This window comes from Nicotiana tomentosiformis, chromosome 7, assembly GCF_000390325.3.
Source record: "Nicotiana tomentosiformis chromosome 7, ASM39032v3, whole genome shotgun sequence".
NCBI classification, from domain to species: domain Eukaryota; kingdom Viridiplantae; phylum Streptophyta; class Magnoliopsida; order Solanales; family Solanaceae; genus Nicotiana; species Nicotiana tomentosiformis.
The window spans coordinates 127,675,532-127,747,620 of NC_090818.1; the positions used below are offsets into that span (position 1 = coordinate 127,675,532).

At 38.5% G+C, this 72,089-nt stretch overlaps 4 protein-coding genes and 1 long non-coding RNA gene across 8 annotated transcripts; 2 read left to right on the forward strand and 3 right to left on the reverse strand.

Annotated features, from left to right (window-relative positions):
- The first annotated feature begins 16,424 nt into the window (after positions 1-16,424).
- LOC138896356 (uncharacterized) lies at positions 16,425-21,496 on the forward strand. The gene is made up of 7 exons (XM_070181159.1): positions 16,425-16,587; positions 16,728-17,248; positions 17,494-17,679; positions 17,923-18,444; positions 19,444-19,636; positions 20,319-21,131; positions 21,288-21,496. Exons 1-7 carry the CDS (start codon positions 16,425-16,427, stop codon positions 21,494-21,496), a joined length of 2,607 nt encoding a protein of 868 aa, XP_070037260.1.
- A 4,834-nt stretch (positions 21,497-26,330) lies between these two features.
- LOC104084438 (germin-like protein subfamily 3 member 2) lies at positions 26,331-27,289 on the forward strand. Its single transcript, XM_009588280.4, has one exon. It carries the CDS (start codon positions 26,343-26,345, stop codon positions 26,994-26,996), a length of 654 nt encoding a protein of 217 aa, XP_009586575.1. The 5' UTR covers positions 26,331-26,342; the 3' UTR covers positions 26,997-27,289.
- Positions 27,290-28,100: 811 nt separating this feature from the next.
- LOC104084439 (uncharacterized) lies at positions 28,101-37,641 on the reverse strand. Of its 2 annotated transcripts, none has more exons than XM_009588281.4 (5): positions 37,362-37,641; positions 35,851-36,113; positions 35,559-35,770; positions 35,055-35,328; positions 28,101-28,690 (listed from the first exon to the last, which is right to left on the reverse strand). In XM_009588281.4, the coding sequence occupies exons 1-5, from the start codon at positions 37,453-37,455 to the stop codon at positions 28,400-28,402; spliced, it is 1,134 nt and encodes a 377-aa protein (XP_009586576.1). In that variant the 5' UTR covers positions 37,456-37,641; the 3' UTR covers positions 28,101-28,399. The 2 variants fall into 2 exon arrangements, with proteins under 2 accessions (XP_009586576.1, XP_070035841.1); XM_070179740.1 differs by having other exon boundaries at positions 28,101-28,771; positions 37,362-37,638.
- A 6,819-nt stretch (positions 37,642-44,460) lies between these two features.
- LOC104099531 (uncharacterized) lies at positions 44,461-49,555 on the reverse strand. Its single transcript, XM_009606547.4, has 5 exons — positions 49,381-49,555; positions 47,866-48,128; positions 47,556-47,767; positions 46,902-47,166; positions 44,461-44,894 (listed from the first exon to the last, which is right to left on the reverse strand). Exons 1-5 carry the CDS (start codon positions 49,472-49,474, stop codon positions 44,589-44,591), a joined length of 1,140 nt encoding a protein of 379 aa, XP_009604842.1. The 5' UTR covers positions 49,475-49,555; the 3' UTR covers positions 44,461-44,588.
- Positions 49,556-63,548: 13,993 nt separating this feature from the next.
- Positions 63,549-65,661, reverse strand: LOC104097712 (uncharacterized). 3 transcript variants are annotated; one of them, XR_004507371.2, is made up of 2 exons: positions 65,135-65,661; positions 63,549-63,896 (listed from the first exon to the last, which is right to left on the reverse strand). It is a non-coding gene; the product is annotated as an uncharacterized lncRNA (long non-coding RNA). The 3 variants fall into 3 exon arrangements; XR_686593.4 differs by having other exon boundaries at positions 63,549-63,901; XR_686595.4 differs by having other exon boundaries at positions 63,549-63,901; positions 65,084-65,655.
- Positions 65,662-72,089: the final 6,428 nt, after the last annotated feature.

A 72,089-nucleotide genomic window follows, 5' to 3' on the forward strand; every position in this document is an offset into this window, starting at 1 on the left:
CTACCATCGCATTAAAATAAATCTTCTAATTATAATAGTTGGCTATCTAAAATAGAAATAATAAACATTTAGACATTGATATATTTTTAACTATTAAGTTACTTGACGACTAATTATAATTATCTGACAGCAAACATGCATGTATGGTAACTTAGAAGATAGTAATGACCTTTTATTAAAGGTAAAACCATACTGAAATTGTATAAATTATTAATATTATTTGTATATATAAGCTAAATTAATCTTTTATAATATATCGATATTTCTTCATAGAAATACAAGAGGCCTAAATCAAAGCTATTGCGTTTGCTTGAATCCATAGATTTGATTGTACATCCTCCCACGGTTGTAGTACAATTTTAAGGAAGTGAATATATTAGTTTTTGTTTATCTCCGTTACTTATATATCAGGTCAACATATCGAACCACCAAAAAAATAAAAAGAAATCGGGTATGAAGTGACATAATTGAATTATTTTATTGTGTGTGATAGACAAATGCAAAAGTAATTAGTGTTAGGTGTTATTTCTGAACACAAATATATAAGTATATGTAGTCGATAAGTAATAAATTAAAGTATTATATATAAGTAATAAAATAATAAGTTAAGTTCATATTTCACGAGGACTTATTAAAACGACGCACGTCTTGAATATTTTCAAGACAGTAAATGACTAAATGATAGTTTTGTATACATGATAAGCACGTGGGAATGATCTTGTGAGAGTGTCGGAACATAATTATAAACTACGTGACTAGTGACTAGATCAACTAATATTTGTGATGTTCCTATATATTATGACTATCACATGAAAATATATTTCATGTAATAGGTCATCAAATGAATAATGACTTTATTGGCGACCTACTCAACTTTTAGTAGCAACATAATCAATATTAAGTGGCAATTAAAATTGGCTACAAAACGTAAATAATTATGCCGTAAAATTAAAAAAAAACTACTTTTACGTATGACCTATTCAACTTTTGTAGCGACTACAATTGTTACAAAATATCATCACTTATGCGACTAAAGGGAATAAAGTTAAGGTAATTCTGGTCAAAAGAGTCGCCTTTGAAAGGTCAAATTATTTTTGTGGCAACAAAAGTCGCCACTAAAAGCCGGATATATTGCCTAAAAGTCAGCAGGCCGCCTCTTCTAGTAGCGAGCAGCCATGCATCCCGACTTTTGGTAGGGAAATTTACACTTTTAGTGGCAGACATATTTCAACTTTTGGAGGATATATTTTACTTTTAGGTCACAAAAAATAATATATCCTTTAAAAAATAACTCTCTTGGCGACAATTGTCTTAGCTTTATGGTAACTTTAATTGCCGCAAATACTATTCTTTTTTATACAATTTATGTTGTTTGTTTTAGTTCAAACTATATTTTATTTGCTTTAAACTTCCATTATATTAAATCAAATTCAATGAATATTTGTTTTTGAGTTCCTTCAAAAGGTTATTGTATGGGTCAAAATCTATCTCTAGAATACTTAAGTTAGGATGGCATTAGCGAAACATTCTCAGGCCGCCACGTGTCGAAGTTGTTTAAGGAACGATGAAGGTCGTGGTCGAAGAGTCAGTAAGGATTTAGGTCGAGGAGTCGTCAAGGATCGAGACCGAGGTCGAATACCCATGACAGAGTTATAACGGTTAGTTTCAAGATAGGATATTAAAAAATATATTCTAGTGGATATTTTCTTTACTTGTACTATTAAGGTTTCTAGGAACATGTTCCCTATAAATAGAAAGAGGCACAATAATATGAGATATGAGATATGAGATATTCATTTATAAAATACACTTTGACTTTATAGAGAGAATCCGGTCTTATTATTGGCATACAAAAATAACCTTTATACTAAGATTCTTGTCCACATTATTCCACTAAATTCGAGAATAACTCGGATATTCAAAGGCTTATCAATCATACATCATTGTGAGAAAGAACATTCACTGATTTCATTCTTTCTTGGGTGACTCATCCGTTTTATTTACATAAATATTTTTTATTGCTATTCATCACTATTTAATGATACTTTTCTTCTTGTCGGGTCCTTGAATGTTATCCTTATTGTGCACCATCATAACCTTCGGAATAGATTTACGTGTTATTTATCATAATACCGAAATTTCGTCTGTAGGATATTATTATTAATCAAGATTAACCCTTATTTGCATAAATCTAATTAGTTGAACCAAGATTTATATTTTTGGTTAAACAATTTGGCGCCATCTGTGGGGACTTCTTGGTTAAATTTTTAGTTTCCTTTAGATCTGCAGCTAACGTAAGTCACTAACCTCACAAACCTCGAGATCTTTCTTTGCGCGTACAAAAACATGCATGGCAGGTAACCAAGGAGAGAGGACAAAAGTAACGGGTGATCTCCCTAGCAACCTCATGAATGCTATCAACGAGATCTATGAAACTCTAGGCGAAGACGTGACGCCCACTGCCTCCCCTAGAAGTGAGAGGTCGCCCCCTCCCCATTGCAGCATAACAAAACCTAACGGAAGAGGGGCTTCCACGTCCATAGAAGAAGGGATGCCACTAGGTGTGAAAAAGCTCCTCGAAGCATGGTTGATTGATACGCTGGTGAGTGTGCTCAACTCTAAGCACGACTACAGAAACCGCAAGAGCATGCACAATACAACGAGCAAATGAACAGAGCAACCGACCAAACCCTCTGATACCAGGTATAACTCACAATGTCACTAACAATGCAGGTGATAGCGCCCTTGCCACTGTTCTAAAGAGGATGGAAGAAATGGAGAATGAAAATAAAACACTCAGAGATCAAATGAAATAACACCAAGAATTAGTCGACAAGATACCGGGCACCCCTAAGCTATTGCCAAAAAGGGACGCAGGCAGGTTCGTAGAGCAGTTGTACAACAACGAAGCAGCCCTGCATACTATACTAAAGACCTTAAAAATGCCGCCCTACCTTAGAATATATGACGGAACGACCGACCCTGAAGATCATGTGATCCATTATGTCACCGCCGTGAAAGGCAACGATCTCACCAAGGAATAAGTGTCCTCTATTTTGCTGAAGAAATTTGGCAAAATCGTCACAGGAGGGGCATTAACATGGTACTCACAGCTACGAACTCGCTCCATAGAAAATTTTGAAGAAATGGCCGATAAGTTTGTAACGGCACATGCCGGAGCCAAGAAGGCCGAAACAAGGATAAACGATATATTCGCCATCAAACAAACCTTGGTAGAAGGACTGAGGGATTTTCTATCCCAATTTAATAGGGAAAGGATAACTCTGCCGAACGTATCCGAAGAGATGGCGGTCCCCGTCTTTCAAAACGGGTTGAGTAGAGATGGTTCGAGAGTAACTAGAAAATTGTTGAGCTGATTGATGAAATATCCTCTAACCATTTGGGACGAGATCCATAATGCTTATTATGCTGAAGTCCGAGCAGATAAGGACGACCTTAACGGACCGACCCATCGACTCGTCTCGGTACAAGACGAGTCCAGAAAAGAACGAAGAGATAATATCGGAAGAGATCACCCGGTCTCACGACCCAACAAAGAATGACACCAACCATATGTCAAGGCCCACGCCCCACCTTCCCTCCGCTACAAAAAAGGCACATCCAGGCCGAGGACAAGGACTCACCGGAACGAGAGAGGTATGTCCCCCTTTTTATATACTCATAATTTTTGTGTATCATCTACAAAAATAGTCTACGCTCTGGAGAAGCTCGAAACGAAGGTAAAGTAGCCATCGAATATGAGGTCCTACCCGAACACCAGAAAGTCTGGCGCCCTCTATGAGTTTCACCAAGAATGAGGGAATAAAATAGAAGATTGTATCGCCCTCAGGCAAGAAGTCATGAACATGTTGCAGCAGGGACACCTCAAAGAGCTGCTAAGCGACAAAGGGAGAAACGACTTTATTAGAGGACGTGAACATCGAGGTCCGCTGAAGCCGCCATTACTAGCTCGTACTATCAACATGATCATCGATGGCAATGATGATGCCTCTATCAATGGCGTGAAATTCACCACCACTCACAAGCTCAAGCGATCTATCACCCGCGAACGGTACGACATATCGATATTATGTAATTATAGAATGATCGGAGGAATTTGTACAAATTGCTCGAGGTGAAGCATTTGGTATTTCGGCACGAGTACTGTGAGTAGTAATCTTACCACAATTTATGTTTTCATAACTTGAATGATTTACACATGATTTTTAATAAGAATATGTTACCGATTATTTTGAGTTGCATATGGGACAAGTCTTTTACTCGATATGATACCGAAATAGTTATTTGAGATGATTACCATTGTTTTAAATATTCTTGTTGTCACTAGATATGTTTTACCGTTACTTGAATTTACGGTTATCGAAATAAAATTACATGATTTGATAAAAACCGAAATTCCCTATATTGTTTTAAAATACTTTCTTATGAGTATATACGGGTTAAAGAGACAAGTATAAATTGGAGTAGACATTGAAGGATCCTGTAGCTAACGGCGGGTTCATTAGACCTAGTGCACCTTGTAATTACCGATTACCATTACAACCCTCGCTAGTGGGAAGGTAGAACTAGCATACCATTACTGATTTCCCTCGAGTAGGAACTGCTCTTATATTTGACTTCTTGCGAAGAAGACCACAGTTATACCGATTACATGATCCGTTCCTTAAAACCTCCCAAACATGAATATTGATACTACATAGTATTTATCGAGCTTATTACCGAATTGTCAATTGATTTATATTACATGAAAAACATGATGAGACTGATTATTATTTATTGTTCTCAAAGGGAATTCTTATGATATTTTCTGTTTAATATATATACTAGAATATTTTCAGACTTGTCCCTAATAAAAATAGTTGTGGTTAAGTGTTATTACTCACTGAGCTAGCGATTAATTCCCCGCTAATTTTTTTACAGAGACGGCAGTTGACGCGGGCGAGAATTTCGTTAATTAGAGCGCACATGTTGATAGTTCTTGGTGAGCTTCGCACTTGTTCACGTGGGCGGAGATTTTATTTACTGTTATGGTCTTTTCTTAGAACTCTTAGAGTCGCTCCATAGTCATTCTTTTAGTGTCTTGAGTATTTTTTTGTTATTATAGACTTATGTTGAGTATCGCTCATTATTATCAAAGTTGGAGATAAAGTAGTATTCCTAGTTGTTAGTGGGTGGGCTATTAATGGTAGATATTTGTTTTGGTTAATTGATAAAGTCATTGTCGTTTGAATTGATATTAGGATATTTGGTTGTTGATTTGAGACAGGGAAGTTTTAGGGATAGTCCAAAAACAGGGAAAACTCTATTCGATTTTCTGTAAAATACCGATGAGGCTTACTTGGGGGCACTTGATCCTAAGTGACGGTCATGATCCTGAATTGGGTCATGACAAAGTTGGTATCAGAGCTTAGGATTTAAGTCCCGAGTTATGGATAATTGTTTAGTAGAGTCTTGTTTATGGGTATGTAGGCACTCATACTTATGATCTTGAGGCTACTGAACATCTAGGAATGTTTTCCCTTCTTTCATTCTTTTATCGTGCGTTGAGATAACTTGAGATTGACTTTGGAGTATTTCTTTCGCAGATGGCTAGAACACGCACACCTTCATGTGATGACCCAAAAGGTCATATTATATTTTAGAAGTTGAACCTGTACTCTTAAGCCTTAAAAATCTCATTTCTATCCTCCTCGATTTGCGTGCGCAGTCCGGCAGGTTTTCAGAAAGCTTTTATGTTGAAAATTGATGAAAATAAGAATTTATGCCTTAAAAGTTAATTTTAGTTGACTTCGGTCAATACTTTTAGTAAACGGGCCTGGATCCATGTTTTGATGGTCCTGGTTGGTTCGTATCGAATTATGAGACCTGAGCGTATGCCCGGAATCGAATTTGGAGGTCCATAGCTCAAGTTATGATTTTTGATGAAAATTAAAAGTCGGAAAATTAATTATTTTTAAGAATTGATTGATATTTGGCATTGTTAGTATCGGGTCCGTATTTTGGTTCCGAAGCCTGGTATAGGTTCATTATGATATTTAAGATTTGTTTGTGAAATTATGTGAGAAACGGAGTTGATTTGACGTGATTGGGACGTCCAGTTGAGAAGATATGAATTTTAAAGTGTTCTTGAGAACTTCATTTGATTTGGTGCTAAATTCGTAGTTCCAGGCGTTATTTTGGTGATTTGATCACGCGAGCAAGTTCTTATGATGTTTTAAGACTTGTGTGCATGTTCGGTGTGGATCCCCGAGGGCTCGAGTGAGTTTCGCAAATGCAAACATCTACTCGCATTTGCGAGGTTCAGTGGTCGCAAATGCGACACTTTCCTCGCATTTGCGAAGGCAGCGGGATTGTGAAGGGCATCGCAATTGCGAGTGTTATTTCGCATTTGCGAAGCTCAGGTCGCAATTGCAACACCTGCAGCCGAGTAAAAGGGACTTAGACGGGATGTTTCATCCATCTTTTCATATTTTCAAAACCCTAAATCTTAAGAGGCGATTTTCCAAAGACCAAATCTTCCCCAAATCATAGGTAAGTGATTCTAACTCTTTTCTTTCAATCTTTTACATCTTATAACAAGATTTCAACCTAAAGTCTAGAATTTTTATGGTGAAATTAGGATTTTTGGGTAGAACTTAGGAATTTTGAAATTTGAGGATTTAGACCTCAATTTGAGGTCGGATTCCAAAACTAATTACATATTCGGGCTCGGGGGTGCATGGGTAAAAGGATTTTAGTCCGAACCTCGGGTTTTGACCAAGCGGGCCCGAGGTCGATTTTTTTGACTTTTTGGAGGAAAATTTGAGAAAATTTAACTTACGCAATATAATTGATTCCTTTAGAAATATTTGATATTATTGAGTCATTTTTGAATAGATACGAGTGGTTTGGAGGTGAATTCCAAAGGAAAAGTTTTGATTGAGAATTACGTGGCCTTCGGAGCAAGGTAAGTGTTGTGTCTAACCCTGACTTGAGGGAATTAGGAAGCTCAGATTACTTGCTTAGTGAAATTCATGTGAGCGGCGTATATGTGAGGTGACGAGTACCTATACGCCGCCAATTTACATGTTTTTCCATGTTTCTCAGTTTTTCTTATATTGTCTCATTCCTATGCCTAATTACTATGTGTTATACTAGTGTTGTTCAATTTATCGTTCTTATCATGTTTACGGATTTTCTGGTGATAATTGAGTTTTTATTTCAAAGTTGAGATTGATGTTATGGAACAAAATGTTGAAATAAGGTTTGTACTTGTTATTCTATCTCCCTGTTGTTATTTTTGCATTGCATTATGGTAAGGGAGAGTGTTAATGCACGAAGGGTGATGCCGTGCCATATTGTGAGTGTTAATGCACGAAGGGTGATGTCGTGCCATATTGTGAGTGTTAATGCACGAAGGGTGATGTCGTTCCATATTGTGAGTGTTAATGCACGAAGGGTGATTTTGTGCCACATTGTGAGTGTTAATGCACGAAGGGTGATGTTGTGCCATATTGTGAGTGTTAATGCATGAAGGGTGATGTCGTGCCACACTGTGAGTGTTAATGCACGAAGAGTGATGTCGTGCCATATTGTGAGTGTTAATGCATGAAGGGTGATGTCGTTCCATATTGTGAGTGTTAATGCACGAAGGGTGATGTCATGCCATGTTATGAGAGTTAATGCACGAAGGGTGATGCCGTATCGTTTCTATTAATTTTATGGTAAGATTGAGAGTAAAAGCACGAAGGGTGATGCCATGCATTTTTCTTTAATGTATTCACTATTCCTGTTGATTCATGGTATATTGGCTACTCCGGTGATCATTTTGTTGTAGTTCTTTATCTTGCATTCCCCCTCAGTATGTTCCCCTCCCGACATTTCCTGATTAGTTCTTCATTTCTGTGATTTGTATATACATTGTTAAATTGTATAGGTTGATTTGTAGGTGCCTTGCCTTAGCCCCGTCACTACTTCATCGAGGTTAGGCTCGACACTTACCAGTACATGGGGTCGATTGTACTGATACTGCACTCTGGACTTTCTGTGCAGATTTTGTTACCGGCTCGGGTTGATCAAGATTTTTTGCTATTGGTCCACGGTCCGGAGACTCAAGGTAGATTTGTCGGCGTTCATAGACCTTGAAGTCCCCGTCTATCTTTTTCTGTTCTACTGTTTCTTTCATTCAGACAATTATATTTCTTTCAGACTATTACTTGTAGTAAATTCAAGAATGCTCGTGAATTGTGACTCTAGATCCGGGTGGTAGTAATTAATATAATTTTATGATATTCCGCACTTATTATATTTTATCTTAGTTAATTATTGTTAATTACTGAATGGAAATAAGGAATTGGTTTAATGATTCTCTAACATTGGCTTGCCTAGCAAGTGAAATGTTAGGCGCCATCACAGTTTCGTCGGTGGGAAATTTCGGGTCGTGTTGCCTAGGTCTCACGATTCACGAGCAAGCTTAGTAGATTCTGGAGGATCGGTATGGAGACGTCTGTGCTTATCTTCCAGAGGCTATGAAGTTTAGGAAAAAGTTTCATTTATATTCTTTTCTATCGTGCGATTTTTCTCTCTCAATACTTATTGAACTATTCTACTCTTATTCTCTCGTAGATGGCGAGAACACGTACCGCTTCCTCAGCTGAGCAGCAGCCAGAGCCTCCAGTGGCAGCTCCTACGCGGCGCAGAGGTCGAGGCCGAGGTCGTGCCAGAGGCCGAGGCAGGGGCAGGGCTCAACCTAGGGCCCGAGCAGCATCCCCAACAGTGGAGCCTCAGATAGAGCTTGACGAGGAGGTTCTAGCCCAGACTGTTCCTATCGGACCAGTTCAGGTTCCGGAGGGGTTCATTGCCACCCCATTACTTTAGGACGCTTTGGTCCGTTTGGTGGGCCTTATGGAGAGTGTGGCTCAGACTGGCGCATTTCCCATGGCACCAGCAGTCTCTCAAGCTGGAGGAGGATCCCAGACTCCTACCACTCCTGCTCTAGAGAAGATAGCTCCCCAGTTACAGGCTCCAGCAGCTCAGCCAGTCGGATTAGTTCAGTCGATTATTGCAGCACAGGTCGGAGATGGGCCAGCTATGTCTTTTGAGGCTTTATGGAGATTGGATAGGTTTACCAAACTCTTTCCTATTCACTTCAGTGGTGCTCCTTTAGAGGATCCCCAGGAGTATCTTGACAACTGTCACGAGGTTCTACGAAATATGGGTATAGTGGAGATTAATGGGGTCGATTTTGTTGCATTTCAGATGGTTGGTTCTGCCAAGAAATGGTGGAGAGATTACTTGTTGACCAGACCAGCTGGGTCGCCTACTCTTACTTGGGACCAGTTCTCTTAGCTCTTCATAGAGAAGTTTTTGCCTATCATAGTGAGAGAGGAGTGTCGCCTTCAGTTTGAGCATCTCCAGCAAGGCAGTATGACTGTTACTCGGTATGAGACCCGCTTTGTGGATTTGACCCGTCATGTCATTCTTCTGCTTCCTACCGAGAGAGAGAGAGAGTGAGGAGGTTTATTGATGGACTTGCTCAGCCTATCAGATTGCAGATGGCTAAGGAGACTGGGAGTTAAATTTCTTTTCAGGCGGTTGCTAATGTCGCCAGACGGGTCAAAATGGTTCTTACTCAGGGAGGTCAGGGGTCTGAGAAGAGACCTCGTCATTCCGGTGAGTTCAGCGGTGCCTTATCTAGAGGCAGGAGTACTTTTGGTAGAGGCCATCCTTCCAGGCTGTTTCAATCAGCGCTTCAGACATCCCACGGTGCCTCAGGTGGTCGTGGCCCTCAGATGCATTATTCTGACCAGCTAGCCTACAGTGCACCACCAGCTCCTATTAGTGCACCTCCACTCCAGAGTTATCAGGGTGGTTATTCAGGTCGACAGGGTCAGTTTCAGGGTCAACAGTCATAACAGCCGAGGTTATGTTATACTTGTGGTGATCCGAGACACATTGCTAGATTTTGCCATCGAGCAACTGGCAGCTCACAACATCAGAGTTGTCGTGCCATGGTTCCGGCACCAATTGCTGCACCACCTACTCAGCCAGCCATAGGCAAGGGTCAGGTAGCCAGAGGTAGAGGCTAGATTGTTAGAGGTGGAGGTTAGGCCGTTAGAGGTGGAGACCAGCTAGTTAGAGGCCGTCCCAGGGACATAGTTCAGGGTGGTGGGGCCCAGCTCCAGTGTTATGCTTTCCCAGCCAGGACTGAGGATGAGTCATCTAACGCTGTTATCACAAGTACTGTTTCAGTTTGTAGTAGAGATGCTTCAGTTCTATTTGATTAGGGATCTACTTACTCTTATGTGTCATCCTATTTTGCTTCCTATTTGGTTGTGCCCCGTGATTCTTTGAGTGCTCCTGTGTATGTGTCCACACCAGTGGGAGATGCTATTATTGTATATCGTGTTTATCGTTCATGTGTGGTCACTATTGGGAGTCTTGAGACTCATGTAGATCTTCTACTTCTTGACATGGTTGATTTTGATGTCATACTGGGTAAGGATTGGTTGTCACCTTATCATGCTATATTAGATTGTCACGCCAAGACAGTGACATTATCCTTGCATAGGTTGCCTCGATTAGAGTTGAGAGGTAATCTTGGCCATTCTGCCAGCAAGTTTATTTCTTATATGAAAGCTCGGCATATGGTAGAGAAATGGTGTCTAGCCTATTTGGCTTATATTCGTGATCCTAGTGCGGATGCTCCTTCTATGGACTCAGTACTAGTTGTTCGTGAATTTCCAAAAGTATTTCCTGCAGATTTGTCGGGGATGCCACCCGACAGAGATTTTGACTTCTGTATTGATTTGGCTCCGGCCACTCAGCCCATTTCTATTCCATTATACCGTATGGCCCCGTCGGAGTTGAAAGAATTGAAAGAGCAGTTACAAGACTTGCTTGATCAGGGATTCATTAGACCCAGTGTCTTGTAAAGAAGAAAGATGGCTATATACGGATGTGTATTGATTATCGGCAGTTGAACAAAGCCACTATCAAAAACAAATATCCGCTGCAAAGAATTAATGACTTATTTGATCAACTTCAGGGTGCCAAGGTATTTTCGAAGATCGATTTGAGGTCTGGTTATCATCAGTTGAAGATTAGGATATCTGATGTCTGAAACAGCTTTTCGAACACGGTATGGGCATTACGAATTCCTAGTGATGTCATTTGGGTTGACAAATGCCCCAGTAGCATTTATGGATTTGATGAATCGGGTGTTCAAGCCTTATTTGGATTCTTTTATAGTTGTAGTCATTGATGATATCTTGATTTACTCCAGCAGTCGAGAGTAACATGAGCAGGATCTTCGAAGTGTGCTTCACACCTTGAAGAATAATCAGTTATATGCCAAGTTTTCAAAATATGAGTTTGGTTAGACTCAGTTGCCTTTTTAGGGCATGTTGTATCCGCATAAGGCATAAAGGTAGATCCTAAAAAGATTGAGGTTGTTCAGAATTGGCCTAGACCTACTTCAGTTACAGAGATCCGGAGTTTCCTGGGTTTAGCAGGTTATTATCGTCGGTTCGTGGAAGGGTTTTCATCTATAGCAAGCCCATTTACTAGATTGACACCCAGAAAGGTGTCCCATTCAGATGGTCAGACGAGTGTGAGTTGAGCTTTCAGAAGCTCAAGACCGCTTTGACTACGGCGCCAATGTTGGTATTACCCACAGGTTCAGGATCGTATACGGTATATTATGACACATCTCACATTGGGCTAGGTGCAGTATTAATGCAAGATGGCAAGGTAATTGCATATGCGTCGTAGCAGTTGAAAGTTCACGAGAAAAATTATCATGTTCATGACTAAAAATTGACAACCATTGCTCATGCGCTGAAGTTTTGGAGGCATTACCTCTACGGTGTCTCGTGTGAGGTATTTACTAATCATCGTAGCCTTCAGTACCTGTTCAAACAAAAAGATCTTAATTTGATGCATAGAAGATGGTTGGAGTTGTTGAAAGACTATGATATCACCATTTTGTATCACCCCGGAAAGGCCAATATGGTGGCCGATGCTTTGAGTAGAAAGGTTGTGAGTACGGGCAGTCTTGCGTATATTTCGGTTGGTGAGAGGCCATTAGCTGCAGATGTTTGGACTTTGGCTATTCCGTTCGTAAGGTTAGATATTTCAGAACCCAGTCGGGTTCTAGCTTGCACAGTCGCTCGGTCATCTTTATATGAGTGCATCAGAGAGAGGCAGTATGATGATCCTCATTTACTTGTCCTTAAGGACATGGTGTGGCACGGCAATGCCAAATAGGTTGTTGGTGGAGGAGAATGAAAAAGGATATAGTTGCATATGTAGCTCGGTGTCTAAATTGTCAGCAAGTTAAGTACGAGCATCAGAGACCTGGTGGTTTGCTTCAGAAGTTAGAAATTCCTGAGTGGAAGTGGGAGCGTATCACTATGAATTTTGTTGTTAGGCTCCCACGGACTCAGAGATAATTTGACACAGTTCGAGTCATTGTGGACAGGTTGACCAAGTCAGCCCATTTCATTCCAGTGGCAGTTACCTATTCTTCAGAGAGGTTAGCTGAAATTTACATTCATGAGATTGTCCGCCCTCACGGTGTGCCCGTGTCTATTATTTCATATCGAGGTACCCAGTTTACCTCACATTTCTGGAGGGTTGTACAACGTGAGATAGGCACGCGGGTAGAGTTGAGTACATCATTTCATCCATAGACAAACGGACAGTCAGAGTGCACTATTCAAATATTGGAAGATATGCTCTGCGCTTGTGTTATAGACTTTGGAGGTACTTGGGATCATTTCTTTCCACTTGCGGAGTTTGCTTATAATAATACCAACCAGTCGAACATTCAGATGGCTTCATATGAGTCATTATACGGAAGGCGATGTCGATCGCCCGTTGGTTGGTTTGAACCGGGGGAGGCTCGGTTGTTGGGTACCGATTTGGTACAGGATGTCTTGGATAAGGTCAAGATTATTCAGGATCGACTTTGCACAGCTCAGTCTAGACAAAAAAGTTATGCAGACTGAAAAGTTTATGATATTGCATTCATGGTTGGAGAAAGAATATTTCTCCGGGTTTCACCTATGAAAGGTGTAATGAGGTTCGGGAAGAAGGGCAAGTTGAGCCCTAGGTATATCGGACCCTTTGAAATTCTTGAAAGGGTGGGTGAACTAGCCTAAAGGCTTGCATTACCACCTAGTTTATCAGCGGTTCATCAGGTGTTCCATGTTTTTATGCTTCGGAAATATCATGGTGATCCGTCCCATGTGTTAGATTTCAGCTCGGTCCAATTGGACAAGGATTTGACTTACGAGGAGGAGCCGATGGCAATTCTAGCCCGGCAAGTTCGCCAGTTGAGATCAAAGAGTTACCCTTCAGTTCGAGTGCAGTGGATAGATCAGCCTATTGAGGCAGCTACTTGGGAGTCCGAGTTCGATATGCGTAGTAGATATCCCCACCTTTTCACCAGCCCAGATACTATTCTATGTCCGTTCGAGGACGAACGGTTGTTTTAGAGGTGGAGAATGTGATGACCCAAAAGGTCATCTTATGTTTTAGAACTCGAACCTGCGCTCTTAAGCCTTAAAAAATCATTTTTACCCTCCTCGATTTGCGTGCGCAGTCCGAGCAGGTTTCCGGAAAGCTTTTATGTTGAAAATTTATGAAAATAAGAATTTATGCCTTAAAAGTTAATTTTAGTTGACTTCGATCAATATTTTTGGTAAACGGGCCCGGATCCATATTTTGACGGTCCTGATGGGTCTATATCGAATTATGGGACCTGGGCGTATGCCCGGAATCGAATACGGAGGTCCCTAGCTCAAGTTATAAATTTTTTATGAAAATTATTTATTTATAAGAATTGATTGATATTTGCTATTGTTAGTATCAGGTCTGCATTTTGGTTTTGGAGCTCGGTACATGTTCATTATGATATTTAAGACATGTCTGTGAAATTTGGTGAGAAACAGAGTTGATTTGACGTGATTCAGATGTCCAGTTGATAAGATATGAATTTTAAAGTATTCTTGAGAATTTCATTTAATTTGGTGCTAAATTCGTAGTTCGAGGTGTTATTTTGGTGATTTGAAAGTTCGTATGATATTTTTAGACTTGTGTGCATGTTCAGTTTGGAGCCCCAAGGGCTCGGGTGAGTTTTAGATAGGCCACGAGATGTTTTGAACTTAGAAACTTTTGCTGGTATAACTGAACCTATTGCAGACCTCTAATCTCGCAATTGCGAGATCAGGCTTTGCAAATGCAAAATAAGCAGGCCTGGCAATTGCGAGGTATCTATCGCAATTGCGAAGAAGGCCTGGGCAAGCATGTTCTCGCAATTGCGAGATTTTCTTCGCAATTGCGATGGGAGTCTGGGAAGGGCAGGTTCGCAAATGCGAACATCTACTCGCATTTGCGAGGTTCAGTGGTCGCAAATGTGACACTTTGCGAAGGCAGCGGGATTGTGAATGGCATCGCAATTGCGAGTGTTCTTTCGCATTTGCGAAGCTCAGATCGCAATTGCGACACCTGCAACCGAGTACAAGGGACTTAGACGGGATGTTTCATCCATTTTTTCATATTTTCAAAACCCTAAACCTTAAGAGGCGATTTTCCAAAGACCAAATCTTCCCCAAATCATGGGTAAGTAATTCCTAACTCTTTTCTTTCAATCTTTTACATCTTATAACAAGATTTCAACCTAGAATCTAGAATTTTTATGGTGAAATTAGAATTTTTGGGTAGAACTTAGGAATTTTAAAATTCGAGGATTTAGACCTCAATTTGAGGTCGGATTCCAAAACTAATTACATATTCGGGCTTGGGGTGAATGGGTAAAAGGATCTCGAGGTCGATATTTTTGACATTTTGGAGGAAAAATTGAAAAAATTTAACTTACGCAATATAATTGATTCCTTTAGCAATATTTGATATTATTGAGTCATTTTTGAATAGATATGAGTGGTTTGGAGGTGAAATCTAAAGGAAAAGCTGTGATTGAGAATTAAGTGGCCTTCGAAGCAAGGTCAGTGTTGTGTCTAACCCTGACTTGAGGGAATTAGGAAGCTCAGATTACTTGCTTAGTAAAATTCCTGTGAGCGGCGTATATGTGAGGTGACGAGTACTTATGCGCTGCCAATTTACATGTTTTTTGATGTTTCTCAGTTTTTCTTATATTGTCTCATTCTTATGCCTAATTACTATGTGTTATACTAGTGTTGTTCAATTTATCGTTCTTATCATGTTTACGGATTTTCTGGTGATAATTGAGTTTTTATTTCAAAGTTGAGATTGATGTTATGGAACAAAATGTTGAAATAAGGTACGTACTTGTTATTATATCTCCTTGTTGTTATTTATGCATTGCATTATGGTAAGGGAGAGTGTTAATGCACGAAGGGTGATGTCACGCCATATTGTGAGTGTTAACGCACGAAGGGTGATGCCGTGCCACATTGTGAGTGTTAATGCACGAAGGGTGATGCCGTGTCATATTGTGAGTGTTAATGCACGAAGGGTGATGTCGTGCCACATTGTGAGTGTTAATGCACGAAGGGTGATGTCGTGCCATATTGTGAGTGTTAATGTACGAAGGGTGATGCCGTGCCGTTTCTATTAATTTTATGGTGAGATTGAGAGTAAAATTACGAAGGGTGATGCCGTGCATTTTTCTTTACTGTATTCACTATTCATGTTGATTCATGGTATATTGGCTGCTTCGGTGATCATTCTGTTGTAGTTCTTTATCTTGCATTCCCCTCAGTATGCTCCCTTCCCGACATTTCCTGTTTAGTTCTTCATTTCTATGATTTGTATATACACTGTTAAATTGTACATGTTGATTTGTAGGTGCCTTGCCTTAGCCTCGTCACTACTTCATCGAGGTTAGGCTTGACACTTACCAGTACATGGGGTCGGTTGTACTGATACTGCACTCTGCACTTTCTGTGCAGATTTTGATACCGGCTCGGGTTGATCGAGATTTTTTACTATTGGTCCACGGTCCGAAGACTCAAGGTAGATATATCGGCATTCACAGACCTTGAAGTCCCCGTCTATCTTTTTATGTTCTACTGTTTCTTTCATTCAAACAATTGTATTTCTTTCAGACTATTACTTGTAGTAAATTCTAGAATGCTCGTGAATTGTGACTTCAGATCCGGGTGGTAGTAATTAATACAGTTTTATGATATTCCGCACTTATTATATTTCATCTTAGTTAATTATTGTTAATTACTGAATGGAAATAAGGAATTGGTTTAATGATTCTCTAACGTTGGCTTTCCTAGCAAGTGAAATATTAGGCGCCATCATGGTCCCGTCGGTGGGAAATTTCGGGTCGTGACACTTCATCTGCTGGACGTGGTACTACCCGGGATGGCGGTCAAGTTGGGGTTCATCAAACTAGAAGACAGGCCACTCCTCAACCTAAAGTTTGGAAGATGGGTCAACCCCAAGCTGCTATGCCAGATCAAGTGCAAGAACAGGGGGTTCAGGACGCTCCATTACCAGTGCCAACTGTTATACCTATTATTGCCTTACCTGCAGACGCAATGGCAAGGTTATTGAATGTTTTAGAGGCATTGGTGTTTACTCAGGGTGGAAGTTCAGCTCCTCATGCTACTTTACATACACAGGCACCTGCACAGACTTAGACTTTCGGGAATAAGGAAGTATCCCTACAAGAGTTCCTGAAATTGAAATCATCAAAATTCATAGGTTTTGATAATTCTGCACTTCTGCAGATCCTCAAAGTTTCTTGGATGGGACACTCAAGGCATTACGTGCTCTAGGATGTTCTAGTGAGAGAGACGTGGAGCTCGCAGCATACAAACTAGAGGATATGGCCAATACATGGTATGAAACTGTGTTGTTGGGAAGGCCAGCAGGTGCAACACCACTGACATGGGAAGAGTTCACTAAGTTATTCATGAATCATTTTCTTCTAGACAGCCTGATGCAAAAATATGCTAGAGACTTTGAGAGATTGGTTCAGACTCTAGATATGGATGTGTCAACATATAACACCAAGTTTTGTAAGTTGGCAAGATATGCTCCTTACTTAGTGCCTGCCGAAGAAGCTCGAGTTCAGAGGTTTGTTGATGGATTGGCTGGTCGTCTATACACTGCAGTAGCCCCACAGATGAAGACTTTATCCTACTCTGATGCTATCGACCTTTCTAGAAAAATTGAAACCAAGGGACGTGATGAGTGTGCAGCTAGTGATTTACGTAAGAAGGCCAAGACATGGGGTCTTTCAGTGGCGGTTTTAGTGAAAATTGAAGAGTAGGAAATAAGGGACAACAAAACCAGGGTTCTCAGACATGGACACACCTGTCTTCACAATCCACATACAGACCACATTACAGATAGGGTACTAGGGGACCATTATCATTTGGACATCGTAATTCTGTGTAGATATATGCCACTACTTCAGTCTGTCAGACCTGTGGTAGATCACATTTGTGCCAATGTCGTGTTCTAACTTGAGAGTGCTTTCGGTGTGGCCAGTTGGGACATCACTTGAGGGATTTACCTCAGCCTCCAAGAAATTTCAACCAGGCTTCTATTCAGTCAGCAGCACCTACTCAAACTACTCGTAATACTTCAGATGCTACAAGTACAGGAAATAGAGGTCGAGGTGTTGGAGATCGTGCTACTATGAATCAAGGACAAGGGAATGTTGGTAGAGGTCAGGTGAGAGTTTTTGCATTTACTAGATAGGATGCTCAGGCCTCGAATGCCGTGGTCATGGGTATTCTTTCTGTATGTTCATTTGATGTACTTGCATTGATTAATCCGGGATCAACTCACTCCTATGTGTCCTCGTACTTTGCTTTGAGGTTTAATAGACAACCTGAGCTATTGAATGATCCTTTTCTAGTTGCCACTCATGTTAGGGAGTCTCTATTAGCTGAATATATGTATTGTGCTTGTCAGATTCGGATTGAGGGTAGAGATACTCTAACTGACCTTATTGTACTTGATATGATTGACTTTGACATGCTGCTGAGAATGGATTGGTTATCTTCTTGCTATGCTATCATCGGTTGTCATGCAAAGATAGTTAAGTTTGAGATACCAAACGAACCCAGTTCTATTCTAAGAGGGAGTCGGGTTCCAGAGATTTGCAAAGTTGTATCTTTTATGAAGGCTCAACGACTTCTGAAGAAAGGTTGCTTGGGTCTCTTAGCTATTGTAAATGAAACAAGAAAGGAAATAGTCAGTATAGAAAATGTACCAGTAGTGAGAGAATTTACTGATGTATTTCTTGAGGATTTACCAGGATTGCCTCTAGTACGAGAAATAGATTTTGGTATTGATTTGCCACCTGACACACAACCCATATCAATACCCCCATATCGAATGGCACCAGCAGAGTTGAAGGAGCTAAAACAACAACTGCAGGATTTGTTAGATAAGGGTTTTATCATACCTAGTATATCTCCATGGGGTGCACCAGTACTGTTCGTAAAGAAGAAAGACGGATCCCTGAGAATGTGTATTTACTACAGGCAGTTGAACCAAAATAACAATATGCAATAAATATCCTTTGCCTCGTATAGATGACATATTTGATCAGTTACAAGGAGCTGCCCACTTTTCAAAGATTGACCTCCGTTCTGGTTATCATTAGCTTAGAATCAAAGATGAAGATATTTCTAAGTCTGCTTTCACTACTCGATACGGGCACTATGTTTTTCTTGTGATACCTTTGAGACTGACTAATGCTCCAGCTGCATTCATGGATTTAATAATAGGGTGTTCAAGCCGTTTCTGGATAGATTTGTAATAGTATTTATTAATGATATCCTGATATATTCTCGTAGTCAAGGAGAACACGAGAATCATCCCAGGACTGTATTGCAGACATTGCGAGAACATCGTCTTTATGCTAAGTTCTAGAAGTGTAAATTTTGGCTAGACTCGGTAGCATTTCTGGGGCATGTTGTATCCAAAGATGGAATTATGGTAGATCCTAAGAAGGCAAAAGTTGTACAGAAATGGCCCAAACCTACTTCTCCTACAGAGATTCGTAACTTTTTTGGCTTGGCAGGCTATTACAGGCGTTTTATGCAGGATTTCTCCAAAATAGCAGTGCCACTAACTATGCTAACATAGAAAAATGCAAGGTTTCAGTGGACGGAAGAATGTGAGTAGATCTTTCTAAAACTCAAAACGTGTCTGACAACCGCACCCATATTAGCCTTACCATCGGGTTATGGAGGATTTACAGTATTTTGTGACGCCTTGAGGGTGGGATTAGGATGTGTTCTCATGCAAAATGGTCCCGTTATAGCTTATGCTTCGAGATAATTGAAAAGGCACGAGCAAAACTATCCTACACATGATTTGGAGACGGTTGTAGTGGTATTTGCTCTAAATTTTTGGAGGCATTACCTATACGGCGAAACTTGTGAGATTTATATTGACCATAAAAGTCTGAAGTATATCTTTCAGCAAAGAGATCTATATCTTTGGCAACGTCGGTGGATGGAACTACTCAAGGACTATGACTATTCTATTTTGTATCATCCTGGAAAAGCGAATATGGTAGCTGATGCATTGAGTAGAAAATCTATGGGGAGTTTGGCACATATAGCTCCTACAAAGAGACTTTTGGCCAAAGATATTCAGAGACTAGAATGTGTGGGTATTAGATTTAGTGTCGGAGATTCAGAGGCATTGTTGGCTTGTGCTCATGCTCAGTCTTCATTAGTTGAGCGCATTAAGGCCACACAATATTAGGATGAGCGATTTTGCAAATACAAAAATGAGGCCTTAGCTGGTAAAAGCAAGGATATGATTGTTGAAAGTGATGGTGTTCTTCGAATGGGTGACAGGCTATGTGTTGCAGACGTAGATGGGTTGAGGCATGCTATTCTTAAAGAAGTTCACAACCCTAAATACACTATATATCCTAGATCCACAAAAATGTATCATGACCTAAAGCAATTTTATTGGTGGGAAAGTATGAAGAAAGATGTTGCTAACTTTGTTTTCTAGTTGTTTGACTTGTCAGCAGGTCAAGGCTGAGCATCATCGACCCGCAGGACTGTTACAACAAATTGAGATTCCAGAGTGAAAATGGAAAAGAATTACTATAGATTTTGTCACCGGTCTACCACGAACCCTTAAAGGTTATGACTTGGTATGGGTGATTGTAGATCGATTGACAAAATCAGCAGACTTTTTGCCAGTGAAGACTATATATAATAGAGTAAGATATGCATAGATATTTATCAATAAAATTGTCCGACTTCATAGAGTTCCAGTATCCATCATCTCTGATAGAGGATCACAGTTCACTTAACGCTTTTGGAAATCTTTTCAAGAAGCATTGGATACACGAGTAGATCTTAGTACTGTATTTCACCCAAAGGCAGACGACCAGTCTGAACGTACTATACACATCTTGGAGGATATGTTGAGAGCTTGCATTCTTGAGTTTGGAGGTAGTTGGGACGCTTCTCTACCTTTAGCTGAATTTGCTTACAATAATAGCTTCCAGTCCAGTATTCAAATGGCACCGTACGAAGCACTGTATGGTAGAAGATGTCGTTCTCCTATCGGATGGTTTGAAGCTGGTGAGATTAACTTATTGGGATCCGACTTAGAACAAGAAGCTATGGAAAAGGTCCAATTAATCAGACAGAGATTGCTTATAGCTCAAAGCAGACAAAAATCTTATGTGAATAAGAGAAGAAGAGACTTAGTGCTCGCAACTAGAGACAAAGTATTCCTACGAGTCTCTCCTATGAAGGGTGTGATGCGTTTTGGGAAAAGAGACAAGTTGAGCCCCAAATTTGTAGGACCGTATGAGATACTAGACCGAGTGGGAGCTATGGCTTATCGTTTGTCACTTCCTCCTGAGTTGTCTTTTATTCATCCAGTATTCCATGTCTCTATGCTTAGAAAATGTATATCGGACTCCTCTCATGTGCTTGAAGCACCGACTGTACCGCTTGATGAGAAGTTATCTTACGAGGAGGAGCCGATGGCAATTGTTGATAGACAATTAAGAAATCTACGGTCAAAGGAAATTATGTTCGTGATAGTCATATGGAGAAACCATACAGTTGAAGAAGCTACATGGGAAGTGGAAGATGTTATGCGAGTCAAGTATCCTTATTTATTTCAGTCTACAGGTACATACTTAAGTTAAATTCAGAGACCGAATTTCATAAGGTGGGGAGGATGTAATACCCCAATATTTTAAAAGAGGACATATGGGATATTTAGTGAATAATTTAAGTCCAAAAAAATAAAATAATAATAACTAATAAAACAAAACAAAAAAAAAGGAAAAAGGGATAATGAATTGAAAGAAAAGGGTCGAAGCCCATTAGAACATATCTGCCAATTGAAAAGGGGTAGGGGAAAGGGGAACAAAGCAAAAGCCTCAGAGAAACGAAAAACCAAAAAAAAACGAGCAGAGAAGGAAAGAAAGAAAAGAGAAAATAAGGAGGAAGAAGTTGATGCAATGCGTTGGAACCATAGCTATAACTGTTGAGGAATCTTAAGCATTAATTGTGTCTTACGGGTATTACTTGAGCTTCTTCTTCTGGTAGATTTTAATTTCGATTCTCATGATTGGAAAATTCTACAGAGTAATAGAAATTACACTAGTTCATTCACACAATTGAGAATTTTCTTTCTAAAGAATCAATAGAACTTTATGAAATTGGATTAATAAATTATATGAATAGGTTGGAGTTGATAGATTAGTAATTACTCATATGTGGGTAAATATAATTCGGCGAATTAAGAGTCAAATATGAAACCTCGAGGGTTTGGGTATTCTAAATTAGCTATGAATTAGCCTAAACAAGGAAATTAACATGAGATCGATATTATGTAATTATAGATTGATTGGATGAATTTGTACGAATTGCTCGAGATGAAGCATTTGGTATTTCGGCACGAGTGCTGTGGGTAGTAATCTTACCGCAATTTGTGTTTTCATAACTTGCATGATTTACACATGATTTTAATATGAATATGTTACCGATTATTATGAGTTGCATGTGGGACAAGTCTTTTACTCGATATGATATCAAAATAGTTATTTGGGATGATTACTGTTATTTTAAATATTCTTGTTGTCACTAGATATGTTTTACCGTTACTTGAATTTATGGTTATTGAAATGAAATTACATGATTTTATAAGAACTGAAATGCCCTATATTTTTTTAAAATACTTTCTTATGAGTATATACGGATTACAGAGACAAGTATAAATGGGAGTAGACTTTGAAGGATCCCGTAGCTAACGGCGAGTTCGTTAGACCTGGTGCACCTTGTAATTACCGATTACCATTAAAACCCTCGCTAGTGGGAAGATAGAACTAACATATTGTTACTGATTTCCCTCGAGTAGGGACTACCGTTATATTTGACTTCTTGCGAAGAAATCCACAGTTATACCGATTACATGATTCGTTCATTGAAACCTCCCAAACATGAATATTGATATTACATAATATTTATCGAGTTTATTACCGAGTTGTCAATTGATTTATATTATATGAAAAACATGATGAGACTGATTATTGTTTATTGTTCTGAAAGGGCATTCTTATGACATTTTCTATTTAATATATATACTAGCATGTTTTCTGACTTGTCCCCAATAAACACGGTTGTAGTTAAGTGTTATTACTCACTGAGCTAGCGACTCATTCCCCGCTAATTTTTTTTTACAGAGAAAGCAATTAACGTGGGCGAGGATTTCGTTAATTAGAGCGCACAGGTTGATAGTTCTTGGTGAGTCTCGCACTTGTTCGCGTGGGCGGATATTTTATTTATTGTTATGGTCTTTTCTTTGAACTCTTAGAATCATTCCATAGTCATTCTTTTAGTGTCTTGAGTATTCTTTTGTTATTATAGACTTATATTGAGTATCATTCATTCTTATCAAAGTTGGAGATAAAGTAGTATTTCTAGTTGTTAGTGGGTGGACGATTAATGGTAGATATTTATTTTGGTTAATTGATAAAATCATTGTCGTTTGAATTGATATTAGGATGTTTGGTTGTTGATTTGAGACAGGGAAGGTTTTGGGATAGTCCAAAAATAGGGAAAACTTTATCCGATTTTCTGTAAAATACCGATTAGGCTTACTTGGGGGCACTTGCTCCTAAGTGCCGGTCATGATCCTGAATTGGGTCGTGACATCTCCCTTTCTCCTTTTAGCTTTAGTCATTCGAGTAGCTTATTCGAACATTCTGAACTCATTCTTGCCTTTGCAATACCAGCGCTTACTTCGTTTCAGGCCATGTTATTTAGTCTTATAGAACTAAACTCTTAGATGCAGCATGCTACCGCCTCCATCCATCGACACATCCGCCCCAGATCCACGCTTAGTCGCATTGTTCACCTTAGGAGCCGCGAGGTGCTATCATATCAAGCCCAAGGTTCGTTCTACTGCTATAAAATTTCTGCCATTTACACGTCTTGATGGGGGGTCTTCTTGCAACGATCTTCGTTTCTTCAGGAATGGTGGCGGCCAATTGGTGTTATGAACTTATAAAATCTGATGATCGATTCGATTCCATAATTATAAGTTCATTCCATGCCGAAATAGGATTAAAGTTTTTTTCCTAAATTAACTGGCCCACACTTCGGCTACTAATAATGGGATAAGAGCTTTTCTCCACGGTAGAAAAAAAAAAAAAAAAAGGAAAGAACAACATTTTCAGCACATTTATCCGAAAAAGTCAACTTTTATGAATTGGAAAAATGGGGGGATAAAAAATTCCGTAAGTTTTCTTATTCACAATGGCTTTATCCCGACACCAGGCAGACTGAAAATAAGGCCACATCTCTTTTAATATAAGATGTTTGTTTAATATATTTTTTTCTCGTAGAAGTGTAGAGTATATGGCCCTTTCCGAATTGGGAATGAATTACTGATTTGAGAATTAAACTAACTCAGGCTTTTATTTTGTGAGCATGCATGTCATTTTATCATGAGGAACTTTAATTGGTGCATTGCTAGTTAATTTAAAGTATTGGGTGTGATTCATAAAATTAAAGAACTTGTCAGTATGTGTATAGAGTGGCGGAGCCACATGTACCCAAGGGGTAACCGACACCCCTTCATAAAAAAATAACACTGTTTAGCTCGGTAAAATTTATATATATATATATATATATATATATATATATATATATATATATATATATACTATATAATGACACCCCTTGACTTATTGGTGAGTTTATTTCTTTATATTTTGACTCCCCTTAATGAAAATACTGGCTCCGCCACTGTCAGTATAACCGCGTACCGAAAGACTAGTATGTGTATAACCATAAAATTAATATATATTTTATGCATACCGACTAAATAGTAAACAGTAAATTCGACCAGCTATTCGTGTGTGTGTGTATATATATATATATATATATATATATATATATATATATAAGTTGCCTAAGAAAATTGGCCCATGTACATAGGGCTTTTGGAAGAAGAAGAAGAAAGTTTAAGTGTTAACATACATAACAATCAAAAAATTAATTTTATGTGCCCAAAATTAGATGTTAAAATTTAGAAAATTCAAAACTATTATAGAATTATTAACTAAGTAGTTTATACATTCTAACTCCTGAATTTCCTACATCATTTCTACTTTTTTTCTTTTCTATTGATTGGAAGAGAATCGCAACTTGAAGTTCTTTCGCAGGATGTATTATTGCAAAACTTAATCCTTTAAAACGAAAAAAGGAAAGAAGTTTACCAATGCTTTACGTTTAAACTTTAAACACCAACAAACAAAATCAAGTTACGCAGATAAAGTAAATTTTAGGATTTAACAATTGTCGGATCCTTTACCACGTCGATAAAAGTCTCATCATTCGTCTACCTCTTTTTTAAAAAATTATATTACAAGCAATAATATATATAGAGGCGGACCAATAATTTAAATTTTATAAATTTCTATAACGAATCAAATTAATATATAATAATAATCGAATTATCGGTCAAATATTCATAAATATTAGTAAGTGAATTTCTTGGCCAAAAATTAGTATATAGGTTCCTGTAAAACCATATGTTATACTCTAGATCCGCCTCCAAATGTATGCAACATTTCACATAAATGGTATCGGCTTATTTTCATAATTCTTGTAATGTGTTTCACATTTATTTTAAATAATGAGATGTGGGATAACCATTAAAAGTTGTGATGAGGTGTTAAGTATTCATTCATCATTAATTAGAGATGAATCCAAAGTTTGAGAATAAAATCGTTTTTGATAGAGTACGTTTTATCCTCAAAATAAGACAGAGATTTGAGATACCGGATGTAAAACCCCAAAAAAATAATTTGGGGTCTTTTAGTGAAAATTGTGTTTCAAGATCTTTATATAAAGAAGATACATAAAAATAAAAAATTGTCGTCTAAGGTTTCTTTCTTATTACATCTTGTTTATTTTAATCTTGAGATTTTGGAATGTTCTTTTGTTTGCCGCATAAGTGAACTGTTTTTGATAACAAAATTATAGCTTCGACTTATTTTCCTCTTATTTGAGCAATTTCATGATATAGAGTACGGTAATAATTTCTTCTTGGTTTAATACCAGCTCAAATTCGAATATCTTATTAAAACTGGTAAGATAATTTATTAGGAAAAATAAATCAAATGAAGTGACTAAAATATATATTTTAGAAAAATAGGACCAATTTCTGTAATCATAGATTTCAACAACATATTCGCCGTTTACCTAATAAAGTCAAAAAAATGAATCATTAGATATAATTATTTTTGTGTCCGTTTAGTGACCATCACTATAACTAATGTTTCCAAGTGTCTCACGCTCTTTGCCTAAAGTTTAAAAAGTAACCATCAATTTCACACTATTTGGTTTTCAAAATTACATCATATCATTTGTGCCCAACCCCATTTGAAAAAAGCAGCCATCCTTAATCATAAAATATTTCACGTTCACGTAAAATTCGTAAAAAAGGCGGCAAGGATGCAATAGAAACAGTCTACCCTAATGCAAGCGTTACTGACTAATTCGTTATCGAACCGCGACACGAAGTTCCTTACCTTAGCTGAATCTCGTTGGTGCCACCTAACGGTAGGTAGGCGGCAGATGTGTAACTTTTGAAGTTGTCGTTCGTGCACTTGTCCCGTAACATATAGGTCATATAAAGACAAATTTATCATGTCCAACCCAAATGTAAGGAACAAAAGTAAAAATAAAAAGCACAACATTAATGTCAAATTGTCACATAATTTCACATTGCTTACTAAAAGAAGGGACATTGAAGTAATTTCACAGAATGTAGCCTCTATAAAAATCACACTTCAAAAAATTCCAAGTACTATAACTCAAGAAAAAATGTATCCAAAACTTCTTGTTTTGGTACTCGCTAACTTCTACATTTTTTGCTTACTAGCCTTGGCCTCTGACCCTGACCCTGTCCAAGATTTTTGCATACCAAACACAAGAAAATCAAGGTTCAATTTTTCACCATGCAAAAATTCTAAGTTACTAACACCTGATGATTTTATATTTTCCGGCGTAAAATCGCCGGGAAATTTCTCCGATACCGGACTCGCGGCCGTGTCGGTAAACCCCTTAATATTTCCAGGACTCAACACGTTAGGAATGTCATTTGTACGTGCTGATTTGAAGATTGGTGGTATAAATCCTCCTCATTTTCACCCTAGAGCTACAGAAATTGCTTACATTTTACGTGGCAAAGTTTATTCAGGTTTTGTCGATTCGAATAATCGAGTTTTTTCTAAGGTAATTGAACAAGGAGAGGTCATGGTTTTTCCTAGAGGACTAGTACATTTTCAGATGAACGTTGGAGAAATTCCGGCGACGATTTTCGGGTGTTTTAACAGCCAAAATCCAGGCAATATGAAAATTCCAGCAACTATTTTTGGTTCTGGAATTAATGATGAGCTTTTGGAGAAGGTTTTTGGATTAAGTCTTAAGCAAATTGCTGCAATTAGAAGGAAGTTTTTTCCTAAAAAGACAAGGTAAAGTGTGAAGGGCTTTATTGGTCTTCTTTGGATATTAAATAGAAAATTGTTTAAGCAGTTGGTTGAGCGACTATTTAGATTAATTCTTCTAATAATTACTCGGATCTCTTTTGAATAAAGAGTTTCCTGAGAATTGGTTGAGATGAAGGATAAGTTTCCCTTTTTGTTATTTTTGTAATTTGTTTTCGATTACCCTTTTTTTTTGGCTTATGAATTATTTTTGTTTGTTATTGTCCTTAAAAAGAACTGTAGTGAAATGATTTATGACATATTCTTTGTGTTGGTACTTTACAACTAGGTCTTTCTGCAATATTCATAGTTTAGAACATTTTTCTCAGTTTCTTCGTATCTTATTTTTCGAATCTTATTTTTCGATTTTTATTATTGCCTGTTGTTACCCTTGCTTCGGTTGCCTTATTGCTTTGCTATTTGTTATTGTTACTGTTCTTGTTTTTATTAGCCTCAACATGGCTGGCTTCTTCACTACTGATTTTCTTTTTCAAAACTGTTGAGAAATGCTTTTCTTGAGTCGAGTTTCTTCTAGAAACAACCTCTTCTTCACTACTGCTTTTCTTTTTCAAAACTGTTGAGAAATGCTTTTCTTGAGTCGAATTTCTTCTAAAAACAACCTCTCTACCTTTACGAAGTAGGGGTAAAACCTGCGTACACTATACCCTCCCTAGACTCCACACTATACTGATTTTTTTTGTTGTTGTTATTCTCTTTTCTTGAAGCTTAGATACTTCTGCAAATTATTTGTAAAGAAAATATATGCAAGTCATTTTATTTCTTCTAATCAACACTACTTATTTCTTCAAGACATGCCACATCACCATTCTCCATATAAAATCATATTTATTCACAGTAACAAAAAATTTACATTATCAGTGTAATATAACGGTTGAAGGGGAGCCTTGGAGCAACGGTCAAGTTATCTCCGTGTGACCTATAGGTCACGGGTTCGAGCCATGGAATCAGCCACCGATGCTTGCATCAGGATATGCTGCTATAATACATTCTCTTGGGGTGTGGCCTTCCCTCGAAACTTGCATGAACGCAAAATACTTTGTTCTGCCTTTTAGTATAATATAACTGCTATAATAAGTTATTACTTTATCTGAATTATTTATAATACTTGTTATGAAATGCAGTATATTGTGACACCATGTTTTTCCCCACATCCCATCAAGAGTAGGGAAACATATCAAAGGCAAAATATGTTTAATATCACTATCACTGATTACAAAGGAGCAAACAATGGTAATACAAAATATATTCTCTAAGTCAAAACTTTGACATCAATATATGAGACTGAAATGAAGGATAAAACACAAGATATATAGGCAAATAAGACACATCATGACGGGCAGGATGAAACCTCGCGCAACAATAAGAATGATCAGTCTACCCAGTTAAAAGCGCCTTGATGATTTTGACTCCCATTCCGTCAAGCATTGGGACTAAGTGACCAGAACCTGGAATTTCATGATATTTGATCCACGGTAACTGCTGTGCGATATACCTTTGTAGTATGACAGGTGAGAGCTTATCCTCGTCGCCTTGCCACAAGTGAACAGAACCTTCATTGTTAGGAAATGGGTTCTCAATATCCATCGGGTCAAATTCCCATGCTCCGAAGCTAATCATCAAGTCTCGGTGGAGGGACTCGTATTCTCCTTGTTGTCTTATCTGGGACTGAAGTGTCACCGGACAATGAGTAACAGAAACAGTGGAATTTAAGAGAGTAGTTTGATAAGCGCAAAGAAAATGAAGACTCTACAAAACCACAAAGAGAGAGAGACCAGAACAAAGCAAATTACAAAAATGTACACATGTTTGGCCATTTAGCGTAATCTCAATCAGTTTCTGCACTTGACAGCATAGTATAGAAAACGAGAACCAAACATGAGAAAATGAGCAGAAATAAGCAACTTACCGCTTGGACCTTAATTTTCATAATCTGGAAAGTTCATACAACAATAGGCCACAACTAGAATGGACTATGATTTGAAAATGGCTAATGCTCAAACATTGTGGTACAATCGTGTAATAATCCTTCACCATTAGTACCAAGCACAAGCTAATGAAATGGCATCCCAACAATGTTACCAGCCAAAATGGTGTTCTCTGTTGCATAGTGTGCCTTTTGCATGATTTCCCTTCTGCAGAGAGTCACCCTAAGGCCCATTATCCTATACACCACATAATCCTACACAACAAACATGTTTTTCTATCGCGATGGTTTTCAGGCAAACTCGTGTGCACCTTGACTAATTCATTGGATACCTGCTACCTCCAATCGACACATGCCCCAGGTAACTCTATCCACTCAGATGAGAAAAAATCACCTAGAGTTTATTTTTGATAGGATTTCACCCACTTCTCCATACGGAGAAAAGACCCAAAATAGTCCAGTATCTTTGGACTTTAACTCAAATTAGTCCTATTTCTGTCGCATGGAGCACTAATAGTCCATATTCTTTAATAAAGTGGCACACTTTTACTCTACATGTTTGATATGAAAAAAAATATTTTTCGATTTTCTCATATTTGGTTGGCTTAAATGTTTTGGAAAATATTTTTCTCGTGAACTCATTTTCCTCCAATTGGAGGAAAATATTTTTCCTGTCAAGAGAAGGAAAAATAATTTCCAAAACTTTTTTTCAACTTTCCACACCCTTTTCTTCAAACTTTTCTTCACTGTTTACATTTTCTAGCCATATACATAGATTATACATTTATTATACATAATTATACACAAATAATACATAAATTATACATATATTATACCTCCACCGACTATTTTTAGTCTAAGCAATTAGGTAGGCAGCTATTTGGGTTAATTCTTCTTTTTATGATGTAGAAAAAGTATTTTCTTTCATTTCTATAAAATGATGTAGAAAAATGTATTTTCTTTTCATGATATAGAAAAAGTATTTTCTTTCATTTTAACAAAATGAGTACTTTTTCATGTTGTAGAAAGAGCACTTTCTTTTTCAACCAAAAAAAAAAGTGTTTTCTTTTTACTTGTGTAACACAAATTTCAACATTGTTTTTGCGAGAAAAGGTAAAGCAACACATTAGTCATTTTGGTTTGTGTAAAGTTTTAAAAGAATAATTAAATTCTTGAAAAAAACAGAGTCTTGAAAACGTTGGGTAATTCGGATTGGGGTTGGGGGAGGGGGGAAGGGGAGCACGGGAAACATGGGGATTTGGGAGAAGGGGGAGAGGTAAGAAAAGTAGCATAAAAAAATTTCTAAAAAATATTTTTTACTCTCTAAAGAAACACTAGAAAAAAATTCCGGAAAAAGTTTTTCATTCACCAACCAAACAAGGAAAAATATGAATAGGAAGGGAGAGAGGGGATCTCCCTGCCTCTCAAACCTCTTTGTGGTGAGAAGAAACCAACTGGGCTTCTGTTGACTATGATCGAATACTTGACCGTGGAGATATTAAATTTGATCCACTTGATCCACCTGTTGCCAAACCCTATCTGTCTGAGTATTGAGATAAGATACACCCAATTTAATTGATCAAAGGCATTCTCTATGTCCAACTTACATAGAATGTCTGGTCCTCCCCTCTTTAGTTGCCAGTCCAGGACTTCATTAGCAATCAAAGAGACATCAGTGATTTGCCTATTCTTTATGAATGCATTTTGCTGATTTGAGACTAGCTTCTCCATCAATGACTTGAGCCTTTCTGCTAGAATTTTTGCCGCGATTTTATAGATACTTCCAATGAGGCTAATTGGTCTGTAGTCTTCGAGTTCCATGGTTCCTTTTTTCTTAGGGATCAGAGCGATAAAGGAAGCATTGCATGACCTCACCATCCAACAATGATCATGATAATGGTTTAGTGCTCCCATGATGTCTGCCTTAATAAAATCCCATGATTTGTGATAAAATGCCATTGTGTATCCATCAGGGCCAGGTGCCTTGTCGGGACAACATGACTGTATAGCTGCTAGAACTTCTTCCTCCTCAAAGATTGCCTCTAGGTTGAGACTTTCTTCTTCTGTGATACTGGCCATGCCTTCAAAGGTGACAGTAGGTCTCCAGTCCTTATGCTCAGTGTAAAGCCCCTCATAGAAATCCAGTATCTCCTTTTTAATATGATCTTTGTCCTCAATAATTTCTTCTCCCACCTGAAGTCTATCAATACTGTTGTACCTCCTATTGGAATTTCCAATCTTTTGGAAGTACTTGGTATTCCTATCCCCATCTTTAAGCCAAAGACACCTTGATTTTTGCCTCCAAGAGACCTCTTCTGCACTTGCTAGCTGCTGCAATTCTGTTTTCAAAGTCATCATGTGAGTGATCTGTTGTTGTGTGAGATTCCTCCTCTCTTGTTCCTGTTCAAGTGCTAGGAGCTCAGTCTAAGCTCTAGTTCTTTTGGTTTCCAATTTCCCAAACTCTTCCTTGTTCCAGGTAGTAATATCTTTCTTTAAGGTTTTCAGCTTCTGCATGAGTATGAAATCTGCACTACCAGTGAAAGAATAGCTCTGCCACCACCCTTTCAATTTCTCCACAAACCCTTCTGATTGCAGCCACATATTTTCAAATTTGAAATATGAAGGGCTAACATCCCAATCACCACTTTCCAGCATGATTGGTTTGTGATCAGAGATCACTCTGGGAAGTATTTGTTGCTTCACTGCTTTGAAGGATTCATTCCATTCAGGGGAGATGAGGAACCTATCAATTCTTGAAGCTTGAATGCAGTTCTCTCCTCTGGTCCAAGTGTAACAGGTCCAAGTGTAACAGGCTCCTTGAAGTGGCAAATCTATTAAACACAGGTCTTGTATGGTTTCAGAGAATACTCTCATAGCCCTGGATCTCCTTGTGCAATTGAGTCTTTCTCTTTCAAATCTGCAAACGTTGAAATCCCCCCAAGCACCCAGTGACCCTCCCATAGAACCCTTACACCTGCAATTTCATGCCACATGACCTCCCGTTCTAGGTTGGTATGAGGCCCATATATACCTGTAAAGCACCATCTGAACTCCTCCTGAGTACTCTCTAAAATGCAAGAGATGGAGAAGGAACCTTGCATATTCTCAATGTTATTCCATTGTCTTCTATCCCATACCACTATAATCCCGCCCCTGTTACCGCTAGCTTTCAACTCAGCCCACTCGGCCCATCTATTTCCCCATAATTTGTAAACTTCACCTGTTGGCCAGTCTTCAATTTTGGTTTCTTGTAAACACATGACATCAACCTTCCATTTACTAACCAGAGACTTGATAGTACTCCTTTTCCTACTGTCATTCGCCCCCTGCACATTCCAGCTTAGAATTTTTAATTTCATCCAGAAACAAAGCGATAATGCCTGCCCTTAACCCCTTTTAACTGTTGTTTCTTTCTATCGTAATTCACCCCACATATTAGTCTCTTTCTTTCCCCTTCCCCTTTGCATTTGACCTCCTTCCCCAACTTGGATGATGACTTTTGTTGTTGTAGCTGAGATTGTCTTCTCTGTTCCATCCTTAGAACTAGACCCAACAAATCATGCTCGAATCCCTGTGCATTGATCCCAAATGCTTTGCATGCCTTACCCATTGTAATCTTAGTCCATTTCGAAGTTTCAACAACTGTCTATCCTCTGCATACTCGTTTCTCCTTCGTACCATGTTAATGGAAGAACTGCAGAAATTGATTGAGAGGAAAAATTTGAATCTGAGTTACTCATCAAAGCCAGCTCCCTGTGTGGCGATGGCTGACGACGCAATTGAGGAGAAAATTTTGTTGGATCTTCTTCGTCATCAGCTTCTGTAGAGCAGGTCCCTGTGCTTTGTTCTGGGAAAGCAACTGGGAGGTGATTAGGTTCTGGAATATGTAAAATATCGATGGAGTTAGTGCATGGCTCAACTGATAATTTATCAAAATTATTAGTGATTGGGCTGGTTTTCGGCCCAACTACCCGCCAGATCTGCTTCTCCTTTAAAAGGTTGGCCTCCTTCACTAGGGTTTTCCTCTTTGGGCCTGTCTTATAATAACTCCTGTCCATATTCTAGCCCAAGTTTTGGCCCAAAATTTGTGGGCCAGATTTAAGATTTGCCTTGTGTGTAATAACCAACGGTTTAACAGGTGATTTAATTTTTGAATTAAAGTTGTTTTGCTGCATGCCCACGTGCGTACTAGGGTTGGCAGGAACGTGTCTCGATGTACCTGCTTCGTCATACCCTTTTCCCATCAACTCGTCGGAGTCACCTTTTCTGGTTGGACTAGGCTTGACGTGAATATCATCAAGAATTGAAACTTCAAAGTTCCAATCTCCCAAAGACAGATCTACCTTCGCCGGAAGTTTATCCTGATTCCTCATGCAAATACGGGCCCAAAAAAGATGAACTTTGTGCTTTGTATCCTCGTCGATTCCCACAAATCCACCACATTTTTCTCCGATGGTCTTAAAAGTGCTTTCCGACCATGCATGAAGAGGGATACCAAAGGCTTTGACCCATCTAAGTTCTGAAACTATATTTTGCGGCTGCACGCCGGTCATCGGGGACCATCAGTCCAAGGATAATCTTCTGCCATTCCAGAACCATTCTCCTGCCTTGATTCTGACAGCTTCTTGTCTTGAGGGAAAGTCGAACAGGAACTGATTGTGATTCATGGAGGTGATTTTAAGACCAGCAGTAACCTTCCATCTCTTCACAAACCATTCTTGGATCACTACTGGGTTTGGGCTCTTACTGAGGGCATCATTGAAACATCCGACAAGACATTTCGAGAGAAAGTGTTCATTCTCAGTCGCCCCATCTGCTAGACCTTTTGTTTCCTGGGTGGTTGGCCATTGCGTGATCTTCGCAGCTTCCATGTATGTCCTGGACTGATCTGTCGCAAGCTGGAACCTTGGGTTTGAAGCCTTGCCCAGAGATCTTAAAATTTTATCTGCAATGTCCCCCCATCCCTTGTTGTAGTCATTTTCAGGGATTATTATTGCAGATTTCCTTCCCCCTAGAATGGTTTCGATTCGCAAGAACCTCCCGTAGATGTTGAAATTTTGAATTACTCTGAATGTATAGGCTTGTATCCTTCTGCACCATCTTCTGCATCTATTTCCAGTGTTAAGCGTTGCTTCTTTCAAAGCTTCGCAAACCCATCGCAAGTTACTTTCATCGATTTTGATGCTGCTTGTAAATCTTCTATTGCGCTCATAGAAAATAAACCATCTATCATAATCCTCGCTAATATCTCTTAACTCGAAGGACTTATCCACCGAGATAAAAAGTATTCTCCAATCCATTAAGGAGTGTACATTTTTACTGTATTGATTCAACTTCTATAAGCACGAACTTGCTACATTTTGGTGAATAGGAATTTTCCACATTTATTCATGTAAACTGCGATTGCAATAATCACAAAAAGGAGGTTCTTGTTCTAGGCCCAAAATATAAAACTAGAAATTCCAAGTAACTCATTAGGTATGCATGCCATAGTCCAAAGAATAGACTAACTTTATAAACTAACTTACAAGAATGTCAAACATTAAGTGGGCGTTTGGGCATAAGAATTGTAAAATTCCGGAAAAAAGTGAAAAAAAAATTCAAGTGAAAATGGTATTTGAAAACTAGAGTTGTGTTTGAACATGAATGTAATTTTGGGTTGTTTTTATAGTTTTGTGAGTGATCTGAGTGAAAATTTGAAAAACAGCTTTTTGGAGTTTTTCAAATTTTCGAAAAATTCCAAAATCCATCTTCAAGTGAAAATTTGAAAATTTATGACCAAACACTGATTTCGGAAAAAAGTGAAATTTTTCTTATGTCCAAACGGGCTCTAAATGTTCAGACTTTTGAAACTGCAGTTGGACTCAAATAGGTTCCCTTTTCCTCATCTCTTGTTCTTTTGTTCGCCAATCTCTCTTCGTCGCTCACCCCCATCCCTCTGAAGCATTAACCCACTTTGTAAACCAATTTACCAGAATGCCAACCATTATTCATTTAGTCTTTTTGAGAGCTTATATGATTGGCAAACTGATAGTACAAGTGCAATTGATGACATCTATACTTGCATCGTCATAAAAAATGGATGCTAAAGGAAAGAGCTCTTACACGATAGTCCTGGGACTCTTGGCTCGAACGATGCTTGGAAATTAGCTCTAGGTCCTGCGAAGAGAAAACTGCAGGGTTGCGACCTGCAGCACTGCATGCAGGAAAGAACTTCTGACTGTTCCACCAATAGGTAAGCCACGGTAAGTAATGAGCAACGCGAAGTGTCCATTGGTCTTGAGGAAGCCGAAGGTTGAATGCTTCTTGCGACAAATTGGCGGGGAACCTAGGCCACCAGTAGTTGACGACTGGTGCAATAAGAGCCGCGCCTGCCAATCTATTACAAGAAACGGAACCTGATTCTTGAATCTTGATATTTATTTCAAATTACTTAATAAAACAAAAAAAAATCATATAAGAAAAATCTTAAATTTCTGTTCCTGACAAAAGGAGTTGAGATCCCAGAAAAAATTTCAAGCTTCTCTTCTACAACAACTAATGAATCTACACAAATTCCATATGATGTCTAACGCTCTTCTAACGTACATAAAATGAAAATGAGATTACCTATAAGGTATGTATCTGAGACAGGTCCAAACAGCCTGTCCCCCCATTGAATATCCCATAACATAGAATTTGGATCCTAGACCTAATTGATCGGCAAGCTCCTGTACATCAAACGCCAAGCTCTTGACTGTGCGTTTTGGATTAGGATCACTTTCTCCATAACCAGGTCTGTCAAAGGAAACAATGTACACTCCTAAACTTTCAATAACATCCTGCAAAAGAAGATTTCTTTTTTCAAAAAACAGAGTTGGTCCGTAAAAGAATACGAGCAAAAGGATCAAGTGACATTTACTTGAGAGAGGGTGCCGGTAATTGGGACATCATGTCGGCAACAATCGTACCCATGGATATACACAATCTTATACTTCGCGTTCTCTTTAGGTACACCAATCTCCTTGTAAGCCAAGTGTCTTCCGTCACTAAGTTTGATCCTAGGTGCAGTGACAGAAGGACCATCGGGGGACCCACAGGTCTTCGGGGGAGGCGGCCGTGTTGCCTGATAAGCCCATGCCAAGAGCCCCGTCAAAACAACCAGAAGAATTTTCCCAAACATCCCTGAAATGTTCTCATTTGAGTTGCAAGATAATCCCAAAAATCAAATAACTTTGAAGCACAAAATAACAGAGCAATCTCATTCCAGGATCTAATAATAATAACAAAAGAATGGAGATTGTGTAGAGAAACATTTGCACACTCAAGCAACCTAAATCAAGTTAAACCGAAATTTCCGCTTCTAAGAGAAGACAAATTGGTTCTATTTACAGTTTAAACTTGTATAAACAAAATGATATAACCAATTCCAAGATTGATAAAGAGCATCTCATTTAATACAAGTCGAACAAAAAAAGGAAATTTTGTATAGAAGCATTTGTAAACTCAAGCAACTTAAGGCAAGTTAAATAAAAATCTTGCAATTCTAACTAAAAACCAATTTAAACCGAACTTGTATAACTAATAAGTAAGATATATCCAATTCCAAATATTGATTTAAGTTATATACACTGACAATGTAAAGATCTTTTTAAACCATCAGTAAATTTTAACATTGTGATAGCAGGTTAATTACCATTTTTACCAAGATAACAATTAATGCATATCAAGAAATTTCGACCTGATTGTGTAAATAGTTTTTATAATATCGGTGCATAGAATGTAAACTCAACCAAGACTCACCGAAAGGACCCATTATCTATAGTAATAGGTGTGCATGTGAAAGCAAATCAAAATCATAACTTTCACACTAAATGTAATAAAGTTATCAACTTTACATAATTAAGATTCAATTCATCACTATATCGTTTATTACGGTGTAAAGATCTTTCTACACTATCAGTAATTTAACCTATCATAGCACGCTGTTACTATTTTTACCAAGATACCAACATCAAGATAACACGTGATTACTTGATAAATGACTTGATTGTGTAAATATTTTTTACATCCTTAGCGCATAGGCGTGCATGCCCCAATAAACTCATTCAGATGTGAGAGAAGATCAAAATCAAAACTTTCCACCAAATGTAACAAAGTTATCAAGTTTACATAATAAAGATTCAGTTATTCATCACTATATATTCTAACATATGATAAAATTGAAAATTCATACCAAAAAAAAGAAAGAAAAAAAAACAAAAGAAAGAAACCCAAAATCAAAAGTTTCTCCACCAAATATAACAAAGTTATGAACTTTACATAATCAAGATTCAGTTTTTTATCACTGTATATTCTACATATGATACATTTGAAAATTCATATTACCAAAAAAAAAAAAAAAAGAGAGGAAAAAGAAAAACGAAAACCCACCTGAAGAAAGAGGGAAAGACGTTTTTTGTTTAGCTTTACGAGTGTGAGCTCTGGCTGAAGCTGCTGAAATTTTCCTTGTAACCCCAGCTGCCATTTTTTCTTTTTTTTTCTTTTTTAATCACTTGTAAATTCTTGATTTTGAATTTACTAGCTCTGTATTGTTGTAAAGTGTAGATTTATTCACAGATTTAAACTCAATTCAGACACAAAAGAAGACAGAGCGATCTGAGTCTGAGCTCTCTGATCTAATAATAGTTGCACTTTTGAACATATCGATGGTAAGGACAACCTTTGACCCAAGCATCTTTTATTTCCTTTTTTTAACTCTTTCCCTTTTCTTTTTTTTTTTTTTTTTTTGGTAAAAAGAAATTCTTATTACACCGGAGGTTAGTGAAAATAGTATTTACACCTACTATGTGGAAAATTCTTACCATAATCAGATAGCACTAGATTATAAGATTTGATCCTCTTTTTTTTTGGGTTCCTAATTAATTTTTTAATATGTATGAAAGCTTTTTATTATTACTCTCTCTATTTTATTTTATATGTCTTAGTTAGACTGACTATGAGGTTTAATAATGTAAAGAAGAATTTTGAATCTTCGAATGAGAATGTTGGAATTATAAACTTACTAAGTATAGAAAGAGGCATTATTTTTTTTTAAAATAAAGGCTAAAAAGAAAAGTAAAACACATAAATTAAGGTGGATGTATTATTATTATTATACCTTCTCTGTTCCCAAAATATATATAATTCAAATTGAAAGTTGATAATCGGCTTAATGTATGCATATTTTGATATATATCGCCTCACATTTTGCTCATGTCTCGACGATTTGAGATGTTTAATATGATTATTTGTGCTACATTTTGGTATTTCTATGTGTAGGGATCATTCGGATGCAATTTGGGATGAAAGGGCGCGAATTAGAGCGAAATCGGGACAAAATCGCAAAAAGTGAGATTTGAGGGCCACAGCCAGCGTGGGGCGCTGGCTGTGGCGCAATTTACAGCAGCTAAAATATTTGAGCGCCAGGGCCAGCGCCCCACGCTGCCCTGGACGCTCAAAAACATGAACATGTCCTATTTCGACCGGGACTCGGTTATTTCGACCCCAAGATGCCCACAACTCATATAAAAAGCCAACCTAAACCTATTTTAAAAGGAGGAGGACGTTTTTGAGAAAGAAAACACAAGCACAGAGCCGCCGTGGAGGCCGAAATTTATCAAGTTCCATCTTTCTCTCACCAAACTTAATAATTTTTATGTTTCTTTGTATGATTTGTTGTTTGGCTACCATGTCTATGTGGAGCTAAACTTCACGTTCTAGGGTTGTGGTTCTTTCATGACTATTGTTATTCGGATATTGATTTTGCCTTCTTGATTTATCATATTGGTTTATTTATTCATTCTTGCGCTTAATTATTTAATTCCTTGATCACCAATTGAATACTATCTATGAATCTAGAATTGAACTCGAAAGTGGGAATTCTAGATTGCATATAGGATTGAGTAGAGCAAGTTCTTGAACTCGGACATCGGGGAACGAATTCGTGGTTAGGATAGACATATACCTAATTGCCTCGCTTGGTTAATTTACAGGAATTATAAATGCGTTCTTGTTGATTCTAACTCCACAGACATATAGGCGTTAGGTTAGCTTGAATAGGCGAGCAAGAACTCGACAGATTCTTATGAGCAATATTAACCCTGTCAACCAATAAGCTAGATAAATTAGTCGGTCAATTCAATTTAAGAATACAATAGGATTGTTAGAAGCCCATAACCCTGAATCGTTTTCATTACATTGATATCATAAATAATCTGCTCTTTCTCTGTTCAAAGTTCATTGTTTATATTTTTTTATTTAATTAGTTTAGAATAAAATATTTTTAGGTTTAATTCTTGTTTAGATAATTAGGATAGTCTAATTTAGTTAATAGTTAATCACAAGTCCTCGTGGCTTCGACATCCGACTTTTAGTCACTTTATTACTTGACGACCGCGTATACTTGCGTGTGCGTTTGGCTGCAATAAGTTTTTGGCGCCGTTGTCGGGGACTTAGAAATTAACTATTTTTCTACATTAGGCTTTTACTTTTATCATTACAAGTTTTTTTTCCTTCTCTTTTTGTAAATATTTTATTTTTATAACTATTTAATTTTTCTCTTAGTGTGTTTCTAGTTCTTTCACCATGACATGTGGGGATGAAATATATGGAGGTAAGGTTATTGATGAATAATCTTGGTTGACGGAAGACTTATATGGACCGTTATTTTGGGCTTGTCATGACCTGAACTCTTGGAAATCTGAATTTGAATATGGGAGTAAGGGTTGGTATTAGGACGAATATTCTCGATTAAGGGAATATGCGGAAAGACGTTGTCTTCTGACAACGTTTGTGAATGATTGGTCTAAGGAGAGAGATGATCTTGCACATAAAATTGATAATTTTGGCTTGGCTGTGCATAACTTGGATGCAAATTTGAATAAAAAAGTTGATGCGTGTAATGGCCAACAATTTAATGATGAGTTGTGTGAAGCTAAAAAAAATCTTCTAGACCAAATTGAGGAGCTAAAACGAGAATATCAATCATTAGACCATGTTTTTCTTGAGGATGCCAATGTTGAGAAGAATGCTCTAGAGTCATATGAGGGAATAGATAACATTACTTTGGGAGACTTGAGTGTGTGTATATATGGGGATGTAAACAGTAGTACAATTCATGAGTTAGGGCGCATTAGACCTCATTCCAATCATTTTTCCACATTGTGTTTAGATAGTAAGATAGTAATCGAGCCATCTGAGCCAATGAGGGGGTCAAAGGGTGAGGATGAGAGTGCCTATATTCTTGATTTTGTTGTGCCAAAAAGCAAAAATTACATTCCTCATCTAAAGGCCGAGAAGTGTAGAGTGAAAAATTTATTACTTGGCCTGGTTATCGTTGTAGCCCCACCACTGGAGCATAGCCGCAGACTGGATGCCATGTTAGGGGCTCAATTCATAAGTTCGAGGTGGAGGCAAAAAGCGATTCACGTCGTGCCGCTACATTAAATTAGGCACTTGTTGGGAGGCAATCCAGCTTTACTGCTTTATTTATTTTTGTTTATTTTATTATTTTTGTAGTGTTATTTTATTTTGTAGGATTATGAGCATAGGAAGAAAAGTCACTGGAAGCGTGCAAAAGCGAGCCAGATGGTTGGAACTAGTGTGAGGTACCCGCACAAAGGACCATCCATGGGAGAAGTCTGAGTACCCCGTGAGCTGCTATTGCTTCGGCCTTTGGTCTTTCAGGGAGTTTCTTGTCCACCCTTGTTATTTTTACTTTATTTGTGCATTGAGGACATGGCACTCTTTTAAGTGTGGGGTGAAAGATTCTCTATTCTTTCTATAGTATTATATTAGTATATTGTTAGTTTCTTATCTTTTTATTGTTAGCTAGCTTTTTATTTTTAATAGCATAGTTAGTAGAATTAATGGTGTAGTATAGTAGTAGTAGTAATTAAAAAAAACAGAAAAAATTGAGAAAAAATTAAAAAAAAAAATTTGGACTTTTTCCGACGATGGATTTGTTGGACAATTTTCTTGAGGGATTAAAGTCCGATTAAAAATACCAAAAAGATTTTCTTTTATTTTATTTTTGATAGTTAGGTAGTATCCCTTGGTTTTTCTTTGGACGCCGGTTCTTTTCCAAGGGTGTAGCTCGAACCGGGTGTTTTGTTTTATTTTTTTAGGAGTAGGATAAGGGAGAAAACTGAGATTGCTCTGAGGTACCTGTTGACATGTTTGGTGTTGGCAAGTTAAGTTAGAGCATGCGCTCTGTCTTCCTGCATATATGATTTGAATTGTAATGCCCAAGTAGATTAAGTAGCCTACTCTTTGATGCCTTTTTCTCAGTTGATTGACTTGTATGCCACTAGTGCATTGTTGCTTAAAAATTCTCAATTTGATATGCTTGCTTGAACTGAGAGTCACACAGAACCATCTTGAGTGAGTCAAGTGTCATGTGTGTGTAAGGATTGTTGATATTCTGTGCTATTATGTGTAGTCTAGAACTTGCCCCGTGTGCTAATCAACGCGAAATTATTAAGTTGTGCTAGTTTAGGAGATGACATAGGCGTTTCTTGCTTGACCATAAAGGTGCTTGTCACTGACAAATAAAATTTTCCCATTGCTAGCCCCTTTGAGCCTATAGACCGTTACCTTGGCAACCACATTACAAGCCGTACTCCTAGTTGTTCTTAATTTGAGATTGTTGAACCTTTACCTCCTAAGGCACTTAGTCGCTAAAAGAAGTAAGGTGAGAGATTAGAAAGTGACTTTCGAGTGGAACCATGGAAGGGCCCTTAAGGTGCACTAAAATTGTGAATAAAGGTCACTAGCTTATGAACTTCAATGTATGGAGTGTGTGAAAAAAAAAAGGAGGAAATATTTTCACAAGAAAGAGCAAACAAAAGTTTAAATAATGTAGAAAGACACACCTCCTAATTCTTCTCACTCGTGCTAGTGAAACCATAGAGGTGCTTGATGGAAAAGAGGGTTATGTTAGTTATGGTGTATGACAAGTGAATGGGTTGCGAAGCAATTGCGCTTGAATTGTGAGTGTAGTATATTAAAGTGCTTAGGAGGGTTAGCTACTATTCTTAAATGTATTCTACCCGTCCCTTAGCCTACATTACAACTTTAAAGTCCTAATTGATCCTAGATTTAGCTAGCTTAGATTAGTAGAGATGTACACTACAGGCAAGCTTATAGTACGATCACGGGATGCACATGAATTCTTTGTGAGAGTGAGTGAATGTTGTTCAATTGTGTGATGTCCTTAATTTATGTTCAATGACATATTTAAATTTGTGGACTACTTTGATAGTCACTCTTTTGCTTGTGGTGAGGGCACTTGATCTCATGACGGATTGGTAAAATTGTACACTTTCTTGTGTTGGGTGAGTGCGTGTGTTGAGGATGCTCAGTGGTAACGAGTCGTCTCTTGAGGTAAGGTGGTTGTGGAGAGGTAGCTGGAGTTGATTGAGTTGGTTGAAAAACATTGAGTATACTTGGGCTATTTAAAAACGGGAAGAATGTGAAATTTGTGTGTTCATGCTTAATTGCCGACATCGATCATAGTCAAAAGGTAGGGTGTTTGATTGAATTAATTGTGAAGTCCTCTTTTATAGTGCTAAGTACGTTTTGGGGGTGTTAATATAGTTCCATTGCTCGAGGACGAGCAAGAGTCTAAGTGTGGGGTGTTGATAATCGGCTTAATGTATGCATATTTTTATATATATCGCCTCACATTTTGCTCATGTCTCGACGATTTGAGATGTTTAATATGATTTTTTTTGCTACATTTTGGTACTTCTATGTGTAGGGATTATTCGGATGCAATTTGGGACGAAAGGGCGCGAATTGGAGCGAAATTGGAATAAAATCGCAAAAAGTGAGATTTGAGGGCCACAGCCAGCGTGGGGCGCTGGCTGCGGCGCAATTTACAGCAGCTAAAATATTTGAGCGCCAGGGCCAGCGCCCCACGCTGCCCTGGACGCTCAAAAATATGAACATGTCCTATTTCGACCGGGACTCGGTTATTTCGACCCCAAGATGCCCACAACTCATATAAAAGCCAACCTAAACCTATTTTAAAAGGAGGAGGATGTTTTTGAGAAAAAAACACAAGCACAGAGCCGCCGTGGAGGCCGGAATTCATCAAGTTCCATCTTTCTCTCACTAAACTTAATAATTTTTATGTTTCTTTGTATGATTTGTTGTTTGGCTACCATGTCTATGTGGAGCTAAACTTCACGTTCTAGGGTTGTGGTTCTTTCATGACTATTATTATTCGGATATTGATTTTGCCTTCTTGATTTATCATATTGGTTTATTTATTCATTCTTGCGCTTAATTATTTAATTCCTTGATCACCAATTGAATACTATCTATGAATCTAGAATTGAACTCGAAAGTGGAAATTCTAGATTGCATATAGGATTGAGTAGAGCAAGTTCTTGAACTCGGGTATCGGGGAACGGATTCGTGGTTAGGATAGACATATACCTAATTGCCTTGCTTGGTTGATTTACAGGAATTATAAATGCGTTCTTGTTGATTCTAACTCCATAGACATATTGGCGTTAGGTTAGCTTGAATAGGCGAGCAAGAACTCGACAGATTCTTATGAGCAATATTAACCCTGTCAACCAATAAGCTAGATAAATTAGTCGTTCAATTCAATTTAAGAATACAATAGGATTGTTAGATAGCCCATAACCCTGGATCGTTTTCATTACATTGATATCATAAATAATCTGCTCTTTCTCTGTTCAAAGTTCATTGTTTATATTTTTTTATTTAATTAGTTTAGAATAAAATATTTTTAGGTTTAATTCTTGTTTAGATAATTAGGATAGTCTAATTTAGTTAATAGTTAATCACAAGTCCTCGTGGGTTCGACGTCCGACTTTTAGTCACTTTATTACTTGACGACCGCGTATACTTGCGTGTGCGTTTGGCCGCAACAAAAGTGTCAACACATCTAGTTTTAGGTATGAATTTGAAAATCAGTTTGTCTAGTTGCTTATGCTAAAATTTACATCTTCGCCAGAAGGGTAAAATGAAAAGAAAAAAAAAAACTACATTCAGAAGAGTACTTGAATATAGAATGATGACAAATTTTTAGTAATCCTTCTTTTCCTACAAGTTTGAATTCAAGCTGAAGGTTGTAGTTAGTGTGAAGAGGCACACGATTTATTAGATGAAAGGTTCTGCAAACTTTGTTTCTCATATATAGCTTTTTTTCTTCTTCTGATAACCGAGAAATTGCCGATGGTTAGCGGCATACCATTTGAAACTCGACGAATAATAGGATCATCCCTTTACCCTTGCCACTTAAATATCAGTATATATATCATTATGATTATAGTACTCAAGACAAGGGGCTCAACATAACATCTTGAGACTTATAGTCTTATGTCCTCCATAAAAGCTTTAAATGAAACTGAAATGGTTCTATAAATTCTTAAAAACAATTAGGCAACAAAAATTCTATACCATATGTTTGGCTATAAAGGAGGAAAAACACCAAGTTCTCACACAATAGACCACAAGTCTCTAAATGCCAATTCTCTTATTAAAAACTATAACAAGCCGCATGGAATATACTCAAAGTACAAGCTAGGTAGCGAAAATGATACGCATGATATAACATGTCAAACGATCTAGTGTATGTAACTCTTAAGAAACATTTTTCTCGCCAATTAAAAGAGCCTTGACGATCTTGTCTGCCATGCCATCAACCACCGGAAACATGTGACCAGCACCTGGAATTTCATGATATTGAATCCATGGTTGTCGTTGTGCAATATATCGTTGTAGAGTTACAGGTACTAGCTTATCTTCGTCCCCTTGCCACAGGTGGACTGAACCTTCATTGTTAGGAAATGGATTTTCCAAATCCACAGGGTCGAACTCCCATGTCCCGAAGCCAATCATTAAGTCACGGTGGAGTGACTCGTGTTGTCCCTGTTGTCTCACCTGAGCCTGAGGGTTGTCATGAAGTTAAGACTAATGGTCAGGTACCAATAAGATAAGAATATCAAAGCTATGCAATACACAAACAGACACTAACAAGCAGCAGCATTCTCGCGGATCCATGAGGGTCTGTAGTTGCATATACATAAGTGGTAAAAGCTCTACTTCCTCATTTGACTAACAACAAAAGAAACAGTATGTTAATGTGTTAAAGATGTGGAACAGTGTCCGCTGGAATGCTCTCGCAGTTGAACCACTTTAGTAAAGCATAGCTAATTATATGTACTATGGATTCAGAGATGTGATATGGGATGTGAGTGTTACACCGAGTTAGCATGAAATTGAATGACTAAAACACTTGTTCAATGGGAAGAACTCAATGGCCGAGCCAAATCTTATCCAACACAATTGGATGATCAGTGATATTGTGATCTCATTAAAATAGAGATATCCAAATTGCAACTTATGTTCAGGCTAGCACCTTGGAGAATCTTCTCCACAACAAAAACTAGAAGTCTCTCAATTAATTAGAGCAAGAGCCTATCAGAGCATACGTAAAAGTGCAATGGAGTTTGATATTCATCAAAACAACCTTTACATGTGCACTTGTAGTATGTTAGTCTCTTATACTGTTTATTCTCCCCTTTACTCTGTCCAAGTAGTAGAACATTGTAAAATATCACGAATACGAAGCCACCCTCACACAGAATGGGAGTTAGGATAAAGGAAGGCAAGCGCCAGAGCACCATTTGCACGAGGCATTTCCCACCATGAAATTCTATTGAGAGTTGATATTGGCAGTTCGGCACCAGCTCACGAATGTCATTCAAGACTAGAGCCTAGCGAGACAACCACTAAACGTAAAATACACAAACCAAGCCAAAGATATTGCAACCCAAGACAGGCAACCCAGGCCTCAGCCAAAGGGTTTTATCTCTCTTGCTCAATGCTATCATACTGTAGGATTCTCCGGTACTTCCATAGGTGCTACATCTACTCAGGGTGAACTATCACTCTGTTTCTCTCTCTCTCTCTCTCTCTCTCTCTCTCTCTCTCTCTCTCTCTCTCTCTCTCTCTCTTTTTGTGTTTGGTTGTGACAAGGACCCCAGGGTGAACTATCTTAAGTGTCTTTGACTAGTTTGCCCCTCCTTAATTCCTCCTTGCCCTTATTTTGATTAAGCATTCTTCTCAAATTCAACCAATTATCCATCATCAGATGGCTACACCACTTTTCATGCCCTATTATTTTCTTCTGATAGGTAATGCCTCAGTATGTCTGGTAATTCAATGCTGATCATCGGATTGTTTAGGGTTAGTACCGTGCAAAAGCCGCCCTATTTCTTCTAATGAATTAGATAGATGCACCTCAGCAATAAAATACCCTGTTGTCACTCTTCAGATGAACAAATCGCCTCCCTTTATCCGGAGTAAACTACTACCACTCGTGTGTGCACGTCTAGCTAAGACCTTATTGCTAAGAAAAAACTTTATGACTGTTAGGTTATCTTACTCTACTTAACTCAAACTTTTGGCATTGTAAGGATAAACAAACCCGATCTCTCCAAAATAACAAATGAATGTATGCCAAATATTTAAGTTCTTCCAATATCATTATAAATAGAGAAAAACATATTCTCTTTCAACTGAACTTATTCCTGTCAAAAAATGGTTTATTGTAGCCGTTTATCACATGATTTTTAGTGATATACAGTAAATCTCAAGAGAAATTTGGATTTCAGCAGTAAAACTGGAGAAAGTAATTCTATCAAGTAAAAATCTTCAACTGATGGAAAGTTTTGCTGATAAACTTGCCTTAATCCTTAGATTTGGAAAGTTTATCGTGCGAAGTTGTTTATCTTAGAATATATAGGGGAAAGAGTTTGAAACAGAAATAACCAACTAATGACATTAATATTTTACAACTCGTATGTCATAAGATCACAAGATGAACAAGCCAAAGTTATATCTTTCCGTGCAGTACGAGAAGAGGGATGATCTCAAGAGAAGAGCACTTACATAAAGGTCTTTTCTGGCACGATACGCGGGCATTAATTCTAAGTCTTGGGAAGAAAGAGCACCAGGGTTGTAAGAAGCAGCACTACAAGCTGGAAAAAATTTCTGAGTGTTCCACCAGCAGGTAAGCCACGGAAGGTAGTGAGCAACACGAAGATTCCATCTATCCTGGGGAAGCTGATGGCCGAATGCTTCGTTGGACAAGTTCGCGGGGAAATTAGGCCACCAGTAGTTGGTAACTGGTGCTAGAAGAGCCGCTCCAGCCAATCTGTTACATTTCAAACGAGTAAAGCTTATAAGATGGATGAAACCGATTACTAACAAGAAAAAAAATAGGTCACAACAGCTGCTAGTATCAAATCTAACACCATCTGGTTTGTGTCATTTCTTCCCCTAACATTGTTATGCAGGGGCGGAGCTAGAAACCGATGTACGGGTTCGACCGAATCCAGTAGCTTTAATCCAAACTTTGTATTTGTATTAAAACATTTATTAAATAAGTAAAAACATTCAATTCAGAACCCAGTTACTAACACCTTATATCGCTATTCTAATTCAATTTAGAACTCATAAAGTTCAAATCCTGACTCCGCCTCTATGCAAACGTTCCTATATGGGTCGACTCTCTGGCTAGTATATAAGGAATAGTATAAGTACCTGTGAGGAATATATTTGAGCAATGTCCAAACAGCTTGTCCCCCCATGGAAAACCCAACGACATAGAATTTGGACCCAAGTCCTAATTGATCAGCAAGTTCTTGTACATCAAAAGCCAAGCTCTTCACTGTTCGCTTCGGATTAGGATCACTTTCTCCATAACCAGGTCTATCAATGGAAACAATGTATACTCCCAAGCTTTCAGTAACCTCCTGTCAAAAACATGTGTTTTATACCATAAATGTAAGGCCTTAGAAGGGTATAAGCAACAGAAATGACGACAAACTGCAGGTGAACAGATGAGAGTTACCTTAGAGAGGCCGGTTGCAATGACAGCGTCATGTCGATTAGAATCATACCCATGAATGAACACAATCTTATGCTTTGCCTCATCTCTTGGTACACCATGCTCCTTGTAAGCCAAGTGCCGCCCGTCACTTAGTTTTATTCTAGGTGATGTGATAGGAGGGCCATCTGGGGTGCCACAAATCTTTGGAGGAGGAGGCTGCATTGCCTTATAAGCATATGCCAAGAACACCACAAAGAGAACCACAAGAATTTTCCCAAACATCCCTGAAAATTTCCCACTTTTTGCTATCATTAGAACCTTAAAACCAAGAAAACAAGAAGCAATCTCTTCTTTCCGGGGTTCAAAATCACATTAGAGACAAAAAAAGCTAGGTGATTTTTTCCCAATGGGACTTGAACGAACCTATGGCTTAAAGCAATTTTTGAACTCCTTCGCGAACACAATTGAATCTTCCCTTATTTCAAGGGGATTCAACAGTTTATATATAACTAAGAAAATTCCATTTTTACTGTACAATATAATTTTCGGAAAACGGGATTCAATTAAACCCTCTTGCCTGAATCTAACTACGCCCCTGGCTGAGAGGCGTGCAAGTTGGCCTAGACACATAGGCGGATGCAGTGTGTTAGTTATGGGTTCAATTAAACCCATAACTTTCGACGCTGAGTAGAAATTTATGTGTAAAAATTCATTAAAATTGCAAAAATAATAGATTTGAACCCATAACTTTAAAAATATAATGGGTTCAATGTTAAAAATCTTAAAAGTTGAACTCATAAAGTTTAAATACTGGATCCGTCTTTGCCTAGACACCACTTTTATCAAAAAACAAGAAAAAAACAATCTCGTCCTTGCACATTATTCAGCTAAATAGACCCCTCTTGTGCAATAACAATTTCACATTAAATTTTATGATTTCCGGTAGCTTGGAAGCACACCTTTAGCAACTCAAAACAAATTTCAACCAACTTTCTCAAACTCTACATTTCAGTGTATGCTAAATTTACCCAGCAAATTCCAATAAAAAGAAAAAAAGTCATTTACCATTGATACATCTTTTCTGACCATCTTGTCTATTAGATTATAACCTTCCTGAGTCCTTAAAGTCTCAAGCAGAGGCTGAAGCCTTTGTTTAAAGCGTCAATTGAACCCAGTATTTTTGACACGAAATGCAGATATATATGTGAAAAACTATTAAAAATTCAACAAATACGCATTTTCTGCGCCCCAAAAAAACTGCTTCTGCGAATACTCAAAAGTATTTTTTTGGCTTCTAAAAAGCTTGGCCAAACTTCTAAGTAAATGGCATTGTAATAACTAAAATGAAAGGCAGATTAATCAAGATATCTCCAATAACAACAGCAACAACAACAAACCCAATGGATTCCGATAAGTGGGGTATGGGGTGGGTAGGGTGTACACAAATCCCTGGGAGGGCGAAAAGGTTGTTTCCGATAAACCGTCGGCAAATTCTCCGATAACAAAAAAAAAAGGAGCTAGTAAAAGATTTAGCACCTGAAGGAAGAGGAATTGAACTCTTTTGCTTAGGCTTTCTAGTATGAGACCTGGCTGATGCTGCAGAAATTTTTGTGCTCATTTTTGCTGCCATTTTTTCTTCTCCCAAATTCCTCAAAGAATTTAGAGCACAATTTTATAAACTCTTAAAAGGACTATTTGGTAAGGTTTGACCAATAGGCATTGTCAGTACCATTTCTTGATGTTATCAACTAATCATTGTTTGTTTTTTAGCATTAATTATGTTTGCTTCACAGCAAATATTTGTGAATTAATGTGATTCACAATTTAGTGCATTATTTTAATAAAAATAGAGATTACAGAATTTGAAGTCTTAAAAATTGATTTGAAGACTAATTCAAGTGAATAATGGTCTACTCATTAAAATAATTCGTGAAATTCATGTTCGAAACATAATTCAAATAGTTTTATTGGCCAAGCTTCTAGAATCACCTTATTTGATGAGAAACAATGTATATTTTTTGTTTATATTTTTTCAAACAATGTATTTGGTCAGCTTTAAAAAGTAATTCTAAATATATTTTTCTCAAAATGCTTTCGGCGTCTCAAAAACTATTTTTTCCTTCTACTCAAAAATATTTTTTTTCTTCTAAGAGCATGGCAAAACTTTAAAAAAATACTTTTGGCTTAGAAGAAACTTGCGCCATACAGAATAATAATATTATATGATTAACTAATTAAATTAAAAAAGAAAAATAGTTGAAATATCTCGACACGTGCTTTCCCGTCAACATGAATTGGCAAGGATATTATTATTAGGAGAGAAAGTACAACATGAAAATTCAAAAGTTGTTCAAAAAAGAAAAGCAAAAACGTAGCAAAAACGTAAGGCATGCACTTTCTTATTTTTCTCTTTTTGTCTAATTAACTTTTTAGGTTATAGTCAACTTCGGGTTGTTGAACAACATTTTCAAGATTGCAAAAAAAACAAGATTGAAAATTCTAGCCAACCACCACGTTTTTTGAAAATTTCAACTTTCCAAATTTTATAAATACAATTATTTAATTCATCTTTAGCAGAAATATTTAGTCAGTATTCAGTAATTCTCTTTCCTTGAATTTTCATTACAAATAAATCCCACTAGTGCTTTGTCAAGTATATCTTGGAGCAAGTTCAGTTGCATTACACACGGTGTTGTTGAAGGCGCGCTTAAAGCGTACTTAAACCCTGAAGCGAAGCGTAAAATATGTTGAACGCTTCTCCTTGTTTAGCGAGGTTTCAGTGTCGTCATCAAAACTCTAAGGCATACTTCTCTTTGCCAATGAGCGTTATTCTGAAGAGGCGACACTAAACGATTGCTAGTGCACTTTATCGGAAAAAAATTCAATTTCATCGTTTATATATTTATTATCATGCTTATAATTATTAGTGTTGAACATATTTATACTTGTTCTCTATTTGCTTCTTTCTTCAGTAAAGTTGACATTTTATTTGCGTTTTGAGCTTAAAGTCCCAATAAACTTTAGATGGGGGCTTTAAGCAAGTTTGAGTTTCGCCTTTGATAACAATAATTACATGGATACATTTATTTAACTTTTTAAATAAAGCTAACAAAATAAAAACTATTCATACCGTAATATACTTTGTGCCTTAACGAAAAAACAAAAGAAAGAGAAGCAGGTTTAATGAGATAATATATGAAATGTTGAAATGGTTACCATGAGTTGTCCTTAGTTGACAAAGAGGTTTAATATATTGTAAAGCTATTTGAAAACTGGAGTCAAATTGTAAACCTCGGTTATTATATAAATCTTCACTTAAAACGCATTAAGAACTTAGTAACTGGACCTTGTAAACGTGTGGCAAACTTTTTTGTATCAATAAGTAGGTAATTAACACCAAAAAAATAAAAAATACAAAAGCCAAGAGATTTTTTGTCAAAAGCCGAGTGAATTATCTGCAAATGTTTATAGGGTGGTTTAAGTGCTGATTTTGAAATTGTGTAAGATTTTCAGTGTTTACTCTTAAAATATAAAGTTGTAACACTAAACTATTTAAAACAATTTGAAGTAAACATTAAAAAAGAAAATAAATTACTAAATTTTCCCTTTATCTTCTCCCAATAGAAAGCATATACTTTAAAAAGGAAAACTATTTTTCGGAGATTCAGGCATGTTGCCCGAGTTCATGCAAATGACGTGCACTATAGCATACGAAAATATGAGAATTGTCCTACATTCTTGTTTTATGGCCCTAAAACGCCAAAAACCAAGAAATAGTCATGGCGAAGCGATGACTATTGTTCATTAGGTCATTTTTGCCCGCAAAATTTAGGAGATTCGGGGCCGGTCGCCCGAATTCATGCAGATGACGTGGACTATAGCACATGAAAATCTAGGAATCGTACTGAATTCCTGTTTAATAGCCCTAAAACGCAAAAAAAAAAAAAAAAAAGAGGAACGGTAATGGCGATGCGATGATAATTTTTTACTAGGTCGTTTTTTATGCGTCTGCAAAATTTTAGGATATTTGGGGTCGGTCGCCCGAATTCAAGCAGATGGCACGGACTATAACACACGCAAATCTGGGAATCATCCTGAATTCCTGTTTTATGGGCCTAAAACGCCAAAAAATGAGGAACAGTCATGGAGAAGCGATGACTATTATTTATTAGGCTATCTTTTATGGGCCCGTAAAAAATGAGGAGATTCGCGGTCGGTCGCCCTGATTCATGTAGATAACGTGGACTATAGCATATGAAAATCTGGGAATCGTCCCGAAGTCCTGTTTTATGGCCCTAAAACGCCAAAAAACGAGAAACGATCATGGCGAAGCGATGACTATTGTTCATAAGGTCGTTTTTAAGGACCCACAAAATTTTAGGAGATTCAAGGTTGATCGCTCGAATTCATGCAGATGGTGTGGACTATAGCACACGAAAATGTGAAAATCGGGCGAAATTCTAGTTTATGGTCCTAAAACGGAAAAAAAGAGAAACGGTCATGGCGAGATGATGACTGTTGTTCCTTAGGTTATTTTTAATAGGCCAATAAAATTTTAGGCGATCCGGATACGGTGGACAAGACCCATGCAGATGGTGTGGGCTATAACATACGGAAATCTGGAAATCAGACAGAATTCAAGTTTTATGGCCCTAAAATGCCAAAAAAATTAGGAACGGTCATGGCAAGGCGATTACTATTGTTCCTTAGGTTATTTTTGATGGACCGGTAAAATTTTAGGCAATTCGGGTCCGGTCGCTCGGACCTATGCAGATGGCGTGGGCAATGGTATACGAAAATCTAGGAATCGAGCGGAATTTCAGTTTTATGGCCCTAAAAGGCCAGAAATGAGGAACAATCATGGCGAGGTGATGACTATTATTCCTTAGGTTATTTTTTATTGGCCGAAAGTTTTTTAGACGATTCGGAACCGGTCGTCGGGACCCATGCGGAGGGCGTGGGCTATAACATACGCAAATCTGGGAATCAGACGCAATTCTAGTTTTATGGCCCTAAAACGCCAAAAAACGAAGAACGGTCATGGCGAGGCAATGACTATTGTTCCTTAGGTCGTTTTTATATGCCAGCAAAATTTTAGGCGATCCGGGTCTGGTCGCTTGGACCCATGCAGATGGCATGGGCTATAGCACACGAAAAACTGAGAATCGGGCGGGGTTCAAGCTTTATGGCCCTAAAACGCCAAAAATCTATAACGACCCGATCAGTCGCTTTGTGTAATTGCGCCATGTTTCCTCTTTTGATGCTTCACACATGTGTATTTATGATTTTATAACTTGCGGGGCTGGTTAATTTCTTTCCTGGAAGCTTCCGGATTGATTTAGACCCTTTGATTCTTAACTTAGAGGTTTAAATTAGAAAATATTGATCAAACTTTGACTTTTGTAAAAATGACCCCGAAATCGTATTTTGATGACTCTGATCACATTGTATCATGATTTCGAACTTGGGCGTATGCCCAAAATTGATTTTGGAAGGTCGTAGGTTGATTTGTGTTGGTTTGCCGAAACTTGGTAATTTGAAGTTAGAAAAGTTTGACCGTACGTTGACTTTTAGCTATTGAGCTCGGGATTTGATTTTGGAACTTGGAATAGGTCTGTTATGGTATTTAGAACTTGTCTGCAAAATTTGGTGGCATTTAGAGTTGATTTGATAGGATTCGGACGTTTAGTTGTCACTTTAGAAATCCTTAAACCTTACTTTGAAATTCATGCGTTTTAGTGTTCGATTAGTAGTTCTAGATGTTATTTTTGTGTTTTGATCGCACGAGTAAGTTCATATGACGTTTTTAGACTTGTGTGGATGTTTGGTTTGGAGCCCCGAGGATGAGTTTCAGATATGTTTCGGAATGGGTTTGGACTGTTGGTGCTGATGGTGCTCAGGTATCGCAATTGCGAGCACCAACATCGCAATTGCGAATGTGACAGTGGGGGCTCTGATGTCGCAATTGCGACTCCCCATTCGCAATTGCGAAGACTGCTAGATTTTACCTTAGTTCGTATTTGCGAACAATTGTTCGCTTTTGTGAAGCCTCTATCGCAACTGCGATGAATGCTGAGGTTGTCAGGGTTCACAAATGCGAGCCCTGGTCCGCAATTGCGAGGGTTCACAAATGCGAACCCTGTGTTGCAAATGCGACATTTGCAGCTGGTTAAAGAGCTGGAAAATGGGATTTTTGAACTCATTCTCTCATTTTTTTTAATCCTAGACTCGGTAAGAGGCGATTTGGAGAGGGGATTTTCACCTACAAACTTTGGGTAAGTGATTCTAATCTATTTTTAATCATATTCCATCAATATATCTTAGATTTTAATGTCAAAATCATGTGAATCAAAGTAAAAAATTATGAAACCTTGTCAAAGTTTTGAAAAATAAAAATTTGAGTTTTGAGAGTCGATTTGGACTCGAATTTTGAAACTAATCACATATATGAACTCGTGGGATCATAGATAGTTAGAATCTACCATTGGACCCGGGTTTTGACCGGACGGGCCTCGAGTTGACTTTTCGAAAAAATGTAAAGATCTTAGCTTTATCTATTGCAATTGATTTCCCTAGCATTGTTTGATGATATTGAGTCGATTTTGGTTGGATTTGAGCCGTGTAGAGGCGGATTTTAAGGAAAAAGCTATTTTCGAATGTTGCATTGTCCTAGTTGAGGTAAGTGTCTTGCCTAACTTTGTAGGGGAGAAACTACCCCTTAGGATTAATATTGATTTGATTCATTTGTGCTATGTGAAAGCCGTGTACGCAAGGTGACAAGTGGGTACATGGGTTGTACGTGGTATTTGACCGGTTTAGGTTACTTAGACTCTTTCCATGCTTTAATTGAATTGTAGTATCATGTTCTAAATTCTCATAGTCAATCTATTCTTAATTGTGTTAGTGTATCCTTACATGCCTTAAATGATTTCGTTAATACTTGTTCTACATTCTAAGTGATAAATTGCTCTCATGCTTTAGTTGAACTTGTTGCCTCTATTATTGTTACATGTTACCTTTTTCATTGTTGATTATCATTATTCAAAGTTATTGTCCGTGTTATCTCTTTCATTATTGATTATCATACTTGAAGTTATTGTTCATGTTATCTCTTTTCTTGTTGATTTCCATTATTTGAAGTTATTGTTACACGTTATCTCTTTCATTGCGAGTTATTCTTATTTAATGTCGTGGTTATACATTATCTCTCATTGTTGAGTTATCGGTGTTGAAGTTGTGAAGGTCGTTGTCACGTTGAGGCAAAATTGTTGTTGTTGAAACATCTTCCTTGTTGGGCATTTTACATTCATTGTTGTTGTTGATATTCTTGTACCCGTTGTGGTGGAGCCATGGGCTATTGTTGTGGAAACACTAATATTGTTGATTGTTAGCAAGTTGTGATATATGGTCACTTGTGGTGCGAGATGTTATTGTGATGTGATATTGACGGGCATGTGGAGGTATAAGGCTAGGGTTAATGTGCATGCGACGGTATAAGGTAGGACTTATATACGTGTTGCTTGTAGGGGAACTACGTGAAGCCACGTGGCGTCATAAGGTGGGCTAAAGTGCGTGTAGATATTTTGAGAAAATTGTTTTTCAAAACCTATTTTAAATGTAAGGCTCACGCGGCGATATAAGGAAAAATTGTGATTGAAACTAAGAAATGTGAATACGAGGCGATACCTCAGTTGTAATTCTTGATTATACGAGGCGGTACCTCAGTTGTGATTTTATTGTATATGAGGTATTACCTCGTTGCGATTCTTGCTGTTTATTTCATGTTGCAAAGAGTTTTGGTGGGAATATTTCTTGTTATTTTGTTCTTCCTTGTTCTAGTAGTGTTGTCCGTATATGATCATTGTGGTTCTCTTTAGTTGCTTCTTTTATGTTATTTCCATGTTTAATTTTCGGTATTAGTTCATGCTATTATCTTGGTTCGTATCAGATATTTCTCTGCTTTCCGTTATTTATCCTTATTACATTTTCATATTGTTTATCTATATATATCCTAGTAGGTATCTTGATCTGGCCTCGTCACTACTCTACCGAGGTTAGGCTTGATACTTACTGGGTACCGTTGTAGTATACTCATACTACATTTTTGTGCAGATCCAGGCATGTCTGCTCGTGCCGGACACTTGAGTTGATTTGAGTTGTTGCTTTGGAGATTTCAAAGTCTACCTGTTCCACGTCTGTTGGCCTCAGAGTCACCTTCCCTTATTTTTATTTACTGTTGTATTTTCTTTCAGACAGTGATGTACTAGACACTTTAGCTTACTTTGTAGAGCATATGACTATGTTCTACTGTTCTTGGGGAGTGTATTGTCGAGATCCGATTTTTCGAAAGTATATATGAGTTTATCAGACCGTGTTTTTAGTGTTTTGTAATTATATATGTTCAGTTGTTATCAAATGTTAGGCTTACCTGGTCATAGATACTAGGTGCCATCACAACTAGGGGTGTTCAAAACCAAACCGAAATCGAAAACTGAACCGAAACCGAAGCTTAATGGCTTATTGCTATCGGGTTAGCGGTTTAACGGACGGGGAACAGATTGAAATTTTTTTATTAACGGCTTATCGGTTTGGGGGCGGATTATTCAATTTTCTTAACGGATAATCCGTTAACCCGTTAAGAATATATATATATATATATATATATATATATATATATATATATATATATATATATATATATATATATATATTAAAGATCAAAAACCCTTCCACTTCTTCCAGTACTCTATCTCTAAGTTCTAACGCCTAATTCCTAAATAATCAGAAACCTTACGTACTATGCATCAGAGGATCCCAGGCTTGGCTTAGCTTAGCTTATTCTCCCACCCTATAACAAGATTGTTTAAGTTGATGTCTATGGTTCACCTCTGCTTTTGTTTTTTAAAACTAATGCATGTTGTCTATGTTTAATAGAAGAACAACAGTGTTGTGCCATATCTTTTTTCACTCTACAACACATGACACACTACATCATTCTTATGCAGGCGTTAACAGACATGTATGTCTGGACTCAGTGTATAATTTACTATTCTGAATTTGTATGTTAGGCGGTCAGCAAACAATTAATACACGCAATATAGATTGAATTAGGCCGATAGACCGCCCAATAACCGCCCGATAAGAGCTAAACCGATACCAATCCGCCTGATATCTTATCGGGTGGCTAGCAGATTAATACATTTAAAAGCCGATAATCGTTAAGCCAAACCGTTAAGAGTAATTAACCGCCCAATCCGCCCGATAAGCACCCATAATCACGACATCCTATACAGGGAAATTAGGGTCGTGAAAAAAATCGAGTAATGGTCGTGACGAGGCGATAACTATTATCCCTTAGGTCTTTTTGATGGGCCGACAAATATTAGGCGATCCGGGTCTATTTGTCCGAAACCATGCAGATGGTGTGGGCAATAGACAACGAAAATCTAGGAATCAAGCGGAATTCCAGTTTTATGGCCCTAAAACACCAAAAAATGAGGAACGATCATGGCGAGGCGATGACTATTGTACCTTAGGTCATTTTTTATGGGTCGAAAAATTTATAAGCGATCTTGGTCCGGTCGCCTAGACCCATACGCATGGTGTGGGGTATAATAGCAATGAAAATCTAAAAATTGAGCGGAATTCTAGTTTTATGGTCCTAAAGCACCAAAAAACGAGGAACGGTCATGGCGAGGCGATAACTATTGTTCCTTAGATCATTTTTGATGAGCCGGAAAACATTTAGGCAATTGTGGTCCGGTCGCCTGGACCCATGCGGATGGCGTGGGTTATAGCACACGAAAATTTAAAAATCGGGCGGAATCTAGTTTTATGGCCCTCAAATGCCAAAAACCGAGGAACGGTCATGGAAAGGCGATGATTATTGTTCCATAGGTCAATTTTTATGGGCCAGCAAAATTATAGGATATCCAAATATGGTCGCCCGGACCCATGCAGATGGCGTGGTATAGCACACAAAAATTTAGGAATAGTGCGAAATTCCAGTTTTATGTCCCTAAAATATTAAAAACGGGGAAAGGTCATGGCGTGCGATGACTAGTGTTCCTAAGGTAATTTTTGAAGGGCCGACAAAATTTTAGGCGATCTGGTCCGGTCGCCCGGACCCATGCAGATGGTGTTGGTTATTTAGCACACGAAAATCATGGTATTAGGCAAAATTTAAGTTTTATCGCCCTAAAACGGCAAAACACAAGGAACGGTCATGGCGAGACGATGAGTATTGATCCTTAGGTCATTTTTGATGGGTCAGAAAAATTTTAGGCGATCCAGGTGCGGTCGACCGGACCCATGCAGATGGCAAAAGAAAATTTGAGAATCGAGCGGAATTTAAGTTTTATAGCCCTAAAACGCCAAAAATGAGGAATGGTCATGGCGAGGCGATGACTATTGATCCTTAGATCATTTTTGATGGGCTCGCAAAATTTTAAGCAATTCGGGTCCGGTCGCCTAGACCCATGGAGATGGCGTGGGCTATAGCACATGAAAATCTGAGAATCGGACGGAATTCCAATTTTATGGCCCTAAAACGCAAAAAAAAGGAACGGTTATGGTTATGGCGAGGCGATGACTATTGTTCCTAAGGTCGATTTTGATGGGCCGATAAAATTTTAGGCGATCGGGTTACGGTCGTCCGGATCCATGCAGATTGTGTGGGCTATAACATACGAAAATCTGGGAGTCGGGCGGAATTTCAATTTTATGGCCCTAAAACCCCCCCAAAACGTGGAACTGTCATGGCGAGGCAATGACTATTGTTTCTTAGGTCGTTTTTAATGGGCCTACAAAGTCTTACGCGATCCGGGCTCGGTCGCTAGGACCCATGCAGATGGCATGAGCTATAGCACACAAAAACCTTGGAATCGGGTAGAATTCCTTTTTATGGCCCTAAATGCCAAAAAATGAGGAACGATCATGGTGCAATGATGACTATTTATCCTTAGGTCATTTTTGATGGGCCAGCAAAATTTTAGGCAATCCGGGTTTGGGCTATAGCACATGAAAATTTGGGAATCGGGCAGAATTTCAATTTTATGACCCTAAAATGCCAAAAAATGAGGAACGGTTATGGCGAGACGAAGATTATTGTTCCTATAGTCATTTTTGATGGGCTGAAATTTTTTTAGGCGATCAGGGTACGGTCATCCGGATCCATGCAGATTGTGTGGATTATAACACATGAAAATATGGGAGTCGGGCGATATTTTAATTTTATGGCCCTAAAACTCCAAAAAATGAGAAACGGTCATGGAGAGGCAATGACTATTGTTCCTTAGGTCATTTTGAATGGGCCTACAAAATCTTACGCGATCCGGGCCCGGTCACTAGGATCCATGCAGATGGCATGGGCTATAGCACACGAAAATCTAGGAATGAGACAGAATTCCAATTGTATGGTCCTAAAACTCCCAAAATGAGGAACGGTCATAGCGAGGCAATGACTATTGATCCTTAGGTCGATTTTGATGGACCAACAAAATTTTAGGCGATCCAGGTCTGGACCCGGATCCATGCAGATGGCGTGGGCTATAGCACACAAAAATCTGGGAATCAGGCGGAATTTCAATTTTATGGCGGCCCTAAAACACTAAAAAATAAGGAACGGTCATGGCGAGCCGATGACTATTGTTCCTTAAGTCGTTTTTGATGGGCCGACAGATTTTTTAGGTATTCCAGAATTGGCCGCCTGGACTCATGCCGATGACGTGGGCAATAGGACATGAAAATATGGGAATCAGGCAAAATTCTAATTTTATAACTCTAAAGCACCAAAAAACTAGGAGCAGTCATGGCGAGACGATGACTACTGTTCTTTATCATTTTTGATGGGCCGGTAAAATATTAGGCAATCTGGGTCTGGTCCCCCGTACCCATATAGATGGCGTGGGTTATAGCGCACAAAAACCTTGGAATCGGGCAGAATTCCTATTTTATGGCCCTAAATGCCAAAAAATGAGGAACGGTCATGGCGCGACGATGACTATTGATCCTTAGGTCGTTTTTGATGGGCCAGCAAAATTTTAGGCAATCTGGGTTTGGTCACCTGGACCCATGCAAATGGCATGTGCTATAACATATAAAAATTTGGGAATCAGGGAGAATTCCAATTTTATGACCCTAAAATGCCAAAAAAATGAGGAACGGTTATGGCGAGACGAAGATTATTGTTCCTACAGTTGTTTTTGATGGGCCGACAAAATTTTAGGCGATCAGGGTACGGTCGTCCGGATCCATGTAGATTGTGTGGTCTATAACACATGAAAATATGGGAGTCGGGCGAAATTTCAGTTTTATGGCCCTATACCCCCAAAAAAGAGGAACGGTCATGGCGAGGTGATGACTATTGTTCCGTAGGTCATTTTTTATGGGCCTACAAAATCTTAGGCGATCCAGGCCCGGTCGTCCGGACCCATGTCAATGACATGGGCGATAGCATACGAAAATCTAAGAATCGAACATAATCTTAGTTTTATGGACCTAAAATGCCAAAAATGAGGAATAGTCATAGCGAGGCGATGACTATTGATCCTTAAGTCGATTTTGATAGGTCGATAAAATTTTAGGCGATCCAGGTCTGGACCCGGACCCATGGAGATGGCGTGGGCTATATCATACAAAAATCTGAGAATCGGGTGGAATTCCAGTTTTTTATGGCCCTAAAACGCCAAAAAACGAGAAATGATCATGGCGAGGCGATGACTATTGTTCCTTAGGTCATTTTTTATGGGACGAAATTTTTTAGGTATTTCGGAACTGGTCGCCCGAACACCAAATGGCATGGGCAATAGCACACGAAAATATGGGAATCCGATGAAATTCAAATTTTATGGCCCTCAAATACAAAAAAATAAGGAACGATCATGGCGAGGCGATGACTACTGTTCCTTAGGTCATTTTTGATAGGTCGGCAAACTTTTAAGCGATTTGGGTCCGGTCGCATGTACCCATGCAGATGGCGTGGGCTAGCACACATAATCCTAGGAATCAGGCAGAATTCTAGTTTTATGGCCCTAAAATGCTAAAAAATGAGGAACAGTTATGGCGAGACGATGACTATTATTTCTTATGTTATTTTTGATGGGCTGAAAAAATTTTAGGCGATCCGTGTCCGGCCGCCCGTACCCATGCAGATGGCGTGGGCGTAGCTCAGAAAATCTAGGAATCGGGCGAAATTCTAGTTTTATGGCCTTAAAAAGCAAAAGCAACGAGGAACGGTCATGGGGAGGCCATGACTATTATTACTTGAGTCATTTTTATGGGCCTGTAAAATTTTAGGCGATCCAGGTCTGGTCTCTCTGACCCATACAGATGGCACGGGTAATAGCACATAAATATCTAGGAATCGAACGAAATTCAAGTTTTATGGCCCTAAAATGCCAAAAAACGAGGAACGGTCATGGCGAGACGATGACTATTGTTCCTTAGGTCATTTGTTTTGGGCTAACAAAATTTTAGGTGATTCGAATCCGGTCCCCCAGACCCATGTAGATGGTGTGGGCTATAGCACTCAAAAATCTAGGAATCGAGCGGAATTCCAACTTTATGGCCCTAAAACGCCAAAAATCGGGAAACGGTCATAGTGAAGCAATGACTATTGTTTCTTAGATCGTTTTCGATGGACATATAAAATTTTAGGTAATCTAAATCCATTCACCCGGAAACATGCGGATGGCGTGCGCTACAACACAAAAATCTGTTAGTCGGAGGGAATTCTAGTTTTATGGCCCTAAAATGCCAAAAAATGAGGAACGGTCATGGCAAGGTCGATGATTATTGTTTCATAAGACATTATTTATGGGCTGACAAAATTTTAGGCGATTCGTGTCCGGTCGTTCGGACCTTCGAGATGGCGTGGGCTACATTACACAAAATCTGGGAATCGAGATGAATTCCAGTTTTATGGCCCTAAAAATGCCTAAACAGAGGAACGGTCATGGCAAGGCGATAACTATTATTCCTTAGGTCATTTTTTATGGGACGGCAAAATTTTAGGTGATCCGGGTCCGGTCGCCCGGATCCATGCAGATGGCATTGGTTATAGCACACGAAAATTAGGGAATCAGGCGAAATTTCAGTTTATGGCCCTAAAAGGCCGAAAACTGAGAAACTGTCATGGCGAGGCGATGATTAATTTTTATTAGGTCATTTTTAATTGGCTGAAAAGTTTTTAGGGGATCCGGGTCCAGTCGCCTGGACCCATACATATGGCACGGGCTATAGCACATGAAAATTTAGGAATTAGGCGGAATTCTAATTTTATGACCCTAAAACGTCAAAACACGTGTAATGGTCATGGCGATGCCATGACTATTGTTCCTTAGTATGTTTTTGATAGGCCGACAAAATATTAGGCAACCCGGATCCGGTCGTCTGGATCCATATAGATGGATTGAGCTATAACACACAAACATTTGGGTAGAATTCCAGTTTCATGGCCCTAAAACGCCAAAATACGAGGAAAGGTCATGGCGAGATAATGACTATTGTTTCTTAGGTTGTTTTTTATGGGATGACAAAATTTTAGGCAACCAGGGTCCGGTTGCCCGGATCCATACGGATGGCGCGGGCTATAGCACACGAAAATCTGGGAATCGGGCGAAATTCTAATTTTATGGCTCTAAAATGCCATAAAATGAGGAAACGGCCATGGCAAGTGTCACACCTCCTTTTTACGGGTAAAGAAATGTTTTAACTTTAAGTGACATTATTGAAATGGGATTGAATGATTTATTTTTAAGAGTCGACACTCGGAATTTTTTAATTGTGGTGTTCTGAGTCACCATTTATTATAGAATCCCAAATCAAGAAAAATTGACTCTGTTTACGGTCCGTAAAACACAGAAGACCGGGTAAGGAATTTTGTTGACTCGCCTTAATTATTTAATTATTACGTATTCTAGAACTTATGTGCATTTTTATCTTTTAACGCCTTTTAATTACTTAATTATGGTGTTATGGAATTATCTTGAAACGAATCACATGTGTGTGAATCCATTTTATTTAGTGCGCTAAAAATCATGTCACGTATACATGTACACAATTAATAACACGTTATTTATTTGTTAAGATTGTTTGGCCAAAGTCGGACAAATGCGTACCTTGATATATTTTGGGAATCATAATTATGTCACGCGAACGTGTACACAATCACGATAATACATTAGAACGCGCCTAAAGCATCCTACGAATATTCATATGTTAATTAATTTCCTAAAGAAACTTGTTTGAGATTAGTGTGGGGTATGATTATGAAAAGCATTGTGGGCTTAAGGGGGTAGTTTTTATTGCTTAACCTTAACAAAAGACTAGTGTGTGGATCAATACCTTAATTCTATGGGGTGATAAAGGACAATCACCCACTGTTAATTCAAGTTTATACTCTCGAAGTTTGGTTGATTGAAGGACAAGGGTGTTGGAGTTAATAATACCACTTAGGCTTTATGATTTAGGCGCAATTTGGCCTGATCAAAGTTTAGGCGGAACTCCTATGGGTTTGGGCCTGGAGGCCACCGAAATAGGCCAACTAAAAGTTACGCTCACAGCAAATCTTATACATAGTCGTTTTCTCATAATTGGGTTCCAAGTGAAGCCCAAACGTCAAGGAAAGGAGTAATTCAGCATATGCTCATTTGTGTGAGCTTCATCAGATCTAACATCACTTACACAATCATAGGAAGGAATAATTCAATTACAAGAATTTCAACCAATTAGAGAAAAATAATATAAGTAACAATTGTAACCCCTGATTAATTACAAAAAAAACTAATGAACTAAGTTATTACAAACTCTCTAATTCAATCCTTAGACTCATGAAAAATGGCTTCACAAATTCTAAACTAAATGAATTAAAACAGTATACAAATGATCTTTTCTCTGTTCCTTCTTCAGATTTCTATATGCAAATGCGCAATAATCAGAATAGGGAGACATAGATGGACGTTCCTTTCAGCTTCATCTTTAACCAGAAAATCTCTAACTCCAATTCTGTTTCTAGCTAGACGAACAAACTGCGTCTCAACATGTTGTATATTCTATACTACATCAGAAATTTTATCATGAGAAAACAACAGATACAGTTAGGTACAGATCTAATGATGTCATGAGATGTTTAAACATGGCGATATGTTGATTATCAACATGCTTAAATGCAACAGAACATTATCAGTAGCAACTAGTCTAGTTGGTGAGTAATTCTAACTTAGATATTCAGCTCAAATAAACAAACATAATCAGATACTCATCAAGAAGCAAAGATGAACAGATCTCACATTCAAATATTAGGAACATATAGAAGTAGGCATAGTCATGGAATCAACACATCAACTCTTCATTTCTACATTCACAAGAGTTACAGGAGGAACTTTACATACCTACTAGCAGGAAACAATCAGCAAATGGCCAAATAAAGGCAAGGAGAAATGAGAGGAAGCCCAGCTAGTAAATCCAGCAAACAATAGCAAACAGACAACACTTCTACCACCTTGAAACTCCCAGAGAATGTAAAGTAAATGAACTGAGATTTGGATCAGCTTCTGATTCCTTTTTTTTTTTTCAGCTTTTGGTTTTTGAAATTTTTGGAAGTTCAGATCTGGATTTTTGATTTTCCAGCTGCTACTAAGGTGTTTTTAGCGTGTATGAGAGTGAGAAAATGAATTGCCAGTGAATGTGTGAGAATAATCAGTGAATGCGTGAGTAATCATGAGGGAATGTACTGCTCTTATAGCAGAATGCCAGTTGCCTTGTTCTGTTATTTCTCTTTCTTTCCGTTCCCTTTTATTTTATGTATTTTAACCCTTAAGTCCCCTTTTTACCTAATTTTTACTGTTTTATTGCTTTTCAACCCTTACTGCCCTATTATAGAATATTACAAGTCAGTTACACCCATGATTACCAAGTTTTCTATTTCCTTTAGCCCCCTCAAGTTCCTGTTAATACCCTTCTTTTAACCTTTTCTTTTACCTCAACAATTACTAACTTCTGAAATCAATTGCCTTCTTTCACTTAGCAGGATCAAACATTTACAAAATAACAACTAACTAAACTGAATTGACAAATGGCTAATATACAAAAACTAGACAGAACTGACTATGGCAATAAAAAAAGCATGAATCAACAATTAATTAAACCTGCTAAACTAGAAACTACGCAATTTAACACAACAATTCAACTAGAACATGAATCCACATCTAAACTTAAATGATTAAAATAAGTCGGATACCAGAAATGAATCACGAGGTTGAACACAGTGAAGGAAAAGAATGAATTACACCTGTTTGAGCTGGATTAAAGCAGCGACACTGACTCCGATGAGCTAAAACTAGACTCTGGCGAGCACACAAAAATTTCGGCGCGCAAGAGGCATTGTTACACAAGAAATGGCCATCGATTTCTCAAACAGGCCAATGTTATGTGTCACAATGCTTGTGGCGAGCCAGATTGGGAGCAGAAATAATAGTTTTGGAAGAGGACTGGACGGTCAATGGGATTTTGATCGATTTTCGGTAGTCTCGACATGAATTGAAACTACAATGAAATGATGGTTAACAACGGGAAAAGATGACTGACATTGATATTAAATCTAAATAAACCAGAATTTAAGGAAGAATCAGAGAGGAGGTAGATTTAGGGTTTATGATTTCCTAGATCTACAAATTGAGAGATTCTGGAGGGTTTTGAGAAGGAGGTGGGGATTGTCTAATGACTATTTAGAGGTTGGCCGCCGCCGTGGGCGATTTCCGGCGACGACAGAAGATGGGGCATGAGAGAGGAGGTGAGAGATGATCTGAGAGGTCATTTAGGGGGTAGGGGGTGTCTCCGACAATTATAAGGGGAAGGGGGCCAGTTCCAAACCGTTGGATTAAGTCCGATGAACGACTGAGATTGAAGGGAATGAAACGAGGTCGTTTGGTTAAAGGGGAAGCCTGGACCGGGCTAAGGGAGTTGGTCTGGGCAAATCTGAACGTAATTGGGCCTCTATTTTTGTGCAGCCCAAATGAGATGCAGGAAAAATAGCACCAATTAACCTTTCCTTATTTTTTACACAATCAAACATTTTAAAGTTAACCAAATATTAATCACACTTTTACACAAACAGCCTACCCAACTATTTTATCTATTTAACAAGTTAAACTAATTAAATGTTTACACTAAAAATGCCAAGAATTTTAGTAATTAGAATGCGATAAATGAAATCAAAAGTATTTTTGGTAGTTTTATATGATTTAAAAATGCTCCTAATAATGCAATTAATCTAAAAATGAAAACAAACAACCAGGAAAAATCTTTAGAAAATCTACAAAAATCCATATAATTGAAAACAATATCTATATTTGAGTCTTTTAGGAGTGATATACACTTAGGGCAAAAATTATGTGCTCACAGCAAGGTGATGACAATTGTTCCTTAGGTCGTTTTTGATTGGCTAGCAAAATTTTACGTGATACGGGTTTGATTGCCTGGACCCATACAGATGGGTGGGCTATATCACATAAAAATCTAGGAATCTGGCGAAATTCTAATTTTATGGCCCAAAAATGCCAAAACATGAGGAACGGTCAAGGCAAGGCGATTACTATTGTTCCTTAGGTCATTTTGTATGGGCCGGCAAATTTTAGGTGATCTTGGTCCGGTCGCCCAGACCCTTGTAGATGGCATGGGCTATAGCACACACAAATCAGCATATCAGGCGGAATTCCATTTTAATGGCCGTAAAACGTAAAATAATGAGGAACGATCATGGCGAGATGATGAATATTATTCGTTAGATCATTTTTTATGGGTCGGGAAAATTTTTGGCGATCTAGGTGCGGTCGCCCTGACCCATGCGGATGGCACACAAAAATCTGGGAATCGGGCGAAATTCTAGTTTTATAGCCCTAAAAAGCCAAAACAAGAGGAACGGTCATGGCGAGGGGATGACTAATTATTCCTTAGGTCATTTTTTATGGTCCGACATAATTTTAGGTGATCCGGATCCGGTCGCCTGGACCCATTAAGATGGCGTGGGCTATACATGAAAATCTAAAAATCGGGTGGAATTCCAATTTTATGGCACCCTAAAATGCCAAAAAATGAGGAACGGTCATGGTGAGGCGATGACTATTGTTCCTAGGGTCGTTTTTTATGGGCCGAACAAATTTTAGGCGATGCGAGTCCGGTCGTCTGGATCCATGCAAATTGTGTGGATTATAGCACTAAAAAATCTGGGAGTCTGGCTTAATTTCAGTTTTATGGGCCTAAAATGCCAAAAAACGAGGAACGGTCATGGAGAGGCAATGACTATTGTTCCTTAGGTCATTTTTTATTGGACTACAAAATCTTAGGCGATCCGAGACGGGTCGCCGGGACCCATGAAGATGGCATGGGCTATAGCACATGAAAATCTGGGAATCATGCGGAATTCCAGTTTTATAGCCCTAAAAAGCCAAAAACGAGAAACGGTCATGGCGAGGGGATAACTATTGATCCTTAAGTCGATTTTGATGGGTCGACAAAATTTTAGGCAATCCGGATCCGTACCAGAACCCATGCAGATGGCGTGGGTTATAGCACATGAAAATATGAGAATTAGGCAAAATTTTAATTGTATGGCCCGAAAATGCCAAAACACGAGTAACGGTCGAGGCGAGGTGATGACTGATGTTCCTTAGTTCATTTTTGATGATCTGGCAAAATTTTAGTCATTCCGGGTCAATAAGCACACAAAAATTTAGGAATCAGGAGAAATTCAAATTTTATGGCCCTAAAACACTAAAAAATGATGAATGGTCATGGAGAGGCAATGACTAGTGTTCGTTAGGTCATTTTTGATGGGCCGGCAAAATTTTAGACGATCCGGGTCTGGTCGCCCATACCCATATATATGGCGTGAGCTATAGCACACAAAAATCTAGAAAATCGGGCAGAATTCTAGTTTTATGGCCCTAAAACGCTAGAAAATAAGGAACAGTCATAGATAGGCGATGACTATTGTTTCTTAGATCATTTTTGATGGACCGACAAAATTTTAGGTGATCCGGGTCCGGTCGCTCGAATTCCAGTTTTATGTCCTTAAAACGCCAAAAAATGAGGAACAATCATGGCGAGGCGATGACTATTTTCCTTATGTCATTTTTGATGGGCCGGTAAAATCTTAGGCGATACGGGTCTGGTCACCCGAACTCATGCAAATGCTGTGGGCTATAGTAAACAAAAATCTAGGAGTCAAGTGGAATTCCAGTTTTATGGCCCTAAAATGCCAAAAATTGTGGAACGGTCATGGCGAGCGAAACTATTGTTCCTTAGGTCGTTTTTGATGGGCATACATAGTTTTAGGCGATATGGGTCCAGTCGCCCGGACCCATGCAGATGTCGTGGGCATAGTAAACGAAAATATGGGAATTGGGTGAAATTCTAGTTTTATGGTCCTAAAACGCCAAAAAACGAGGAACGGTCATGGAGAGGTGATGACTATTGTTACTTAGGTCGGTTTTGATGGGCCGACAAAATTTTAGGCTACACGGGTCCGGTTACCCGGACCCATGCAGGCGACGTGGCTAGTAGCACACGAAAATTAGGATATCGGGAAAAATTCAAGTTTTATGGCCCTAAAACGCAAAACAACGAGTAACGGTCAAGGTGAGGCGATGATTATTGTTCCTTAGGTCCATTTTTGATAGGCCAGCAAAATTTTAGGCGATTCGAGTCCGGTCGCCCGGACCCATGCAGATGGCGTGGGCTATAATACATGAAAATGTTAGAATAAGACGAAATTCCTGTTATATGGCAGGTACATATTGCACACTTTGCAAATTTTGGTGCATTCTTCACCATTTCTATTCGGTTTTGGAGCTTTTGGGAGAGATTTGAAGAGGGAATCAAGGAGGTTTTCATTGAGATAAGTTACTTGAGCCCTAATACTCGTATATATGGTGATTTCCCGTTGTTTAATCGTGTAATTAGTGAAAAATGAGGGGTTAGGGCTTGGAATTTTTGGCGAAGTAATTTAAGGATTTGAAGGACCAAATGATGTCGTATTTTGATGAATTTGGTATGGTTAGACTCGTGAGTGAATGAGCTTTCTAGTTTTGTAAATTTTGTCGGATTTTGAGATGTGGGCCCGGGGGCCGGGTTTGAGCCCAATTTCGGGCTTTGGTCTAATTTTGTAGCTTTTCTTGTGAAATCCATTCCATTAGCGCGTATTGATGGTATTGTACTGATTGTGAATAGATTCAGAGCATTTGGAGGCCGAGTCTAGAGGCAAGAGCATTGCGGGGTAGAGATTTGACCGGTTCGAGGTAAGTAACGATTATAAATCTAGTCCTGAGGGTATGAAACCCCGGATTTCGTATTATTCTACTATTTTGAGGTAACGCACATGCTAGGTGACGGACGTGTGGGCGTGCACCGTTGGGGATTTATGACTAGATCCGTCCCGTAGCAACTGTAAAGTTGCATATTTTGTTGAAACTATATGATACTTATATGTTTTAGAAAGAGTTTCTGTAAATTAGGTTGAATGCCATGTTTGGGCCATGTGCAAGTGTTGTTTCGACCCTTAGGGGTCTTTTCTTACTATCCTCTCATTATTTTCGATTGAAAATCTATACTCAGTCATGGTTATACTTGTTTACAGCATAACTCAGTTTTATGACTCTATTTTGATGTATATAAATGTTTTGGGCCGAATGCCCTATTTTACTGAAATGCCCGAGTGGCTTGAGAGGTTTATGACTGAGTAAGGACGAGGGCCCGATTTGTAAGGATATTTATGGGACCGGGCTTCACGCCGCTGCATGTTATATATTTATGGGATCGGGTTGCACGCCGCAACATGTTTGATATCGGCCGAGGGCCTCAGTGATTTATGCCATGATTTGGTTTGATATAGCACTTGGGTTGAAGGAGCCCCTCCGGAGTTTGTACACACCCCCAGTGAGCGCAGGTACCTACTGAGTGCGAGTGTCGAGTACTAAGTACTGAGTGATTCGGAGGCAAGAGTGATTGTAAGGTATGCCCGAGTGGCAAGAGTGATTATGAGGCATGCCCGAGTGGCACGAGTGACTGTGAGGTTTGCCCGAGGGGCTGTATATGAGTGATGTTTTGCCCGAGGGGCTGTTTATGATTTCATCATTTTTTCTCATCTTTGCATTTTTACTCTGTTTGAAAATTGTTGAAAAATATCTTTAAATGATATTTACTGGAACTGGGTTTAAACAAGATATTTTGATTCAAATCCTGATTTTAAAAGCATGTGGTATTTTACTCAGATTTCCTGATATGAACGTTATATGCTTTATTGCTCATCACTACTATTCAGTCTTTATTTATTATTGGTACTTACTGAGTTGGCGTACTCACGTTACTCCCTGCACCTTGTGTGCAGATTCAGGTGTAGTTGGACACGGTAGCGGTTATTGATTGTTCTGGTTGCAGATTTTCTTGGAGATAGCAAGGTAGCTGTTTGGCGATCGCAGCCCCTGCTCTTCTCCCTCTTATCGTCCTCTAGTTGTATTTAGCTATTTTCCAGGCTCAGTTAACCTTGATATTGTTAGACAGATTGTAGTTGATGCTCATGACTAGTGACACCCCGATATCGGGCTTTTTCTTCCGCACTTTTACTTTGATTGGAACTCCTTTACAAAGGTTTTTATGTTAAATAACATTGAAATTATCTTTGAAATTAAAATATCGATTTATTTTGGAAATGAGTCGGCTTGCCTAGTTTCACGATAGGCGCCATCACGACGGGGGTTAGTTTTGGTCGTGACAGATTGGTATCAGAGCCTAGGTTACATAGGTCTCACGAGTCATGAGCGGGTTTAGTAGAGTCTTGTGGATCGGTACAGAGACGTCTGTACTTATCTTCGAGAGGCTACAGAACCTTTAGGAAACTCCACATTCTTGAATTCTTGTCATGCGAATCTATTGATTCTAGTAACTAAATATCTGTTGTTTCATTCTCTCACAGATGATGAGGACTCGTGCTACCAGTCAGGAGGGCCAGCCACCAGTAGCACCAGCTAGGGCCGCGAGAGGTCGAGGCCGCGGTAGAGGCCGTGGTAGGGGCAGAGGTGCAACCCGTACAACAGTTGGGGCAGTACCTGCAGATCCACCGGTTGTCCCAGATCAGGACCATGTTCCAGTTGTTGATGCACCAGCTTAGGCACCACCTGTGCCTATTGTGATTCCAGGCCTTTAGGAGGCCCTAGCTCAGATTCTGACAGAGTGTACCGGCCTTGCTCAGGCGGTGTCTATTTCGACAGCCGCAGCCACTTCTCAGGCCAAGGGAGGCACTCAGACTCCCGTCGCTCGCACACCCGGGCAAGTTATTCAGGGACTTCAGACACCGGAGGCACGAACAGCCCAGCCGGTTGCAGTTGCTCAGGATTATATGGTTCCTGCTATGCCTGAGGATGATCAGCGTAGGTTGGAGAGGTTTGGGAGACTCCAGCCACCACCTTTCAGTGGCACAGAGAGAGAGGATGCTCAGGACTTTTTGGACAGGTGTTAGAGAATACTCCGTATTGCTGGTATTCTGGATACTTGTGGGGTCTCATTCACTACCTTTCATAAATACAAAATAAGGGAGAGAGAACCAAGACCTTCTTTTAGCTTCTCTTTGACGCTAAGGTACGCACTCTACCCTTTTAGCTACTGGAAATTCGAAGGAGGGACTTGGGTAGAGTGGATATTTTGCAATCGATCAAGTTCTTACAGATCAAGTGGTAGCAACAGTAAGAGATCGAAAATCATCTCTAGTTTCTCTGTAAGGTATCAATGAGCTCCCTCTAATATTTTTATCACTTTCAAGATATATATATATGATGTTGATATTTAAGAGAAAGTATTTAGTATATATAGGTTGTGATATAGACCACAGATAAGAATTAATTTTGAAGAATTTGGGGACCTAGGGATTCTTGTTTGAGGTGAATCTTGTAATGGATCAATCTTGCGTTAAAATATTTGGGGATTTTAGGATGTGAGTATTAACTCACTACCCATATATGGTATACGAAAAAGGTACAAAAATTCCATTATACTATAGGAAATAGAGCAATAATATCCCTCATTAATAGTAGGGTTCTAAAATGCTATTGTCGTGATTGAGTTGGCCCAAAAATGCCACTTGGCACTAACAAACTCAGATTTGACTTAATTAAGCCTTTAAAATCTGATTTAAATTTAAAAAATTTACACCTATCATAATTAAATTCCCCTCTGTTTTCACATATCCCCTCCCC

Excerpts from the sequence above, each read along its gene's own strand:
- LOC104084439 (XM_070179740.1), bottom strand. The coding sequence starts at position 37,455 with ATGGCAGCTGGGGTTACAAGGAAAATTTCAGCAGCTTCAGCCAGAGCT. Across the intron at positions 36,114-37,361 it reads GTCTTTCCCTCTTTCTTCAG|GGATGTTTGGGAAAATTCTT; the intron begins GTGGGTTTTCGT and ends AGAACATTTCAG. Across the intron at positions 35,771-35,850 it reads TTACCGGCACCCTCTCTCAA|GATGTTATTGAAAGTTTAGG; the intron begins GTAAATGTCACT and ends CTTCTTTTGCAG.
- LOC104099531 (XM_009606547.4), bottom strand. The coding sequence starts at position 49,474 with ATGGCAGCAAAAATGAGCACAAAAATTTCTGCAGCATCAGCCAGGTCT. Across the intron at positions 48,129-49,380 it reads TTCAATTCCTCTTCCTTCAG|GGATGTTTGGGAAAATTCTT; the intron begins GTGCTAAATCTT and ends GGAAATTTTCAG. Across the intron at positions 47,768-47,865 it reads TTGCAACCGGCCTCTCTAAG|GAGGTTACTGAAAGCTTGGG; the intron begins GTAACTCTCATC and ends TGTTTTTGACAG.
- LOC104084438 (XM_009588280.4), top strand. The coding sequence starts at position 26,343 with ATGTATCCAAAACTTCTTGTTTTGGTACTCGCTAACTTCTACATTTTT.
- LOC138896356 (XM_070181159.1), top strand. The coding sequence starts at position 16,425 with ATGGGTCAACCCCAAGCTGCTATGCCAGATCAAGTGCAAGAACAGGGG. Across the intron at positions 16,588-16,727 it reads GGTGTTTACTCAGGGTGGAA|ATCCTCAAAGTTTCTTGGAT; the intron begins GTTCAGCTCCTC and ends GCACTTCTGCAG. Across the intron at positions 17,249-17,493 it reads CATGGGGTCTTTCAGTGGCG|TTGGGACATCACTTGAGGGA; the intron begins GTTTTAGTGAAA and ends CGGTGTGGCCAG.